The following is a 68,234-nucleotide window of genomic DNA, read 5'->3' as shown; positions in this document are numbered from 1 at the left end:
CCTCATACACCTCTGCACAAGGGCAGCTCCGAAATTGCCCTCCCCAGGCCACACCAAGTTTGAACCTGACTGGAGCCGAGTTCCCTCCTCTGCCATCTTCTCCCCCCACCAGTGAGGTCCCTTGCACACGCGCACACGCGCACGCGCGCACACACACACACACACACACACACACACTCGCACATCTGGGGGGCAGAGCTGGGTCGCAGAGATGATCCTCTCCAATGTGCCCGGCGTAAAGATGGGGAGGCAGAAGCCCCGGGGGAGGGAAGTACCTCACCGTCCCCACACCTTCCACACAGCACCTCGTGGCAAAGCAAGGGACAGAGCAGGGAACTGATTCCCACGCTCTCTCCTCCCACCTCTCGTGGCCTGCCTGAGGGGCTTGATCCCGGTCCTCCCCAAGTCCCCAAAGCAAGCCGCCACTTGACACCCCCAGCTCCCTGTCCCTTCCCTCCTGGACTCCCCCCTCAGCCCTGCCCTGGGACCCAGGCCCTACCTCTGTGAGGGGGACAGGCCAGCCTCCTTGGGGAGCCTCCAGGCAGCAGAGAGCTCAGGCTGCCTATTTATCTGTGCCACAGGGGTGAGGAAAGGAGGAGCAGGAAGAGGAAGTGTCCCCCGAATTCTCAGAACGGGGGACTCCAAGTATCAGGGTTTTTCCTTTTCTTTTTCTTTCTTTTCTTTCTTTTTTTTTATTTTTTTAATTTTAGGTATCAGTGACTTTGCGAATGTTGTCCCTTGCGTGGGGAAGATTTCCACACTGCTCAGTGACTCTGCAAACTCAACATGTGCTTCAGGTCCTGCCTCCAGTGGGGTCTCCTTCCACTTCAGGGGGCTGCAGATGACAGAGCAGGTCAGAGTCCCAGAACCACACAGACCCGGGGTGACCGTCCCCCGGCATTGCTGACAGGGTGGCCCTGTGCAGATCATCTCATTTAATTTCCTCATTATCTTTTATGAAGATATTTATATATTACACAATAAAATATTTTTGAACTAAATAACGATACGGGAGCCTCGTGGAAAGTTTGGGTTCTGTGAGAAGGGTAAGTTTGGTCCCTCATCCCTGGGGTGGCAGGAGGAGCCACACCCCAGAAGAGCTTATTGTCTAGCTGCAGCGGCCTGTCTGGGTTCAGACCTCAGCTCTGCCACCTCCCAGCCGTGTGGCTTTGGGCAAGACGCTCAACCCTCCTGTCCCACCAGCCCATCGGATAGTGTCCCTGATCTGTCTGTGTCAGTAGGACATTGCTCAGATAGAACTCTCTAGAAGGGTCTCTGTCCTTAGGATTAGTGGCTCAGGGAGATACCGCAGCCTTCCTCTGTGACTTGTGACGACCGTGGCAGTCCCTAGCGATCATTTCTAGTGTTTAACTGTTCACCTTTTAGCCCCCAGAGATGTAAAACCATGAGGAATTTCTTTCCTAACACATTCTTCTGTCATTTTGTGGTTTAGATAACGAGCAAAACACGATTATCATTAACGGTGCCTTCCTTCTTCCTCTTCCTCCTCCTGGTGGTTATCTGGTCCCAGAATATTTGGTCCTGGCTCCTCTACTTGATTTCAAACTTTTTTTTCCTCTTGTCAATTTGGATGCCACAAAGTTGAAATCTTATTTCTGACATACTCCTTCCAAGACATGGAGAATTCTCAAATAGAGCTTTTACGTGAAGGATCCACGGCCTAAATGGAATTAAACCACACACACACAAAAAAAAGACAGAGTTCTTAAAAGGATTTTATTTCATTTAAGGGATGCTAGTTTTTCAAGCTTTAAATGATACTTCTCTAAGCAATAAAAGCTCTACAAAGATGAGGCTTGTAATATAATTAAATCTCTATTATGCTGCCTCTTATTGTTATTTAAATTTTACAAGCTCAAACCATCTATGATATTGTTCTGGGAAAATCCAGAGTAAAAGAACAAGCTACCAGAGACACAGGCACTGAGACCCCAGGAGGAGGCGGGCGGAAGGGGAAGCCGAGTGAGATCGACTGGGGACTTACTGGCAGAAGTTGGGTCTAAGGCAGCAGCAAACCTTGTAGATCCCTGTGCCCTGGGTCAGAGGGATGGACGGGACTCCCAGAGTGGACAAAGTTGGCTTTGATCCAGGCTGGAACGTGCTTGGCTTGTACATCAAAGACGCCAGGCCCACGGCCCAGCTGGCAGCCCGAACTGGTGGTCCTGGGGATCTGCACTGGGCTGGACACCGGGCAGGGGAACAGGGCCAGGGACACCTAGGAGCAGCCATGGTGGCCAGGACCCAAGACAGCTGACGTCCAGGCAAACAGGACCCCTATAAACATCTTCCCAGCAAAAACACTCTCTCAACATTTGTATTATGACCAGTGGATTTCCCCACCCAACGATGCAAAGTTCTTAATAATGGTTTGTCTTCATAAAGTTAAAAACAGCTTTCTCCATTGTTGATCAATTCAGCATTTTACTCTTGACATAATGAATGTGTTTACAGACGACTGGTTCCAGTTTAGCACAAAAAGTACATAAGCAAAAAAAAAAAATCAGGCACACAGAGGGGGGGTCCCACAGATTAGACACAGGCACCAGGCTCCAGGGCGAGAGGCCCCTGAGGAAGGAGCACAGGAGCCTGGAGCCCGCGGCTGGGCCTGGGGCCTGGAGGCGAGTCCTGGAGCAGCAGAGGGCTCTGGGAGGCTGGCGAGGGCCTCTGCTCTCCTGGGGGAGCAACTGCGAGGATCTACCTAGAAATGTATCAAGCCAAATAAACCTCGTGTGGTTTGGAGTATTCGTGCTGTATTTAAGAATAAAACAGACTTTTTTTTAAGGATAAAATTTAAAAAAATGACAAAATCCCAATCTGAAAATTTTGAAAAATTAAAACCTGGGACCGAATAGGCAGCGTCAAAACGTCTTCTTCTATGAAGTCCTCCGCTGCCCGCCACCTTCTCCCCTTTCTTTCTTGCCTGGTGTCTCTGAGGGCAGGTGCTCCCGCCTCCTCCGCTCAGGAGATGCAAGAACAGCGCTCAGCTCACCCTCTGTCCAGCCCCTCCCACACTGAGAGCCCCAGACTTCTGCGCTCCCTGCGGAGACTCCCCCACAATGAAGTGAATCTCCTCTTCTGCATCTGTCTCTGTACACGTGGGAGCAGGTGGGCCTCCTCCACCCTCCCTCCTCAAGCCCAGGAACCCCCAGCTCCTCTCCCTCCCACAGAGATCCAGTGAATTCGGTTCCAAACCAACAGCCCTTTCTGCGTCAGCCTGGGCGACATAGTAAGACCCAATGGATAAAATTAAATAAAGTAGAATAAAGTAAGATGCTGGAGTTGAGGCCCAGGGTAGAGGCTTGCCTGGCATGTGTGAGGGGCCCTGGGTTCAAGCTCCATCACAGAAAGAAAGGAAAGAAGAAAGAAAGAAAGAAAGAAGGAAGGAAGGAAGGAAGGAAGGAAGGAAGGAAGGAAGGAAGGAAGGAAGGAAGGAAGGAAGGAAGGGAGGGAGGGAGGGATAGATACAGGGAGGCAGCTCTGGCCCTCGGCCTTCCCAGGCCCAACCTCAAGGAGTCTGTTTCCCAGTCACCGCCTCCTGCCTCCCTGTTGGCATGTCTGCCGCCATCTTCCTTCCCCACCCCCACTTTATGAATAGTCCTTATTCCCAAGAAGTAGAAACCACCCGAGTTAAACCTCCCGGCCTGGAGACGGCCCGTCTCTCCCTGTCCTCTCACTGGGAGGTGGGAGACAACTTACCGGCTCCCAAGATGGGGACGTACGGGTTTCCCTGTTCTCTCCTTGAGAAGATAAGGGACATGTCTGTTTCCTTGTCCCCCCTCTGAGAGACAGAAAACTGCCTGTCTCTGTTCCCAAGAAAACAACTTGCCTTCTTCAAGATCAGGGAATGCTTATTGTGTCAGTCAAGAATAAACCTGTCCCTAAGGAGTGGCCCTGATTCTAGCCTGTATAAGGGGACATTCAAGGGGGGGTGGCTGCTGCTGTCCCTCTCTCTGCTCAGAGCTCCTGACAGTACACCCGCGTCTTATGCCAGGTGTGTGTGTGCTCAGTCCTTTCACACCCTCCTCCAGGGCACCAAAGCTAAGCCGTGCCCACCCTCCCGTAGCCCCCTTTTCTTGTGTCTCATAAATTCCTGGTCTGTTTCTTTGGGTTTTTAAACATGGCCAAGACCCTTTTTCATTTTTGTAAAAAAAGCATATCCCCAACCACAAGCCTTAGCCCAGAGGTGACCAAGAAGGCCAAGGAGACACCAGCAGCTGACACAGGGTCACAAGGAAGGGACACATTTGCTCTGACCAAAGACAGGCCAGAGGCCTCGGGGTGAGCAGGTGAGCACGGAGGGCAGGTGGCGGAGGACTCACGGCCAAGGAGATGAGATCCGCGGCCCGCAGCCAGGCCAGGGGAAATCCTGCTTTGCCACCAAGCTGGGTGGCCCCAAGCAGGTTACCTCAGTGGACTCCTGATTTCCTCATCCGTAAAACGGGGAAAGCCGTGGCTGTCCTTCTACCTTGTCAAGTCACGGCGAGGAGTAAGTGCCATCAAGATGGTCCCCCCAGGAAACTTGGAGGAGACACCAGGGAGCAAGGGGCTCTGTGTCTGGGGACCACTGAGGGTGCCATGGAGCCCATGGGGGGGGGCTCTTCTCAGAGGGGTGCTGTGGAAGGTGCCAGGGTCAGCAGGTGGGAGCAGGGAGACCCTCCCAGCCTTGGGCCAGTGTCCAGGACCTGGGCTGGGCCGCGGAACTCTCCGGAGCCCTCCGAGGACACTGGCCCCTTATCCCTGGGGATGAGCCTGCCTCCCCGCTCTCTCAGGAGAGCAGTCGGCACCCGCTGTGTTCGGAAGCATTTTATGGAGACGACGGAGCCCCACCGTGGGGTCCCAGCCTGCGTGCACATCCTCAGTCCATGGGGCCCGCGGGCTGGGTAGACGCGCACCTGTCACGTCCCTTCATCCCCAACTGGGAGTGGAGAGGAGGAAGTCACATGCCATGAACAAAAGTCAAGAGCATCAGGTTTGCCAGTAAGGCTCTGAGAGCCCTGCGACCTACATTTTCCTGATCACCAAAGTAGACCGTAAAGCCAGCCCCCAAGGCAGGAGGGAATGCCGGGCAGCCACCCATCTGCTTTCCAGAAAGTGGGTGTGACACAGCCCATTTCCTGTCCCCGGCCCGCTGAACACTCATCAGTTCTAACCAAATATTTAAAAAAATAAAAAAGAATTCTTTTTGTGTCTTCAGGAAACTTGCAACACGCACAAGCGGTGACTGGAAGTTTCCAGTGGAAAGTCTCACGTGGCTGCAGGAGTGCCCTCGTGGCGGGGTGCGGGGGTCTGATCTAGGCTGCTTTCCAGCTCTGCAGAGTGACCGTGACTGACAGCAGCCGAGACCTGTCTATGGATGGGCCGATAACTCCTGCCCCCTCCCCCAGCCGCGCACCCCCCACGTCCGCGGCTCCTTTCCATCTTCCCGATCTGAAAGTGGAACTGTGCCTGGTTTGGGGGGCTCTCCTTAAATGGGGTGTGACATCTGCTTGGTTCCCTTGTTAATGACGAATTGCATAAAATCCTTCACACGTGTTCCTTGTATAACTGCATGATTTTATCCCTTTTTATAGATTTATTCTTGACAGCGTTTGGTGGAGACTGGAGGTAAAACCGTGCTGTGCCCACATCACAGGGCTGGGGACAGGGCAGCTGCTGGCCACTGAGGGTCACTCCCACAGCCCTTCCTTCCTGTCCTCCGGCCCTTAAAGCGGCTGGAGGGGGTTGGTCACCAAGGGCTGTCCTGCCAGGTGATGGCGGGGTGATGGCTTTCATCACCTTGATGGTGGTGACACCAGGAACTGACTCTGCTCCCTGCAACTCGTGTCCCCACCTGACCCCAGCCTTATCTCCAGGGCCGGCCTGCCAGGAGCCGCCCCACGTCAGCCACCCCCGTGGCCATCTCTCAGACTCATGCTCACCACTTCCTGGGTCATTCAGAACTACCAATTGCAAAGAATCAAGTTATCCACCGGAGAGCCATGGAAAGTTCCGGACTAACCACAGTCCGTCCAGAGAAGAGCAGGTTCTCAGTCTGCCAGTCCCCGTACCCACCTCCACAAGGTAATTGCACACATTTGCAACTAGGAACACAGGACACATTAGCGGGGCACCCTGCAGGACCTGGCAGGTCCTCGTCAATAGCAGTGACGGAGGCCTTCCCCACCTCTCCTCCAGCTCCCCGCAGCCTCCTCATGAAGCCAGCTCCCTGTGCTGTGCAGCCCCCCAGCCCAGCCTGCCCTCTCTGAGCCCAGCTGCTCCCTGGTGGCGCGGCTTCTCACTGGAGTCTCCCTCCCAGTCTCCGGTTTCCCGGCCACTCTGATCTGCACACGTGTGGGACGTCCCCCCACCTTGAGGACAACTAGACTCTCTACTTCCAAACCTCCACTTGCGCAGTCTCTCCATCAGATTTCTCCTCAATATTGATGGGTGGAATGGGGGAGGGGGCAAGTACCGACTTTGGGGGCTGGGGCTGGGGCTCAGTGGTAGAGCACTTGCCTAGCACGTGCGAGGCCCTGGGTTCGATCCTCAGCACCACATAAAAATAGATAAAATAAGGGTGTTGTGCCCAACTACAACAGAAAAATAAATATTAAAAAGAAGAAAGCACCAACTTTTGTTTTTGAATTAAGAACAGTTGAAAAAGAAACTATCACTTATGTCCACGTCACTTCGCACTTTGAAGGTCTGCTTCTGGTGTTTGTGGAGACAGGCCTCACTGTGTGCCAGGCCAGTCTCCACCTCTGGGGTTCGAGTGGTCCTACTGTGGGTTTCTCACTCCACAAAAGGACAGTGGAAACATCCTCACTCGATCCTGGTCTCACAGGGGCCTCGGGGACCTCACCACAGGGTCCTGCCAGCTGCCCTGGCGGATTTGACCGTGAGACCCAGACGCATGCAGCTGGGGTGCCACAAGAAGGGGTTGGACCGAGAAGTCTCATGGTGGCACTCCTCTGGGTGAGTTCACAGACATGGTCCAGGTCTGCCCCCTCCAAGCCTGACCCCAGGGCCTCAGCGTCACTTCCTGGACCCAGACTGCGTTCTTTTTTATTTTCCTTCAGTTGTAGGTGGACACCATACCTTTATTTTATTTACTTATTTTTACGTGGTGCTGAGACTCGAACCCAGCTTCCTCCCAGGGGCTCGGCGGGCCCCTGAGCCACCCCCAGCCCCGACATGTGTTCCTCTGTCCTAAAAACCCAACAGGAGCTGGGCGGTGTGGAACGGCCAGTGCGGTGACCTGGGCAAGTCTCTCTGGGAAGCCCCTGATGGAAGCCAGGTGTCACCAGCCTCAGGCCCCCATGTGGGGGGCTGGGCAACCAGTGTGGCGGGCACCAGATGCCCACAAGGACAAAGCCCAGGTAGCCTCCGCTGCCCCTGGGGTGCCCAGGGCCAGGTCGGAAGGCCTCCCCTCTCCAGGCAGAGAGCGAGGTGATTCCTCTTGAGCCCCTTGAAAGGGCACTCCTTGTATGACACCAAAAGACTCGTCAAAGAATGTCCCTCTTTATTTCCTATTCATGACATGGCCGGGCACAGGGCGGACATCTGCCTCAATCTCCACTCTGCTTGAAGGTGGCCTTCCTCAACCTCCTGGACCATCCCAGAGCCTGGCGCTGTGCCCACTCTCCTTCAGACGGTGCCCACACCAGCCCATGGCCCCCAGGAGCCCCTGCAGCAGCCAGATGGAGCGGGTGCCAGGGCCCTGTGATGCCCAAACACAGTTTTCGTTTATACATTTGAGACGGTGGCAGAGTGACTCCCCTCTAATACTAAAGGGAATTCTGCTCACCCCCATCCAAACAGCTTTTGGAATCATGAGATCCCAGTTTCGGGGCGCATGAGCGGGAACCAAGACAGGCTGATTTGTTCAACTAACTCCACGGCTCTGCCACCCCTTGGCCTGAGTTCTGCGACCCCCGGTGATTCTGGGTACCCTGCCTCCTTCTCCGAGTTCCGTATGGCTATGATCCCACTATTGCTCTTCCAAATTATCTTTATAATCCACTCAGCAAGTCGTGAAATGTCTTTTTGTGAATGTTGCACTAAATGTAACTCTGACTTTGCAAAAAATCGGACGGTTTGGACCACGTGGTCATACGGGACCTTCTGAGCCAGTGACCACGGGTTCCCGTATACTGAGGGATCTTACTTCAGCAGATTTTTGAAGTTTCTTCCAGGTTCCCCCTGGAATCATTCCCGGGTTCGTGAGATGCTTCAGGGCCGCACCCTCCACCCCTCCCCCTCCCCTTTTTCTCTGTTTTTCTCTTGCTCTTTTATGGCTGATCTCTCCCCAAGCCATTTTATTTCATTTGAGTATCATCAGTCGAAGGCAAAGTGATGGACCTTTGTGCGAGGAGATACCCAGCTCCTTCCTGATTCTTCTTTGATGCATGATTCTTCATTAGAATTCACAGGTGCCCTGGCCGCACAGTGCTGTGACACTCTCTCTCATTGCTAATGCTTCTTTTACTTATGGCTCCTGTCCAGTGGCATTAGCCAGAATGTTCAGAACAGCCCTGACCAGTCTCAGAGTCTCCCCTGAGATTTACAGGGAGAGACCAATGTTTTCCCGCTCTCAAGACTTCCTGTTGACTTCTGAAAACCTTCTGTGTCCCGTGGTTCTACCCAGGACGGCAGGGATCACGCTCCCAATCCACGTCCAGGGAGCTGTCGCTGCCTCCTCCACCCCCACGTGGCCTCGTGAGACAGTGAATAACATGAACCGCCGCAAGGCTCTCGTGGCTGGACCCCGGAGGCCAGTGACGGGCTCTGACCCTGGGCCCCAGTGTTCCCGCAGCCCCACGAAGCTTTAGCGGGCTTCTTGCTCACTCTAAACCCTGACCCGCCTTTTCTTAGAGTATTTTCCTTAGAAAACTTAATATTAAAATTCTTTTTCTGGGGCTGGGGATGTGGCTCAAGCGGTGGCGCGCTCGCCTGGCATGCGTGTGGCCCCGGTTCGATCCTCAGCACCACATACCAACAAAGATGTTGTGTCCGCCGAGAACTAAAATAAATATTAAAATTCTCTCTTTACAAAAAATAAAATAAAATAAAATAAAATTCCTTTTCTGGGCTGGGGATTCAGCTCAGTTGGTAGAGTACTTGTCTCGCAGGCACAAAGCCCTGGGTTCAATCCCCAGCTCCACGAAAGAAAGAAACAAACCGAGGCAGGTGAATCGTTTTTACAGCCTCCTGCCAGTTTTCCGACCTAGCACATTCTCCCCCAAGGACCTGGGCGCCCTCTCTCTGTAGCGTCATCACCAAGGAAGGTGGCGCCTTCTCAATCGATCCCTGTGGGTGGGCGGGGGCCTGACTTCCACTGGGTCCTTCCTTCAGGTTATAAAGCCACATCAAGCCACAAGGGCACAAGAAAGCTTGCTTTTCCTTTGGGTGAGACCAGCTAGCGAGCACACGCGGCCCAGGATCCTCCTCACTCCCAGGTCTGAAAGGCCTCCCACCATCCTCGTCCTGCAGGGTGGAGTCCAGTCTTGGTCCTCGACTCTCTCCTTTACTGCGATGGCGTCAAATAAAGTCTTCCCTGTCTGATAACTTTGACGCAATTTTTGCTTGGACAATGCCCACCTTGGTGACAAGAAACTGGCATGACAGTCCCTGGGATCCCTAAACAAGGGGTCAAGTGCGCCAGGGACTTCTAACGTATAGAAGATTCGTTTACAGGGTCTCTCCTTTAATTCATTGCACCCATTGATTTCCTAACTTGGTATTTATTATTGGAATGAGTTCTACTTGGTCTTAGATTCCTTAAAAAAAAAAAAAAAAAAACTGCTGGATTGGATTTGCTGATATTTCACTGATGATTTTGCGCCTGCATTGATAAGTAAGTGTAGCCAGTAGATCTCTTTTTGTGTTGCCTTGATCAGACTTGGGGAATATGGAAGAAAAAGTTACAAACAAAAATAATAAAGAGCATTGCTTTATCTTTGGACTTTCAAGATTTAACACCATTTGAAAGTTCTGGTAAAGTGCAGCAGGATTTCTCTTTTTGATTTTTAATTGATACATAATAGTTGCACATACTTATAGAGTATGCTGTGATACTTTGATGCATGAATGTGTAGTGCTCACGGTAATTATATATCCATCACCTTGAACATCGATCATTTCTTTGTCAAGAACATTCAAAATTCTTTCTTCTTACTATTTTGACATATACAATAAATTATTGGGAAAGATAGTCAATCTACTGTGCTACAGAAGGGAATTTTTCCCTCTCCCCTTACTGGGTTTTTGACCCCATAACCACCCTCTGTCCCCGCCACCCCACTCCCATATTCTCGGCCTCTCTCTAGTAGGGGGACATTCGAGCGTCTGCTTATATAAGATCAGCTTCCATAGATGAGGGAGCAGGGACAGTTCTGCCTTTCCCTGCCTGGGTACTTCATGTAGCATGATGTCCCCCAGCTACCGTCCACGGAGGTGATCCAGTCTCTGAGGATCATGAGTCTTTAAGAATTTTGCCGAACTTTCAGTTGAGTCATTTATGTAGACCAGCATCATTTTTGGAGCTATCATCAATTTTCATGAACTGTGTCATTTAGCCTGAACGATGTTTCACAAGCACTTGAGACAAGTAAATTATTCAAAGAGTCTTAATATGTGTCACTAAGAATAAATGGTGTGTTTATAGCATCAAGGGATCTCTTCCCCCGACCCCAGGCAGGAGTTTGAGTTCAAGCAAAGCAAAAGTGGGGGGTGGGGGGTGGGGGTGGACTTTGAGCCCCTGCCCCCCCACCAGGTTCCGAGGAGCACCGAGCTGACCTCCAGTGCAGAGAGGACCTTGCCCCCAGGTCCAGATTCTCTTTCTAAAAAGGGGCCTGCGTGCTTTCTCCCCACAATCCCAGGATGGGAAGCTGCACTGAACCAATTGGGAAGATTTCCCCCACCTCAACCTTCCCAGGTTCTAAGAAATCGCACGGGGATTATCTGTTATTTCAAAGTAATTTGCCCCCTAAGAACTCACAATTTTAAATGAGCTTAAAACCTTTAAAGAGCTTGCCCGCTAAGCCTTGGAAGACTGATGTATTTATAAGTGGTTTATTATTAAATAAGCTTTTCTATTTTTTTTTCTATGATTGTGCTGTTTTCCGGTATTTTCCATTTAAAGGAGACTGTGGGTTTCCGGAAACACTCATCAGTGCCAAGGCAAAATATTGTACAGGTTAATTGTACATTTCATTTAGATTTTACAAATATCGGCATCAAACTCCATGTCATGTTTTCTAACACTGTATTAACTTTCTCCCTGTGGCAGTATGTACTTTTTTCATTTGTACATTATATGCTTTTGCTTTCTTTTAAAATTCTGATAAGCTGGGCACCGCGGGCACACCTGTCATCAGAGAGACTAGGGTGGCCGAGGCAGGAGGGTTGGAAGTTCAAGGCCAGCCTGGGCAACCCAGCAAGACTCTGTCTCAAAATAAAAAAGGGCTGAAGATGTATCTCAGCGATAGAGCATCTGCCTCGGGTGTGCAAGGCCCTGGGTTCAATGCCCAGTACCACCAAAAAAAAAAAAAAAAGAAAAATGTAGACAAAGGAAGGATAAAGGCATATAAAATACTTGGAGAGTGCTCGCTTCGGCAGCACATATACTAAAATTGGAACGATACAGAGAAGATTAGCATGGCCCCTGCGCAAGGATGACACGCAAATTCGTGAAGCGTTCCATATTTTTTTGAATGTATACATAAATATGTGGTTTTTGGTTATTGCAAATACAATTTTTGTTATGATTTTATTTTTATTTTTGTTTAATGTTAGTATATAACAATGTCATTTATTTGTTCTTTGTGCAAAACACATAAAGTTCATTATTTTAAAAACAAAAAAATAAATAAATAAATAAAATAAAATACTTGGAGAATAACGTTTTGGATACCTTCCCCGAGTAATGCACACGTGCACTCATTCACTAGGTGTTTTCTAAACCAGGAGCAGAGAGAGACCTGGTTGTGGCCTCCTGGGTATTAACATGCCACCTCACTGGGTCACTATGTCCATCCCCGGGAGCATTCCTCCATGGAACCTGAGAACTCAGGATGGCATGCCCCACGGAGGACCTGGGGGGCGCCTGACTTGCCGGGGTCCAGGTAGAGACTGGGAGGTGGTAGGCTGGTCCTGAGAAGGAGGGGACCGCAGGAGGGTCCACCGTGACTGATCGTAGGTGGCCCAAGGGAAGGGGACGCAGGCTCGGAGCAGAGGCCTCTTCCGCCCACACTTCAGGGATGGAGAAATGGAAGGAAGTAGGAAGTGGGGGTGGGGTGGGGGGGCTCCTTCCTCAGAGATGGAGCTGGCTGTGGGGGGAGGGGAGCTCCCTCGGCCCAGCACTGTGGCAAACGTGTCCCATCAGGGATCACGGTATGACACGGGAGTTCTCTCAGGGAATAATGGCGATGTCACATTGAAAGAAAAAGAAATTGAAAAAAACAGATCAGTAGGTAATTTACAGAAAAACTACAACTCATCAATAAAAATGTCCCAGAACAGGACTTTCCCACTCGCCCTGTTCCCTGGCCACCCCACTCCTGGTCGGGAGAAGCTTGTGGCAATTCAAACACGGTGTTTGGCATAAAAGCAGATCAGAGTTATGCTCTGACCAGTGCTCGGCACCGGCACATTGACCAGGGTTCGTTCAGGAAAGCAAAGCCCTGTACACATGGTGGGTGTGAGGAGTAAATGGGGGGCTGACGATATTGATGGAAGGGGAAAGAAAGCCAAGATGGGGGACGTATGGCAAAGACCTCACCAGGTGGCTGGTTCTGGAGTTTTCATGAAGCTGCGAGCCTCATTCACACAGAGTGGCTGCATCTGCTCCCTGAGAGCCATGGCTCCCCACCGCTCCTGCACTCCCCGCCGGCCTCCTGGGGTGCCTCATCTTCAAACAGTCCACACTGAAAAGGCTTCTGGGAATCGTAGAAAAGACCTCAACTGGGGTGATGCCCGTTGATTCCGACCCATCGACGCTGTCCACCTGGACCCACACGCCCACGCCACCCGTCTCTGATTTCCAAATAGAGGCATATGACGATCCAGCCCTCCTGCGTGAAGCCCAGCTGCGCTCACTCTCGCCCCCAGAAGACTTCTCCAAGGTGTCATTCACCTCCAACTTTTCCTAACTCTGTCACGAAGCCCCCTCAATATCTTAAAAATAAACGTAGAGCCAGGCATGGTGACGCACGCCGGTAATCCAAACAACTCAGGGAGTCTGAGCAGGAGGATTGCAAGTTCAAGGCCAGCCTCGGCAATTTAGGGAGACCCTTTGTCAAAATAAAAAATGAAAAGCGCTGGGGATGTGGCTGAGTGGTAGAACACTGGCCTAGCGCCCAGCAGGTCTTGGGTTGTACTGCAGAGAGAAAAAAAAAAAAAAAATATATATATATATATATATATATATATATATATATATAGAGAGAGAGAGAGAGAGAGAGAGAGAGAGAGAGAGAGACTCAAAGAAGAACAAGGCAAATTTAGGTGACAGTATTTTAACGCTGAGTTTCAAACTGGAGATGTCTCTGGAGATGTCTCTGGAGAATCCCCTGAAAGACCCTCAAACGGTTCAGGTCAGGGTCACAAACAGAACTGACCCGGCTGCTGGGCCAGGCGTCAGGTCCTCCTAGAGTTCTGATCAATAATAAAACAACAACATAGAGGGAGGCTGGCCGGCCCCCCGCCCTCTCCTCTGCACCCAGCCCCGCGGCCTCGCTTGCCAGGACCACTTCTCCCACGCCCGTCCCCTGACCCCCTGCCTGCTGCCAGCACCTGGCCTGGCTCTCCTCCGGGCTCTCCACCTGACAGGGTGACCACACGGTCCTTTATGGTTTTGGGGGGTGGGAGACGGGGTCTTGCTCTGTGGCCTGGGAGACGGGGTCTTGCTCTGTGGCCTGTGTGACGGGGTCTTGAGCTCAGCGGCCCCAGCGACCGTCCCCCTCAGCCTCCTGTGCCCGGGGCCTGCAGGTGCACCCCACCCCGGGCCACCACACGGCTCTCACAGGCGGCTGTATCTGGGTGATTCTCTACTGTTACCACCAAGCGTGGGGACATTACAATACACGTGTGTTGCGATGACCCCTGTTCTGTCCAGGTCGGAGGGGCCCTGGGCAGTGCGGAACGCCCCCGGCCTGCTGGGCTTGTGGCGGGAGCAGCTCCAGGGTCCAGCTGCAGGGCGGCAAGCCGCACGATGGGCCTTGGTCACCTCCTGTCGCAAGCCCCCCTCGATCAGAATCAGGAAGCAAGTGTCCGCTGGCCTGCCAAGGCCAGTCCTGGCCCCAAGTAGGAAGCCAAAACAGTCCTCCCCAAAATAGGACAGACACGGAAACGTGTGGCCGCTCGGCCTCCCTCCCTGGGCCCTGAAGCAGGCCAGAGGGTCACCAGGACCAAAGGTCCTTCTGCCCTTCTCCTTTTTGCTGCCCAAAGTCCAAATGTCGATTATTTTCAGGAAACTCTTGCTTCTCAGCTCAGAAATGGCCAGAGGAATCTGCCAGCAGCTTTCTTCTCATAGATTTACCTTATAGATTTTCCACCTCTGATACCTGGGCCTTGTCATTCCTCTAAAATGTATTGTTCTCTTTTGAAATATGATTTAAGGTGAGACTCCTCCTCCTCTCTCTCTCTCTCTCTCTCTCTCTCTCTCTCTCTCTCTCTCTCTCTCTCTTCAGTGCTGAGGATTGAACCCAGGGTGCTCCACCACTGAGCCACATCCCCAGCCCTTTTTATCTTTAATTTTGAGAAAGGGAGGACCTCACTAAGTTGCCCAGGCTGACCTCAAACTTGCCATCCTCCTGCCTCAGCCTTCTGGCTTGCGAGAATTACCATGTGCGCCACCTCACCTACCATAAAGCAGACCCTGAAGCCCGTCTTGACTTTTCTGCTGGGTGGGGTGCACAGCGCACATTAATAAACGTTCTCATTTTTCTCTTGTTAATGTGTCTTGTGTTGCTGGAAACTGTCTCAGCTCCACAAACTTACAAGGGTAGAAGAAAATCATGTTGTCCCTCCTTCGTGACCCTTGTTCTTGGGCCAATAATCTTCCAAAAGTCTGAGTGGCTCCCTTTATGGATATAGAGACCCTTAGGAGAAGACGAGAAGAAACATTCACCCTCTGAATTCTTGGCAGTGTAGCAGGGTCCCTCCCCTCAGGGGCCTACACTTCCCTTCCCTCCAGGGCTCTGGGTCTGCACGGGGGCTCAGTTCTGGACACGGGGCCCAGCTGTGTCAAGTCCGACCAGTGTTGACTCAAAGTTTCTTCACTTGACAGAACCAAGCTTTGATGGGCTGCCCAACTGCATCGTCCTAAGGACGCCGTGGCTAATCAGGCTCTGCAAAAGGTCTCCCGGGTGGTACTTCATCATCCCTCTTCATTCCACTTCCAGTTATCGTGCCACACCCCCTGACCAGGGCCTCTCCTGCTTCTCTTTCCCTGGGGCCCACGAAGTTCAGGGAGCCCCTTTCAAAGGTGGCATGTCCCTCCGTCACCCCTGGCCTCCAGGGAAGACCACTGCGGGGACTTCCAAGGGCCCCGGTGCTCCTCTCCCTCCAAGAGCAGGGACAAGGGCATCTCGGAGACTTCCACGGCCGGTGGGTTATTCGCTAGAAACGAGGCAAACAGGTTAGAGATAAGAGGACAGCAAATCCCACCTGCCTGTGTGACTGCGGAGATCATGGGGTGGAGAGATCACACTGGAAAGATGCGGCTGGTTTGACAACCGGCGAGTGTTGGCACACGGATCTCGCTGTTAGGAACTTGTTCCCACCGTGACTCGCCGCGCGCTCAGCGGGCTCTCGGAGGCTCCAACACAATATTTTTGTGTTTATGCAGCTGAACATCTGCACATTCGTGCAGCTCCCTGTCCCCAGGTGACTTGTTGGAACCAGGCTTCTCCATCCTCCCTCGGCCTCCCCGTGTCTCATCACACCAAAGTGTTTTTAAAAGCTCTGTGAAGGCACAGCCTCTGGGCCACCCCAGGGGGAGGGGAGCGTGTCCCACATAACACACCTCCCTGGGCCTCCGGGTCCCCACCTCTCCACTTTACCCAGGAGAATCCTGAATTCACCGAATGGGGCCTGGGTCTCCGTGGAGCCCTCTGTGAGAGTCGCCCAGAGCAGTTTAATCCACAGGTCGAACCCACCCTCGGGCTAGAGATCCCGTATGGACGAGTTCAGTCTGACCCGACACTGGGTTCCTCTGCTCCCAGCTAAGACCCTGAAAACTGACCCCATACATGATCCCCGTTTCTGTCCATGTAAATTGTTTCAGAGTCACCCCTAAAGTCACTTCCAAACCAGAACAGCTATTCAACAACCCGAGATGTAAAAGCCGGCAAAGCCCCCAGGGGGTGGGAGAGGTTGCCAGGTGTATCTCGAGGTTCTTCAGAGACACAGAATCCACAGGAGAGCAGAGACGTGTGGGTGTGGGGTGGGGGGTGACTAGGGGATCGACTCACTTGGTCATGGAGGCTAAGAGGTCCCAGGAGAGGCTCTCTGCAAACCGGGACTCTGGGGTGCCAACCGCACAACCAGGCAAGCCAAGGGTGGACCTTAGTCCCAGGTCAAAGCCCTGGGAACCTGGGGGTCCACTGGCCAGTCCTGGTGTTGAAGCCAGACAGTCTGGACTCCTGATGTCTGAGGGCAGGAGGAGGAAAGGACCCCAGCTCTCCTCTTGTTCCGTCTGGGGCCGTGGACAATTGGATGGAGCCTGCCCACATGGAGGGCGCTCTTCCCCAGTCCACCCACGGACTCACTCCCCAGTATCCTCCCACACACCCTCAGGGACACCCCCAGCAGGAATGCTTCAAGCTCCCTGGATAGTCCTCCATCCAACCAAGCTGCTGCCATTAGGCCACCAAAGGGCAAAGATGCTTTCCAAGAGCTCCCAAGGTCAATGCTGGGACTTGGCTTGTGCCACGCACTGGCCACCAGTGCCCTCAGAAGACGGTGGCTGTCCCCTCTCTCCTGCCTTCCTCATCTTACCAAGAGCCTCCCTGGGGAACGGAGCCAGGTCACACAGGAAGGGGTTCTGAGGAATCTCTGAGTCTGGAGGAAGCCTTGGACGGGAGCAGCAGTGGCTCCCAGTGGGCACAGACCATTCCTCCAGCAAGATGGGGTTCGTCTTGCTGCATGGGCTTGTCTGTGAAGACCACCAGGGGCCTGAACCATCCCAGGGCTAAGGGCCATCTTCAGAGTGTTACGTGGAACTTGAGGGACCAGAGGCTGAGACTTGAACCCTGAACTACCCAGATGGCGACAGATGCCAAGCAAGTAATAGCAAGAAGGGTAAAAAGAAGAGCTGGCAGAGGGGCTTTCCAGGCGCCCGTCCCAGCCACACACGTCAGATGCTCGGGGGGTTGCACCCTCGGGGGCTGCCTGCCCAGTGAGCCGGCCACCCAAGCAATGCAAAGGCCGGACCTTGGAGTGTTCTATCCCAAATGGCCGCAAGCTGAACAGGTCCACACCTACCGCGGGGAAAATGTGACCGAGTCAGGAAAAGTGAAGCATGACTCACAGGGCCACCCAGCGTGCCCCTGGGTGAGCCCAAGGAACACACGAAGGTGCTCGACAGACGGGCGGGAGCGCGTGCCGTCTGGGGGAGGGGAGATGCTTCCTTTTACATCCTTCAATAAAAAGAACCAAAATAAGCCATGAATAATTTTTTATTTTTGCGTGTGCTGTTTTCTATAACAAAACATGTTGCCTTAGTAATCGCAAGTTTAAAAAAACAACAACAATAGAGCGATTAAAAAATGAGTTGGCAGAAGAACAGATAATCCCTGGGAGCCCGCTGCTTTGGGAAATCGCTAGGCTTTCTGGAAAAGGGTCCAGGTCACCTGCCAGAGGCCCCTTTCCTTCCCCAGGCCACCCACTTCCTTCCTGGCCCGGCTCAGCCTGCTGCTGCCACCTAGAGGTTGGAGTCAGACATTACCTCAACCCCTCCGCCAGGGCTGTTCCAGTTCTCATTTTAAGCCCTGGGATTTCAGGGTGGAAGATGGAGATTTCCCAGGAACCTGAGAAGAATCCTGTGGGCGCATCTGTGCACAGAGCCCAGTGCAAAATGAGAACGCCGGGCCACCTTGTTAGAAAATTATTGAGAAGTTTAAGAACGTAACAGCAGAGCCAGGCGTGGTGGCGCACACCTGGGATCCAGCGACTCAAGAGGCTGAGGCAGGAGGATCCCAAACTCAAGGCCAGCCTGAGCAACTCAGCAAGACCCTGTCTCAAAATAAGCTAGCGATACTTTGCGCCCAGGTGTGTACATGGGCGTGGATGCACTGTGGGGTGAATCTGTTTGCACAAGCACGTGTGCCTATGTGCATGCAGTTGCTTAGGTGGTGGTGCCTTGTTCGTGCATGGCACACTGTGTGAGTGTGTGCAGGGGGAGACAGCGGATCCACGTGCCGAGACGTGCGGTGGTCAGGACGTGCGGTGGTCAGGTCTCGGCTCTGGAGAGGCTGCAATGGCAGATGAACTGGCTCTCGGCACTTCGGCCTCTGTCCAACCTTGGGTGCTCAGAGAACACCAAACTCTTTCAGGACTTCCAGGCCACGTCCCCAGACGCCCCCACCTCCCTGGGGGAATGCCTGCCTGGAGAAGGCCCAGGGTGCTCCAGCCAGCACCTGGCCACCGGCCCCGGACCTCCCTTTCTGATGGCATTTACCAAAAAGGGCTGACAATGGCAAGTCCTCCCTTGTCCCTCCCACAACTCAGGAGTTTCTTCTCAAGGTCCTGGCAGCCCGTCCTTTGAAACAAAACCATCAGGAAGGACGGGGCCTCTCCGACTCCCCGTCTCTGGGGAGGACAGAGGCCCCACTGTCAGAATGCTCGCTCCCTTGCCCTGTCCTTCTCCCTTTCAAACACCCAGTCACCTCTGTGTCAACCAGAAACAAAGCTTGGTCCTTTCCCTGAGGTCAGTAACGTCAGACAAAAATTGCAAGAAGCCACTGTTTCGGATCCAGCTCCTGCACTGGGCCCCCACAGAACTGGCTAAAAATCAAAATGGAGTCACCCAGGCCAGAGCTGCACACGGCAGAGCTAAAATTAAGCTCTGAACACCCCAGAAATTATATTAGAGAGCTAACAGACAGAATTCCCAAACATGCCAGTTTCAATGGGCGTGAGAAGGAAGTTCCTTGTGCCTTAATCCTGACACCAAAAGTCACCTCCAGTCCCCTGAAGTCAACCAGCTCCTCCTCTGTCCTGCCTTGCAGCGAAGGCAACTTTATTCGTCTCTTATTCAGCCTCCTCCACCGGCTGCTGCAACATTATCTTTTATGGAGTGAAGTCTTGCCTGATTCTAGAATAGAAAATAAAGTTAATTAATGTATCTAAATTGTGCACTATCTCCTCTCACAGTGATCGCCGGATGAAATCTGCTTTTGCCATTTTAACTACCGAGCAGCTGGGTTTCTCTGACACTGAGCCCCTGGACCACTCCAGGTCCTCGCCTGGCCCCCATGAGGACGGAAGTGGAGCTTGCCCAGGTGCCAGCCTCAGGGAGGTGGCAGCCAGGAGCCCTTCACCCCTCGATGGACGAGGTGAGGTGCTTGGGTCCCCCTGGCTCCCCAGAGCTCCTGGCTGAGTGGTCATAGGCTTAATAATGCCCACTGCAATGTCCTCCTCCCTCCTCCACTGGCCCTGCCTCTTCCAGGAGTAGCTCCTCAGCAAACCTTCGCCTGGGAATCCTAGGGATCTCTTCCGGGGAGCCCCAATTCTAGGTCCACCCTCTGAGGTGCATCCCCAGCCCCTGTGACTGTCCCCAGGGGCTTGTTTTACCTCTCGGCACTGGGCCGCTGGGAGGGGCGCGGGCAGCAGGTGCTAGGCGTGGCCCTGCCCACTCCGCCCGGAACCTGACTTCAGCCCCTACGGCTGCCTCCCCCCGTCTTTTCTTTCAGCTCCTCAATGGGCATGAGAATGAAGTTCCTTCTGCCTTAATCCTCACACCAAAAAGTCACCTCCGGGAACCTGAAGTTAGCTTCTCTGGTCTTCTGTTTTTCCTTCGAGGGTCAGTTTCTCTGTCCACGTGGGGAGCCTCAGGGGAACCTCTAAAGACTCCAGCCTCTGCCTTCAGCCTCCTTCTATGGGGGGAGGGCAGCATGGAGGTCCAGTGGCTTGTGGTCCACGGCGCAGGAGGCCCTGTGCAGGCGGCCACTTGCAAGTGCTACTCGGGGTCGTTTTCCTTGTGGGCAGTGCGCAGCTCTTACCGGGTTAACATGCATGAACGGAAGGACCTGGGAATCATGGGTGCTGGTTGCACGGGGGCCAGGTGGGGGCTTGGAGATGGCAGCGGGGGACAGGCTGTGGGAACAGGCTGGCGGGAGGGGAGGCAGCAAAACCCTTCACCTGTGACCTCCAAAAGACCCGGTCACCAGGTCACCAACTCCCTTCTCTCCCCTCCCCAGAGATCTGAAACCATCTACCCTGCACAGGACCCTGTGCTGACGTAGGGCTCCTGCAACCTTGACCTCAGGTGGCCTGTGGCCTGGGCTATGCTTCCAGCTCCCACCCCCCCACACCCCCGGGAGCCTCCAGGCCGTACCCTTCCTCCTGACGCTTTCTTCTTTGCACTGAGCTCATCAATGTCCCCACTGTCACTCAACCCTGTCTCCTCCATGGTGCCACACACTCAGCACATAGTAGGTATCAGTAAATACTGGCTCACCAGAACGACACCTGGACAGGAGAGGCCTGGCCTGCCTCCCTGGACCGTCCCCCAACCCCTCTCGCTCTCAGGAGGCTGGGTGCCCTCACTCAGGTGGAGTGGTGTCGTGCCACCCACAAAAGCCATGTGCCCCCTCGTCCCGAGGTGGGCTCACTCCTTTGTTATCTGTGGGGGACAGGTTCCAGGACCCTTCCCCACTGCACACACCAAAATCCAAGGAAGCTCAAGTCCTTGCACACCCCCATCCCCTGTAGAGGACTCCATGACTAATACACTGTGACAGCCATGGAAACAGGGTCCCTCTGTATTAAAGGAACCAGGATGAGTGTTAAAGGAATTGTTGTATTAAAGGAACCATCTGCGGGTGTGAGTGCATACATGATTCTTTTTCCAAGTGTTTTGATCTGCGCTTGGTTGACTCCGTGGACTCATAACCATGGATACTGAGGGTTGGTTGAATTTCTCTGTCCCCAGGTGGAATGCCCATTGGCCAGAGAGTAATGGCCCTTTGGCAGGCAGCCTTCTCCGTGGGCCCCTATCGCAGGCAGCCTGGTCTACACATCTGTGCGAGTCAGCTCTGCAGTACTGTCATGAAACGCTTGACATCATTAATTTATAAAGAGAAAAGGCTGGGTCTGGGCTCCCAGTGTTGGGAGTTCCAGTTCCCAACCAAGTGGACTCGCTGCGTTGGGCCTCTTGGGGGGATGCTGGACAGTCACAGGGGGAGCATGGAGAGGGAGCTAACTGCTCACCTCGTGGCCAGGAAACAAAAAGAAGAGCCCCAAGTTCCACAATCCCCTTCAAGGGCACAGCCCCAGGGACCCAAGAAGCTCGCACCAAGCCCCACTTCCTAACGGTTCTGCCACCTCCCTAAGGTGCCCCCTTTAATACTGGGACCAAGCCTTTAATCCTGGCCCTTGGGGACATTCCACACCCAAATGACAACAACAGCAGTCCATCTAGCACCCCGAGAAACACCACTACTCTTCCCAGGGGCTTCCTGGGAATTGGGGGCACATTTTCTTAAGAAATCCTTACAATAACCTCCAAGAGGGGCCCAGCTGGACCTCGACACTACGCCTGCAGTGAGGCCCAGCTCTGACCCTCCCACGCCGCCTCTTGACTGAGCACCCGCTCTGCTTGTTCCTGTTTATCGCATGGACAGTGACTCCTGGGGCAACAAAGGAAAAGGGTCCGCCTGCCGGGGGCCGTCACGGAGCTGGAACTTGCAAAGCAGGCAGCGTGGCGTGTTCTCGTGGAGAGTAGTCATATATTTGTTGCGCGGAGCCTCAGTTTCATCATCCGTAAAGTGGAGCTGTGGGTGGCCAGCAGGAGAGCAGGTGGCCATGAGGTAGAAAGAGGTGGCTAAGTGTCTGAAGGACCCCTCCCCCTGGGGGCTGGGTGGCTGTGGGTTCCTAAGCGCGGGGCCTGCGATTGGGAGACACTGCCACCAGGGGGCGAGCTGGCCTCAGATTCTAGCCCTGTGCAGCTCCTCACACCCCTGTGGGGCTGGGGTGCCACCAAGGGAGGTTTGGGGACTGCCCAGGGCAATGGCTGGAGGCAAGCCAGGGCCTCTCCAGGTCCAGGTGCCTTTCAAGTGGCTGGTATTTGCTGACACCTACTATGTGCTGAGTGTTTGGCACCATAGAGGAGACAGGTTGAGTTATCCTTGGGTCACAGGGCTCCCAGAAGAGGAGGTGACAGTGGGGAACATGGACACAGCTGGTCAACTGTGTCCTAGCCCAGAGCATCCTAAGTGGCTTTTTTGGGGTGAATTGGAATATGACACGAATTATGAAGTGGGTTCTGAGTCACTGAGCAAATGAAGCCCTTCCTGGATTGAAGAATTTTTCACAATGTCACTTAATGCTCCCAAGACCTGGTCACACACCTCTGTGAAACTGTGAATTTCACCGTCCAGGGACCTCGAGGCTCATGAGGCCCGGGAATGCTGTTGGGAGGAGCACCAGTGTTGCTTCCAGGTCTCCTTTAAGCTAAAACAAAATTTTTAAATGATGTTTTACTTACTTCACCAGGGTCACAGCCTCAGCGTGATGGAACAGGCTTCCTCAATGTTCTGGAGCCATCTTTAAGGGAGGCAGAGCCGTAAACCATGCCACACTGCTTCCCCCAGGTCCAAATGGGAATTTCTCGCTCAGACCAGCTCTCCAGCCTTGTGTCACTAGGCCACTCTCGGTGGCATCTGAGTTCTCTCATTTGGAGGCGTCCTGGCAGCTCCTGGCTGTTTCCGAAAAGCGCTGAGTGGAACGTGCCGTCAGGCCTCAGTAGCATCTTCAGGCCGATCCCGTCCTCTCCCAGGCCAACCCGGAGCCATAACGGACGGGCACTTCCTACAGCGGCTCCTTCTGTGGACAGTCACTTCCGCCCTTTGTGATGTACAGGGGGACCTCTGAGTGTGTGGCTTGTCCCTCACGATTGTCCTGACTACCCGTTTGTCTGCTCTCCGATTGAAGGACACGCAGGCTCCCTCCCGTTACAGCCCGCCACGGAGCCTCCATGCGTGCAGAGCTCGCCCTGCGCCTGGGGAAGGCCTTCTCCAGGTGCAGAGAGCATTTCCGTTTTGCCGAAGGCTCCCGGGACGTTCTTGGCTCCTAATTCATTGGATGCACGAGAGTCTCCGCTTCCCTCATTTTCGACTACATTTGCATTTAAACATTTGTCAACCTGATGCATTGTTTTAATTTGCATCTGATTTTGTGGAATATTGAGCATATTTTCAACTTCCCCATGCGGCTTCTTCAGTCATTAACCCCTTACATTCACCCAGGCTGCACACTCCTAGGAGGGGGACTGGCTATGAATTCGGGGCCCAGCCCGTTGGGCACCAGCTCTGCCTGCCATTCCCACCTCCCTTGGATCCCTCCTTGGAGCCCGATCTTCCTACAGTCCCACCCAACTCTCCTCCCAGTCCTGGGATCACAGGGACTGTGAGAAGTGGGTGTGTGCAGGGTGGAGGTCCAGGGACACTGTGGGACCCCAGGGCGCCACACAAGGAGCCAGCTCAGATCTGTGCCTTCCTTTATTAGCACCAGCAGGACCCACCCTCCTCTCTAGAACTTCCTGAGCCACCTGTAGCTCCCCAAATGCACTATGCTGGGATATGGTTCACACCGTATCCTCTGCCTGGGAAGGACACTCCTTTCAGTCCTCCTGAAGGTACCTGTCCATGTCCCAAGATTCATCTCAAGAGCTGCCTCCTCTAGGGAGCCTGGTGCATGGCCAGCAGCCCTGTGCAGGTGACACCACATTCTCCTCCTGGCTTTCCTGGCCCTGTGTGAACCTGATGCCTGTGTCACCTCCTGGACACCTAGTTACTGAGGTACCTGAGGGCAGGTGCCTCGTCTTACCACCTTTGCATTCCCAGCTCACTGGGCAGGGCAGGGCCGGGCAGTGCAGGAGGAGGTGCTCTGTCCATGTTGGTCGCATGAGTGGAAGAGCCTCAGAACCAGCTTCTTTTGCATCAGACTGGAAATGTCTGAGGTCCAGGGCTGCACTGCACCCATACGGCCCTCCCCATGGCACCTAACAGGGCTGAGCATTTGTGAGGCTCAGAACACGTCTGGTGACACCAGGGCATGATCAGCTGGTGGAGTAGGAGATGGCTTCATGGGAGGCTGCTGCCTTGACCCAGCTGCCTATGGGGATGACCTTGTGCTGCTTCTCCGGCCTCTCCCAGCCTGTTCTTCGCCTTCAGGAAGGGGTGACAGTGGCTTTGGGGGCTGGTGTCAGGATGAAGCCAGGTTATGTGCATAAGGCACGTGGCGCATGAACAATTTTTTGCACCAGGTTATCAGGAGCCTGTGTACCAGGCACAGTAGCTACTTAATAAGAAGAAGTTCATGCAAGTTTGAGGCCAGCCTGGGCATCTTAGCAAGACCCTGCCTCCCAGTAAGAGCTTTACAAGGGCAAGGATACAGCTCAAGTGAATGCCCCCAGGAGGAGGAGGAGGAGGAAGATCCAGCTTTCCCAGCACCAAGAAAAATCTAGTTACCCAAGAAGGGAGCAGCACGCTTGGGGCCTCATGATAAATCAAGCCAAACCACTTTCCTGTCCTGCACCCTGAACCCACCTCATCTTAGAGTCATTTCCTTTTGGGGGAAAGGGGGTGGTCGGGAGAAGAGTGGGAACATGGCTCCCCTTCTCCTGGCAATGACTGTGCGAGTTTTCCCTCCGCTTTGATTTTTCCACAGCAAGAGGGTCACCCGCTAGACGCTATTCCAGTGGTCTCCAGTGAACCCCGTCCACCCAGAACGACTCCTCCTGGAGCTTCCTTGCAGAGTCGGAGCGTGACCGTGTGTCCCTTGGCCATGCTGACCTGTCAGTTCCACATGCAAGCCTGGATCCGCCCTTGTACTTGGATCTTGTCCTGTTGGGAGACTGCTTAGAACCAGAAGCCCAAGACAGCCTCAGAGAGAGGCCCAGCCAGCCCAGCCTGCCCCAGCTGGGGTCCCCTCCCTAGCCCAGAAGTCACTGCAGCTGACGCACCAGGCCACCTTCACGACAGATGCCACCAGGAGCAGAAAGGAGGCGGGCTGCGGAGCCTGCCCTGCTGCACAGCAAACCAGGCCCCGGGACGGGAGCACGTGCCCAGTGCCCACCAGGACCTGGGTGGGCGAGCAGCGGGCACACTGGGCTTCAGACAGTCCCACCCAACTCTCCTCCCAGTCCTGGGATCACAGGGACTGTGAGCGGTGGGCGTGTGCAGGGTGGAGGTCCAGGGACGCTGTGGGACCCCAGGGCGCCTCGCCAGGAGCCGGCTCAGATCGGTGCCTTCCTTTATTAGCGCCAGCAGGACCCGCCCTCCTGCCTCTCTAGAACTTCAAGTTCTTGGCTTTGCTCTTTTCTCCATATTTCTCTTCCAGCGCTTTCTGCAAGTTCATGTTCATAGCATTTTTCTGGTGCCACCGTCCTACAGAGAGGAGAGAGAAGCAGGCACAGGTCACCAGCAGCCTCCGGAGGGCCCAGGCCCCAGGGGTGACCCCTGGCCCCTCCAGGTCCACCCAGGGCTCTTGTTCCTGTCTGGGTTCTCTCCAGACCTCAGGCCCAGGCTCCCCGCCTACCCAGGTCGTCCGTCCTCCTGCCGTGCCAGTGGCCCACGTCTCGCACCGATTTCTCAATCACCTCCGGCGTGTAGGAGGCCTTCATGAGACTCTTGGTCTCCTGGGGGGGCCCTGTGGGAGACGGCGAAGAACACCTCAGCGTCCACAGCCGGGGAGGCTGGGCCTCGGTTTCCACTGCTGAGCTGGGCTGTGGCCGTCAAGGGGTGCAGGGAGGGGCTCAGCGCAGAGCAGGTCGGGGTGCAAACCCCAGCTCTACTGTCTGTGGACAAGTGTGGCGCCTCTCAGCGCCTCCGCGTCTTCATCGACACCAGGGAGTAAAATTCTCTGGCAAAGTTGGAAAGGTGAAATGATTGGACATTCAGCGGAGCGTCCGACACGTGCTGTCTAATACCTGTATTTCAGAAAACTCATCTCAAGACATAAAATTAAAGCCCAAGGAGGTAGGTACCATGGTCTCAAGTTGGCAGAAACATCTATCAGAGGACCAAATCCCCAAAGATAGCAAGGACTTAAGTGACCAGACACAGAGGGTGGAGGGACAGCTCAGTGGCAGAATGTCAGCCCCAAAATACCCCATTCTCTACCCTTTTTTCCCCCCAGTACTGGGGCGGGAACCAGGGCCTCGTGCGTACAGGGCAAGTGTTCTATGGCTCCACCACTGAGCCAGGCCGCCGGGCCACTAGACATTATTGGAAATTTACCAAGTGCTAAGAAGAGTTCTAGGGGCTTCGTATGAACTTGCTTATTGAATCCTCTCACCCACCTAAGAAGGAATTATGACACTGTCCTCATTCTACTGCTGAGGTCACTGAAGCACAGGATGGTTAAGTAACTCGTCTCAAGCCACACAATTGGTATGTGAAAGGTCTAGGATCTCAACCCAGACCCTGTGCTTCAGCCCCACAGCTTAAGCTATGCTGCTCAGGTGGAAAATTCTGGAACATACCAACCTCCAGACTGAGGAAGGAGTGGGAGGGTAAAGCTGAAGCCTTCGATGGTCCTTGTCGTGTTCATGAAAACCTAAATACCTTGATTAACTTTAGAAGTTGCTAGCCATTGCCCACAAAAAACCTCAAAGGTAACCACCACAGGAACAGAAGAGCAGCAAAGGACACAAAGTGACCGAGAGAGCTCGGGGGTCAAGCAGATGTTGAGCATGCGCGAGGCCCTAGGGTGGAGGCCCTAGGGTGAAGGCCCAGCCCTAAGTACATACGTGCAGGATTGAGAGGAAAAGAAAATTCAAGGAAATCCAAAAAATCAAAAGAAAACACAAAATAAGGTCATGGAAATAGATCCAAGTCTATCAGCAAGTAGAATAAATATAAATGGGTGGTAGGCCCATTGGTCAAACAACAGTTCATCGGACTAGAGGAGAAAACGTCTTCCAGCTACATGCTACTTAAGGAGCACTTTTTTTTAAAGCACCCAATGAGAAGATGAACCGAGGGATGGAAAGAGATCCAGCAACCAAATACTAAGCAAAACTAATCTGGTCCAGCTCTATTTGTAGCAGACAAAATAGACCATCAGGCAACAGCCTGTGAGATATTAAAAAAAAAAAAAAGGTTGCAATTCAATAAAGTGACTCGATAATTCTAAACTTGCTGCACTGAAATAACCTCCAAATAGAGCAAAACCAACAGAGCTACCAGGAGAACAGGCAGATGTGCCATGGCAGAGGGAGAGTGCAAGGAGCTCTCTCAGTAATCAATACATCAAGCACAGAGTACTTAGAAGGCGTGACAAAATCAGGGCAGAGTGAGTGACAAGCCTGCTCTATTCTAGCAGATGAACGCAGAACCCTGGACTCAGGAGGTCATTTCAGGCACACGCAGGTCATTACAAAGGTGACCGCCAGTCGGCCTATAAGCACCCCTCCACCATTTCAAAGGACGGGACCCGACCGGGGCTGTGTCCTCCTGCAGGTGTCCTGTGGAGCCGGAGCCGTGTTTAAAGCCATCTTTAGAGTCTGGTGTCTCTGGCTGGACGTGCTTATGTAACAGAGTGCTAAATTTGGGCTGAAGCCTTCCTTCAGTCCTGTCCCCGGTCACAGATCAAAGCCACCCAGAAACCCACTCCTCGGGTGGGACTTGACAGCAGGTGTCACAGGTGCTGTCCGATGGCCGGATACCGGGAAACCATCCGGCCAGGATAACCGGAGAGGGTTCCGCGGTCTCCAAGGCTCTGAGTTGCCCCTGCCCAGGTGGAGCTGGTGACCACCTCCTCCTCTCACCTCAAGTCTGATTAGTGGGGCCTTGTGAGGCCAATTCAGGAGGCTGTCTGAAGACAAGGGCTCGGGGGCCACCAAGGCCTTGACCAGCCATGGCCAGCCATGCCCCACACTGCAGGGTGCACGGATGTTTCTGGAGACCAGGTCAGGCAGTGGAGAGAGGACCATCCCAGAGCCCCGACCCCAGGCCTTCCGAGGGCTGAGGGGTATGAAGAGGAGACGTGCTGCAGAGGACACCCCCAAACCTGAATCATCAGGAAGCCAGGGGGGTGCTGGCAGGATGGTGGATCCCTGGCCCTCAGCATGCACAGCATGGTCTCAGTGGGGGCTCTGTGGACCCCACAAAAACACCCAGGGGAGGAACGCTGGGCTCCAGCCCCTGACATCAGACAAGATGGCAGGAACAGAAACACACCAGGCCACCTGAGGGCCCCCTCCCCTGTGTCCTGGGGGCTCAAACTGCAGCCGGGAAAAGGTCAGCCCCAGCCAGCCCGGCACCAGGGTGGCCATCCACCTTCTCAGTCCTTCTTCTGACTGTGGTTCCTGAGATCTAAGCATGATACGATTATTGAAATTTTATCTTAAAAACTCTACGGGCAGCTGCTGCTGCTGCAGTCATCCTTTAGAAAGGCGGAAACAGGTAGAAAGGGAGAGAGAACTCGGCTCTGGGCACAGCCTGGGCTCTCCAACACCAGTTTCCTGATCTTAAGCAAGTTTTTAAATTGTTCCATGCCTCTAATTTTCTTTTTTCCTATCTGAAAAAAAAAAAAAAAGGAATTGCAGCATTTACACCCAGGATCTTGTAAAAATGAAACTTCGAGTACTGAGAGCGAGGCCCGGCAGACACTGCATGTGGCCCCTAAAGGTAGCCGATCTCACTACCCCAAAGAAGCCCCAGAGAATTACAGACGGTTACTGGAACCAACAGGTGAGCTGAGCATGCTTCTGGATAGAAGATTAATATACAAAAATAAAAACCGCAAAGTGAGAAAACGTGACTATTTCTTTTTGATGCTGGGGATGGAACCCAGGGCCTCAGACATGCTGAGCATGCACTCCACCACTGAGCTCTATCCCCAGCCCCAGAACATGCAGTTTTTAAAAAGACCCCATTTCTAGTGAATGGAAAACAATTTTAATAAAAATAAGAGAGATTTTCCTAAAGAAATCTAATTTAAAAAAACTGCACAATCTTTATAGAAAAAAAATTACCAGGGGGCTGGGGATGTAGCTCAGTTGGTAGAGTGTTTGCCCCAGCTCCACCACCAAAATTTTAAAAAAAGAAAAAAAATTACAAAATGGTATTGATATTGAGAATTTTAAATTAGTGGAGTTGTATACCAACCACATTTATAAATTGGAAATTTTATTATCCTAAAGCTGACACCCACCCCCTAAATTGAACTGGAGATTCAAATATACTTCCAATCAAAATCCCAGCCAGGGGCTGGGGATGGGGCTCAGTGCAAAAGTGCTTGCCTGGCATGTGTGAGGCCCTGGGTTCAAATCCCCCAGCACCAAAAAAAAAAAAAAAAAAAAAAAAAAAAACCAAGCTGATTCTGAAATGTGTGCGCAAGAGGCACGCGGGCCACGGCCGCTGGTGGCAGTGGGGGGTGCAGGAGGTAACAGGTGAGCAGATGTGGGACTCCACCCACCACCTGGGAATCGAGAGTGTGATATCAGACCCCTGGACAGAGAGACAGAGGGCTGGACACCCACCCACACTCGTGTGGAGACTTGACAGATGACGAAAGCCCCTCTGCAGGTCCAGGGGCGAGGCAGAACTCTTCAGAGTAAGAGGAGCCGAGAAGATGCCTCATCCGCAGAAAGAAGGGATTAAAAATGAATCCCCACTTCACACCAAGGCAGAAGTCAACTCCAGGCGGATTAAGGACTTAGATGAGAAAAGCAAACTGAGAAGCGGCTTAGAAGAGTCTAGGAGGGAAGATCTCCGTGACTCAGCACGGGACGGGACTTCTCCCACTGGCTCCTCCTGCGCTGTCCCTGTGTCTCTGTGTGCCCCGGGGCAGCCGTTCAAGACCAACAGCTGGAGATGGACCTCGATCCCTCCCTCACGCCCCACACCCACTCTTAGCACATTCACCCCGGTCCTCCTCCACCTCCACGGGATGCCTCCCCACACCTTCCCGAGCACAGGGCGCCCTCCAGATTTGTGCAGTGCCTGAGCCTGGCTTCCAGAGGAGGGCTGTAGTTTGGATCTGTGACCCGCTCCAGGGGCCCTGTGTAGGAGCTTAGTACCCAGCCCGGGGGTTTGGGCAGGTGGTGGAAATGCCAAGCGGTGGGGCCTGTGGGAGGTCTTAGATTGGAGGGTGTGGGACCCTGGCTTCCCTCTTCCTCTTTTGACGCTCCCTGCTGCGAGCTGAGCAGCTTCCCCCACGGCTCCTGCCTTCAGAGCTGCCTCTCCACAGGCCCAAAGCAACCAGAAACCAGAAACACCAAAACTCTGAGCCAAAATAAACCACTTCTCTTTATAAGTGGATTTTTTTCAGGTATGTGTTACGGTAACGGGAAGCTGCCTGACACACCAAGCCACGGTCCCCTGTCCCATCTGGGACCTAGCAATCCCCTCTCCTCCTCCCTGTTTCTGCCCTACCTCTCCCTGATGTCTATTCACAGCCCAGCAACAGGAGTGATCCTCTCACTGCGTCACACTAGCCCATCATCCTGTTAAAACCTGCGTGGCTTCTGTGGTAGTCAGCTTTCCGTCACTGTGACAAAGTACTCAAGGAAAACAACTTTAAAGGAGGAAGATATTTACTTTGGCTCATGGCTTCAGTCTGTAGACAGCCATCTCTGTGGCTGTGGACACAGGAGGGAGAGAACTTAATGGCAGAAAGGAGGCATGAAGGAGCAGCTCATGACAGCCAGGAAGCAGGGAGAGAGAGGAGAGGCCAGGGACAGGATACTGTCCCCAGAGACACACACTCGCTTCAACTAGGTTCCACTTCCTACAATTTCCACCACTCTCTCAGAGTCCATTCAAACTACGAATCCATCACTGAATCAGTGTGCAGATGAGGTCACAGTCCTCGTGACCCCAGCACTTCCCTGTCACCGTAGCTGCTCTGGGGACCAACCTTCAGCATGTCTTTGGGGAACATTCCAGATCCAAACCATCACAGTGTCCTATCTTCCAGGGCCTTCGTGATCTACCCTGCTGCCTCTCCGACCTCTCCCTCTGCCTCCTGACAGCCCGGAGCCTCACCCACCTTGGGCAGCAAGGGCCAGGACCAGCCCTGGGGCCGGCCAAGAGGCCGTGCAGACGGGGCACAGACACAACACGCCGCAGGGCAAAGCCCGGGCACAGCATCTGCTGATTTCCGGGGTGTAAACGGGGCTCCTGGGCCAACTTCAGGCAGCGTTTCTGTGCCAATCAGTTCAGGGAAGTGGCACAATCAGCCCTTGTGAGCTGGTGCGAGCTGTTCCGAGCGGCTTCCAGCGCACCCTTGGCTCAGTGCCCACTGCCCGGCTGGGTGAGGGGGACACAGGTGTTTTCAAAGCTGGTTCTTTTACACATAAACAGTATAAGTTTACAACTGGCCAAGAGAGAGGGGAGGGCAGGACCCCGGGGGCAGAGGGAGGCCAATCTGCGCCGTGTCCCTGCTCCCCACTCCCAGCACCGCCCCTTCTCCAAGCTCAAAGAAAATCCCAGAAAGGCTTCCCATGGGTGTCTGGTTCCTCCGGTGACGGGGACCGCACCAGGGAGGGGAGGCCTGCCAGGTCCCGGGCGCCCTGGCGGCTGGAGGAAGGGGAGGGCCGAGGGCCAGAAAGAGCAGAGCTTCTGCCAAGACACTGGGCTGCAGAGTGGGGACCCAGAGGAGCCCCTGCCCGCTGGCCACGGACGCCTTCTGCCCACCCAGGGAACCCTCGGGAATGGCCAGGGAGGTGACTGGCCCGGGGGGATCTCTGGAGGCCGAAGAACACCCTGGACGTGAGCTCCCTTCAGACCACCCAGCGGGGGACACAAGGGGTCTCCATCCTTCCTGTGAATGGAGCTGCTGGGTCCCCGCTTGGCCACACAGGACGCCATGGCTCCACGAGAGCCCTTTGTAAATGGCCCGGCCTCCCGGGCACCCTTCTGTCCCCCCCAGGTGGGGCCACCCCAGGCTCTAGCTGAGAGAGCAATGGCCGGGCAGCCACCGGGCGCTCTCCACACGCCACAGGCCACGCGCCTTCGCGTCTTCCTGCAGTCCTGCCCACCCCGCTGAGGGCCACACTGCCCTTGCAGCTCACGGCACTGAGGAGGCCGCTGAGGCCCAGAGAGGGCGAGGATCCTGCCTGGGGCCACGGCCCACTAGTGGGTGGCAGAGCTGAGCTTTGAACCCAAAACCTCATGTTGTCACTGTCACCAAAGGTGCCCGGGCCAGGGATGCCCGGGCTTCCGACTGGCAGATTAAGAAATCAGGGGTGTCTGGAGGTTCGGGGAGGGGTGTCTGGCAACGGGGCAGCTGCATGGGCACCGGCTGGCCAGGGGACAGGATGCTCCCGGCGCCCCAGGCCTGGCATGGAGGAAGCCCCCTCGGGGTCTGGAGTGGGCGCCGTGGGGTGCACCTTGGGCTCTTTGGCCCCACGGGGGGTGGAAGCCCCCGAGCCTCCCCTGCCCCACCCCCGGGGACCACAAGCCCTGCCCATGCCCTTTGGCCTGACCTTGAAATAAGTTTGAGCGCATGTTGTAGCCCAGGTCATAGTAGTCTGAAAAGATGGAGGAGATTTCCGAAGAGCTCTTGGTCCTGCTGGGCCACGAGCTTGCCCTCCGCTGGCCCTCCAAGACTTCACCGATGACCCCTTGAGCCTGATGGGGAGCGGAGACCAGCGATGGCAACGACCCCCAGCTCCCTCCTAACTCCTCCTCCCTCTGACCCCCCTCGACCTGCAGCCCCCCACCAGCCCCCAGGGCTGGGAGCCAAAGAGACCAGGGAGGGGGCATCAGGAATGGCAGGACCCCGACTCCCCGCATTGAGCACCTACTGTGTGCAGCCTCAGGAAGCGTCTTCATGGGGTGACACTACTTTTGCCCTCTTATAAATGGGGAAACTGACCCTAGGAGGCCAGACCTGCCCAGCGCACACAGCGAGGGAGCCCCAGAGACCCAGCTTGCCACTGCGATTGAGTGTCACAGGTCAAAGTCCTCCGCGTCCACCCAGCCCACTCCTCCCTGGTGCCAGGGGTAAACCGAGGCCCAGGAGTTGAGCTCAGGCCTAGGAGGCAGGGAGGCCAGGTCTGCCTGGGGCAGCCACTGACTCTGGCCGGTCCTGCTCCTCTAGGGGCCTCCGTGTCTCTACTTGCAAATTATGGGGAGGGGTCTTGGGAGCAGCTCTCTGCTCTGACACTTGCTGGCTCAAGGACACTTACAGCTGGGCAGGGACACCAGATGCCCTGATTCAAAGCCAGGGCCACGGAGGCTAGAGAGAGAAGTGACGCCTTGCCCAGGCTGAGAGGGGCAGTGTGACGCAGTGACAGTCAGCTCCAACAGCAACACGCCCCTCCAAGTGGCACAGAGGGTGGGAGATGGCAAACTCCCAGATTGTCTGATGGGCCGAGTTGCTGGCCTCCAGGTGACAAATGGGCGGGGCCAGTGTTTGTGAGCACAGTGGGACCCCCAAGCAGATCCTCACCCCCTGAGCCCTGGCTCTACCCTCCATTAAAAGAGGAAGCGGTGACCCCCGCCCGGCCTGGAGGTGCGATGAGGGTCAAATGGCTTCGAAAATAGGCCTCAAAGCCAGCACAGGAGGGACGTAGCCCCTGACTGTCCACTTCCAGCAGCGGAAGGCAGAAGTCATCTCAAGCTTCAGTAGTGGCTGCCTACAGGGTACTCGGCGGCAAGAGTGCCGGCAGCCACTGGTCATGTCTGCCATGAAGGCAGGCTGGGAGCGAGGGGCATGCGGGCCGTGAGTTTGTCACCCTGACCTAGTCTGACGGCTTCACTGTACCAAAGTTGAGACTGAAGCCCAGAGAGGCAAAGTAAGTTACCCAAAGTCACTCAGTATTCATGGGCAGAAGCTGGATTCAAACCTAGGTCTTTCCACCCCCAGTAAGTGCCTGTCCACTGGATGCTCCATCTCTAGGAGACTCGTTCAGGTGGAAAACATCCAGTTTCAAACAAAAGGCTCGTCATTGCCATGTCATCCAGAGCCAGGGCTCCAGAACCTGCCATCACAGACTGAGTCCCTGTTCCACACAACCGGGAAGGGGTAATAAGAGCACCTCCCCCAGGGTCATTGGAAGGATGAAATGAGTTGTCACTGTGAGGAGTTTGAACCGAGCCCAGCACCTGGCACGTAGCAGGTGCTCACTAAACACTGCCTTCTAATCTGCTGCCCCGGGGACTGCCCTCAGAAGCAGGTTCCTCTGTACCCTCACTGTGAGTCCCCACAAGTAGCCCTCCCCCACCTCCTCCTCCTGTCCCCTGCTTGGACACCTGCTCCTCAGAAACCAGCTGGTCCACCACTTTGCTCCCGAAATTGTGGCGGATGTTCTCAGGAATGGCGCTGCTCTTCCGGCTCGCGGGCGCCCCCCGGTGCTCCTGGGTCCTGGATTTGGGGCCTTCGTTCGGCTGAGCCCCCTCTGTGCCCCCTCTCAGGGCCCTTGGCGGTGGGTCCATCCACAGAGGTTCCCTGCTGGCAGCGCTCGGAGGCGGAGGCGGGATCTCCGGGTGGCCGCACTCCAGGGAGCTGCCTTGGGTGCTCATCGGGGAGAGGGGGACCTGGTACTTGAACTTGGAGGGGTCCAGGGAGTTGCAGGCAGCGCCCCAGGGGACTGCGTCCTTCTGGGCCTCCTGGTTGTTCAGGTGGGCCAAAGTGGTTGCTCCTGAAGGGGGGAGAGACAGAGGGACAGGAGGGAACAGAGGGACAGAGCAGGAAGAGGGGCAGAGGCAGGGAGAGGGAGGGGGAGGAAGGAGAGGGGCGGGAGAAGCCAGTTGGCAGCCAGGCCCAGCACGGGGTCCCCAAGCTGCTATGGCCACCCGCTGGCCAGCCCTGAGGCCCAGCCTGTGACCTTGAGGAGGACTGGCCTCCCTGGGCTCTTGCCTCCGCCGCATCCTCAGTTCCCTTCCTCATGGTGAACCTGCAGCCACCCACCCAGGGCCTCGGCAGCCCTGGGACTGGCAGAAATCTCGGCTTAGTCAAGTCACGCCAAGAAGGAGCCAGAGCTAAGGCCTCAGCTCGCCAGCGCCCACCCCGTCCTCCATCCAGCTGCTCACACATCCCCACCTGGTCCCCACCATCCTGCCCCTGACCCCAGGGCCAGCAGCTCCCTGCCCTGGCCCTGGCTCCAGACCAGCCAGGAGCGGCTCCCCTACCATCCCCAGAAGCCCTGTAACGTCCCACCTCCCGGCCTCGGTGCAGGCTGCCCACTCCCTGGAAGGACAGTCCCTGCTTTACTAAGTCAAAATCCCATCTTTCCTCCAAATGCAGCCAAGTCCCCCGACACCCACTGAGCAGCAGGCCAGCTGCACCCCAGCTCCCAGCTCCCAGCACACAGGGTGCGTCTCTCAGGAGGCTGCGCTTCCGCCTGCAGGGGGCAGACGGCTGTCCCCTGCTAGAGAAGGGGAGGGTCACGGAGACCCCCGGGGGGGAGTGCCCTGGCCACCCCAGCAGGCACAGGGTGATCAGGGGACAGTGGGCGCGCCGACGCTAAGGGGCTCGAGGGGCGCCCCCCCCGTCCAGGCCGAGACGCCCATGTGCTCATCTGGACACTGAGCTCCCCCGGCCAACCCGGGGCCGGCTGGCGGTCTGACCACCACTGCTCTCCCTGAGTGACGGGCAGTACGGGGCCCCTGGGAACCAGCTGGACCGCAACTCTGAGTCCAAGCCCCAAGGATGGTCCCTCTTTCCTTCCCACTCCACAAACCGGAGGCCAGGCCCCCACAGCCACCCCATCCTCAGCCCACGCTTGGGGACGTCCCTCCAAACGTTCTAGAAGGGTCCTGCAGGCCTCTTGAAAGAGGCTGGTTCTGCTTCCTTTTGTTATAGACGAGATTGGGTTCTGTGCCGGGCTTTGTAACTCGCTGTTAAGGAAACAGCCTAGAGCCGGGCCCCCTGCCGACGGTGGCCACCCAGCTGCCTGGCACAGGGCCACCCTGGGGCCTGGACGCCGCCCACTGCTGGGTGAACTTTCTGTAAAGCTGCTCCAGGTCAGCTTTACAGAAAAGGCTGCCGAAGCTTCCCTGGGGCTCCGTGTCCCTCTCAGGGACTCTGTCTGCTGTGCTACCCCCCGTGCTACCCAAGCCTGGGGCCTGGCTCCCTCGGGCCCTGCCCCGTCCCCCACCCAGGGCAGCCAGGTCCCTCCCTGCGTTCTCCCTGCAGAGTGCCTGAGACGAGGGACCTGAAGTGAAGTGGGGGTGATTCCCGGCCACCCCCAGGGAGCCCCTCGAAGCCCTGGACGCACCCTCGAGTGTCCCTGCACCCGTCTTACCTGTTCGGGGGCCTAGCTCCATGGACTCTTGCTGTGGGACAGGTGATCCCAGGTCAGTCCTGTAGACAAAGCAGACGTCCAGCGTCTCAGGTGACAGTGTCCGTCAACAGGGTCATAGCAGAGCCCGGCCACACGGCTGCAGAGCCCCGGCGGCTCCTCCCCGCTCACGGAGCTGCTGCTGGTGCCCCTTGGCACACCCAGTCCCCAGGGTCCCCGGAGCCACCCATTTGCCTGGCACAGGGCCACCTCCTGGGCCCCTGCAGGCTCTGCCCTCTGTAGAAAGCCCTGGACACAGAAGCACCAGGGCCTCAGGGCCTTTGTCACCGAGCCTGGGGACCCCGGCTCCTCACTCCCTGCACCACTATCCCCCCCGGAGCCCGAGCAGGCCCCTGGCTGTGGCGCACATCACCCAGTCGCCACCCAGAAGGACGTCCCCTGCAGACAGGATTTGACCCCTTTTACCAGGGAGCCTTCAGGGGGAGGGAAGGGAAGCGCCCAGCCAGGCTGGAAGGGCAGAGAGGGAACCGCCTGGACTCCTCCCTGAGGGCGGCTTCCATCTTGTCTCCATTTCCTTATCTACATCCTCTTATCACTCGTGGGCTTTGCCACAGTGTGAATGGACCCACAGCTGGCGCTGCCCGGCATCTTGGAGGAGTAAGACCCAGAGAGGCAGAGCGACCTGTGTGAGTCACCCAGCACACTGGTTTGCTGGTAAGCTCCAAGCAGGTAGAAACCAGTTCCATTTTATTCCCTGGAAAAACTGCCGAGCGAAACACCCTATTAATTCTAAATTTTCCTAATTATGAGGAGGGGCTGCGGCTCAGCGGCAGGGGGCTTGCCCAGCCTGCCTGGGGCCCTGGGCTCCACGTGCCGCACCACGGAGCATCCTGATTCTTATGTGATGATGGCGCAGCTTCCGTACGACTCCCAGGGGTTCCTACCTGGTGTTCTCACACGGTGTCGTCCCTCCCCTTGGGTGTGGGTCGGACCTGGTCACTTGCTCTGATCAAAAGGACATGACAGAAGCATTGGGATGTCACCTCCAGGTTAGGTGGGTGGCATCTCTCTTGGTTCCATGGCTCTGCGGGCGGCAGCTGCCACGTGGAGGGGCCCGCGTGGCAAGGGCTGAGGGTGGCCTCTGACCAACCCTCATGAGGAACACAGGCCCTTCGCCACAGTCCCCGAGAGGGGAGCAGGGCCACCCCCTGAGTGCCCTGGGAGGGGGTCCCTGGATGAGAACACAGCCCCTGGCAGACCCTGAGCCAGGGGACCCCTCGGGCGGGTCCCACCAGGGTCCCGACCACAGAACCCGTGAGTCCCCGACTGGTGCTCTCCGGGCACATGGGTCAAGCTGCCAAGCTGCGGCCATTGGTTCCCTGCAGGAGACGGCAGATACGCGGCTGGTACCAGGAGCTGGGTGTTGTGCCACAGACGCCTGAAATGTGGGGGGGCTGGGGACCGAGCGCAGGCAGAGCCTTGTAGGGTACGGAGAGGTGAGGGCAGAGGCCCCTCTCCTTCGTCCTCAACGGGCAGAAGTCTGGCCAGGGAGGGCGCAGAGGGGAACGAGGACATGCTACTGGAGCTCAGAGGAAGACGAGCCCTTCCAAGTGGCAGAAGCTTAGCTTCGTGGAGAGCGGAGCATGGTCAACGGGCTGCGGGGTTCAGTGTTGCCGGAGCCCCGGGTCCCCTCCCGCTGTGGTGACATGTGAGGGAAGAGCTGTCAAGCACAGGCTCCAGAGCATCAAGTGCTGAAGATCTCATCCTCCCCAGATGCCAAAAGACGTAAAGTTAAGGAATGGCTTCAGGAGCCCGAGCCCGGTGGCTCAGGCCCGTCATCCCAGCAACTCGGGAGGCTGAGGCAGGAGGATCTCGAGTTCAAGGCCAACCTCAGCAAGACGCTGTCTCAAAATAGAAAACTAAAAAGGGCTGGAGATGTGGTCAAGAGCCCTGTGCTCCATCTCCAGTCCTGAAAGAAAAAAAAAAACTCTATTCAAAGAAATAAAGAAGGAAATAACTTCAGAGCCACGTGAGGAAAAGTGAGGCCCAGGGTGCGACCGACGGCCTGTGGATCCTGGAGGGATCCTAAGTCACACAGGGGTTCAGGGAGGAGACCAAGGGGAGGAACCTCCCAGCCCCCAGGAAGCCAAGGGTCAGCAGGAGCCCAGGAGGAGAAGGTGGCCTCAGCCCGGTGCGCTCCTGGGAGTTTCACAGCTTTTGAGAAAACTGTGAAAATCACCACCAGCTTAGGGAGGGGCGGAGGCAGAGAGGAACGAAAAGGAGCCAAACCAAAGAGTTAAAATAAACCCAGAAAAGATGCCCAGCCTGGGAGTGAGTGGACAGGGCAGAGCTGAGCACCACGAGGTTCCAGCCCAGACGGACGTGGAGCCGGGGACTGTCCAAGGTCCCAGTTACATCCAGAGTGGCTGGGGACCCTTGCTGCTCCAGCCCCCCCCCCCCCCCGCCGCAATCGGATGGGAACAGCTGCCTGGCGCCCGTGCTGTACCCGCTGCCCGACGGCTCGGGCTTCAGGCAGATCTGCCGAGTGAGGGGAGCAGGTCCCCCAGGAGCCTGGGCGGCATCTGCACCAGATTCTCCGGGGTCAGCTGAGGCTGTGGGCAGGTGGGACCTGGAGGTCCTGAGCGCGGGAGGGTGGGCTGCAGGTGGAAGACACCTATGTCGTTGGGGACCAGAGAGTCAGCAGTGGAAGGCAGCCGAATGCCCCCAGAGGTCCCTGTGTCTTGGTGCAGATATCTCCCCTCTGGGGGGCTGACCTGGCAACTGCTCTAGCCAATAGGACAAGCCAACGAGAGCAGTGCCCCCTCCTGGGTCCTGTTCCCATGCCACCCACTCGGGCTCTTCCCAGTCACATGCTCTGATGAAGTCCTTGTCCCCGTTGAGAGCTGCCCTGGGAGAGGCCCATGCAGCAAGGAACAGAGCCGAGCGGGCCTCTGGCAGACAGCTCACGAGGAGCCGAGTCCTGCCACCAGGGTGGCCTTGGGGAAGGGTCCTTCTCTGGTTGATCCTCGAGCCGGAAGCCCACAGCACCTGACTGCAGCCATGACCCACCGCGACCCACAGGACTGTGAGGTCATCGACGCTGTCATCGGAAGCCGCCATGTGTGGGGGGTGACTTGTTATGCAGTAAAGGATACTGATACAACTCAAATGTCCAGCACCCCACACCCGGGAGATGGTGTCTTCTCGGGGACTCACCGAGGTGCGCACAGGAAACGTGAACTTACCTGCCCAGGCTCAGAGAGAGATGGGGAAGGGGCTGTAGCTCCACAGGAGAAATGTGTGCCTAGCTCTGTGTTCCGTCCCCAGCACGGGAGAAAGAAATGGGGGGGAGAAAGAAAGGGGGGGGAGAGAGGAAGGAAGGGAGGGGGAGGGAAGGAGGGGGAAGGCGGGGAAGCCAGGGACAAGAGAGAGAGAGAGAAGCCAAACCACAGGACTTCACCCAGATGGTGCAGAGACTGAGCCATTCACAGAGCTCCAAGTCAGTCAGCTAGTTCACGTTCAAGTTGGTTCCTTTAGGTCAGATCTCCACTTCTGTGACCCCCTCCCCACCCCCGCTCCCTGCCTGGTACTGGACCAGCTGACGCAGAAGGGCGGGCCCACTGCCACTTTCTGACCTGGAGTGAATGTCCCAAGAGATCTTGGTCAAGGAGGAGGGAGGGTAGGTCTGGCTGCAGCTGGGCACTTGTCACTCACAAGCAGTTCTGAGTGGGGAGGAGACAGGTGACGTCCCAGCCCCGGGGAGCCCGGCCCCCTCACGGCCCCGCCTTACCTCTCCAGTGTCTCTCATAAGGTCCTCGGAAAGCACGAAACTGCTCCAGGCCACCGAAGCCTGAGAGGGCTGACCCAAACTGCAGGCTCGGGGGGCAGACCAAGGGTGGATGCTGAAGGGGGCCCTCCCAGTGATTCACTGGAGTCGCCAGGGCAACCCCGCGGGGCTCTGTGACCTCAGAGCACCGGCCGGCCCGCCCTAGGGATGAGGGGCCAGGCCTGAGGGGACAGGAGGGGTCTCTGTGTGCCATCCACTCGAGCATCCAAGTGCCAGGCGGGGTGTAGACAGGGGCCACCAGGGCAGAGGACCTTCCTGGGGGCACAAAGCCATCAGTAGGGCGCGTGACTCACCTGCCAAGGGAACGGGCTCAGGGCTCGCAGGGGGCCCTTAGGGCTGGACCTTGAAAGGCCTAGAAGCTCAGCAGAGGGACGAGGGTTTCCTCCCAGCAGGGGCTGGAGCCGGGCTGTGCCCGCTGAGCATGGCTCACCAGGAGCTGCCCGAGCCCTTTGCTGTGGGTTTTGAGACAGAGTCTTGCTGAGCTGCCCGGTGGGCCTCAGACCCGCCATCCTCCTGCCTGGGCCTTGCGGGTAGCGGGGTAGAGAGATGGAAGGCCCCGATGTGCTGAGGAGCCTAGATGCAGGTCGGAGGAGTGGGGAGCAGGCTCAGATACCACTGCGGCCCTGTTTTCAGGCCGACACACACGGTTCCTGGTGGCCTTTGGATTGAAGGCCTAAGTGTCCTGCTGGTCACCCAGAGGCCGACCTCAGTTCCTAGCTATGTGGCCCCACAGGTCCCTTCCTTCGTCAAACCCGCAAGGAAAAGAGAGTCCCCACAGGACACGACAGTCGTGTGTGCCACATGCGCCAATGTGCCACCTGCCTCCTTGCCACATTCTGATGCTGCCAGCAGTGGCCACCCCCACTCCGAGGGAGAAGGTCACACTGGACAGGACAGTCCACCAGGACCATGCTGGACTCCTCCACCACTGTCCTTTGATCTTCTCTCACCTCGGCAGGCAGTGATCCTGGTAAAACCAAGGTTGAACCTTGTCCCTGCTCTAACCCAAACCTTCCGGTAATTTCCCATCTCAACTGGATTAAAAGCTGAACTCCCCTTTTACCGCCAAGGCCCTACCTCCCAATGGCCCTTATGGCCCCCGCAGACCTTGGCCCGTCCTCCTTGGCCAATGCTGCCTTGGCCCGTGGTGAACACACCAAGCACTGCATCCTCAGGGCCTTTGCACTGGCTGTTCCCCCCACTGCAACTTCCTGTCCCTGGACATCTGCTGGACTAGCCTCTTCACCTCCTCCAGGGCTCTGCTCCCTGCAGAGACTCTGAACAGCAACCCCAAATAAACCCTCAAGCTTCACTTGCTCTTAGTTGACTTACTGATCACGCCGCTGGGCAGTATATCATTAATTTCCCGGCAGCTTTACTGTGTAGCATATGGTGTGTGGGAGGGGGGTAGGATGATAATGGTGGCCTCAGTTATCCTTGGGGACCTGAAGAGGACCTGTCACTTGTGCTAAAAACACTGACTCTTCAACTGGGGCCTACGGACAGCCAGTGGGCGCCGGTCTCTGTCCTCTGTCTCTGGTGCTGCCTTGGGGGCTGGGCCAGTGTGCTCAGCTCTGCATGTTGACCTGGGGACCTCTGGAGGCCCACACGACAGGGTTGGCTTGCTGAGCTGGACCTGCCCCGCCTGACCCTCCTGCTCAGGCTGAAGATGCCCGGGGGGCCTCACGGCCGACCGTGAAGGGACTTGGCCTTGTGACAATCCTGTCCACCGCTAAAGACCCCCAGCTCCTGGCAAGGCCAAGACAGGAGCCGGGGAAGACCGTGAGGGTGGGAGGGGTGGGAGGGGCCCCGGGTCCGTGAACCTCCTCCTGCTTCAACCCGACGTGGCCACTGTCCCTCTCCTCGTTATTCTGAGCCTCCACCTGTGGCCGCGGGGCTGAGAAGGTGGCCACAAGCCCAGTCCCACTTCCCCCCTTCTCCCCTGCGCTGGCCCCTCAGATGCTGGTTTTCCTACAGGATGAGCTTCCGGACCTGGGCTTGGGGACAGGGCCCCACGTTGAGAAGCACCTGGCCTTCCACGCCGTCCCCAGCACCATCCACCCGGACACACAGTGTCCTGTGGTAAGCCTGTGGGAGGTGGCAGGAGGACTGCTGTGTCCCCTGCCCAGCCCTGGCACCTGGCTGTCCCTGACCCACAGCAGGTGCCCATAACTGTGCTGATGGAGCGGCTGTGACAGGAGGAGCAGATGGCGCAGAGCCATCATCACTCCTGAGGCTGTCCCCGAAGTAGCCGAGGAGGGCCCCTGAGGCGAGGCCTCTGCAGAGCCTGAGGGCCTGGGCGCCCAGCCAGTCTCCACCAGCGCCCTGCCCTCGAGGACTCTGTCTAACCCAGGGAAGCAGGAGACGGACCAGAGGACACCCTGTAGGGGCTGGAATCCGCCCTGCAGCCCCCCAGGGTTTCAGGACTCTCTGGGAAACTCGGGATCCAGCCCTGTGGCAGCTGGCCTGGCAGCTTCCCCTCCGGGGGCCTCCCTGGACGCCAGGTCCAGCGGCCTCCCAGCTCCTCCCCCATGGCGCCCCAGAAGGTCTGACTGAGCCAGGATGGAGGCCCACGGTGGAGGCTGCTTGCCTCTTGCTTCTGAGAGGCCCTGGGCTCTGAGCCACCTTGGGACACTCACTTGGAAGGCTGGCTGTCCCCTTCCCCTCCACACAAGGGGCTGGGCCCATGGCAGGAGCAGGGGATGCCAGGCTGGCTCAGGGCTCACCTCTCTGGCCCGTAGGTCCCCCATGCTCCAGGGCAAAGTCCCCTGACCTGGGGTGCTGGCGGCTGAAGAAGGAAGTGGCCCTTGAGAGGCTCCCGCAGCTGGGGGGGGGGGGGGGCTCGGGCGGCTTCTTGCCGGGTGGAGGCCAAGGAGTCTGGGCGTGAAGCGGGGACAGGGACAGGGTGGAGGGAGACCGCAGACGGGCTCTGGAAAAGGCGCTTTATTCCAGTGTGGGGGGAGGGCAATTCTAAAAACCGCGTCCACCTGCCTGGCTCCGGAGGCAGGGTCCAGCCGAGGGTCACGCGGGACCCCTGACCTGGCCGGAGCCGGTGCCCCAGGAGAGGCCGGGCTCAGGCCTTGCCGCCCTTCCCCTGGGACACGCGGGTCTCAGGGGGCGCCCGGCGGAACCACTCGGACCAGGAGCCGTCGTAGACGGCCACGTCGGGCTTGCCGCAGAGGTAGGCGGCCAGGGCAATGTGGCAGGCGGTGACTCCCTTGCGGCAGGTGGCGATGAGGGGCTTGGACAGGTCCACCTTCTTGCCCTGGAACATGGCGCGCAGCTCCTCGGGGCTCTTCTCAAAGCCGTCCTCCGTCAGGAAGTCCATGAAGGGCATGTTGACCGAGCCGCGGATGTGGCCGGAGCCCAGCCCTGGGGGCAGAGGACAGGGTCAGGGAGGCTGGGGTGGAGGGGGCCACAGGCTTTGCACATAAAAGTGACATCTTCTTGGCGCCTTGTGGAGCTAAACTTGTTGCCAGCCCTAACTACGACACCGTGGCCAAGACCCCCGCAGCCTCCTTGAAGCAGGGGGTCCAGAGTGACTCCTGCTTGGGAGGACAGGGATGAGCCTCGGCGGTCCGTCTCCACCAGCCTCCACCAGCCTCCGCCGTGGCAGAGCAGCTTCCCTTCTCTGCACCTCGGCTGCCTCATCTGTAAAATGGGCTCAGTGGCATCGACCTACGTCACTGCACTGTCCAGAGGGACACATGGGACCCGTGACTGCCAATGCCACGTGCTTTGTTGACTAAAGAGCCACCGCCGAGGCCCCCCCTGGAGCTGCCAGCCCAGCAAGGAAGACTGACGTCAGGAAATGTCACAAGCCACTAAGTTCAATGTCACTCCAGATTACAGATGAACATACCGAGGCCTGGTGAAACCAAGGGTCCCACCTCAGGCCACATGGACAGGTAAGACAGGCCTGGGGTCACCACGAGCCCCCTGGGTTTCCTTCTGGGCACACAGCTGTGAAAAGAGCAGGTGACCTGGTACCAGGCCTAAGCGGAAGCCCAGCTCTGCCACTTACCAGCTGGGCAACCTTGAACAAGTCCTGCCCCCTCTCTGGGCCTCAGTTTCCCCAGGGGTAAAAGAGGAGTGAGACTGCCCCTCCCCTCCCGTGAGGAGTAAAGGCCACAGGGACAGCACTGACCACTGGGGCTGCCCCCACCCCTGCCCTCGATGCTGTGGCTTCCTGCCACTTTGCCACCTACGAAGACGGGGTCACTGTGGGCCCTTCAGGCCTGTGCAAGGTGTGGAGAGAAGCAAATGTGTAGCTAGGCTGGCCCGGGGTCCCTTCCACCAGCAGGGCCCCTCTGCCCAAACTGCCTCTGGACCAGCCTCAGCAACTCAGCGAGACCCCGACTCAAAATAAAATCTAGAAAGGGCCGGAGACATGGCTCAGTGGTAGGCACCCCTGGGTTCCATCCCTGGCACCAAAAAACCAAAAGAACAAACTGGCTTTGAAATAGCAAGAGGGGCCCAGGGTTTGGACGTGGACAGAGCCGGCCCCCGCAAGGCCTTGGCCCAGTCCCTGGGCTGCCAGGGACCCTCCTCCCTTCTCACACACCCTGCGCCCTCCAGACGCAGAACGGGACTGGGGCTCCACACAGGTTTGCCTCCACCTCTTGGGGCTCCTCCCCAAGTCCCCACGGCCCCAGTAAACCTGGACCATGGGAGGTGGGGCCAGGGTGGCAAGAGGGGGCAGGGCAGGACCTGACTAGTGGGACCAGGCCACATCCTGGTACTCTGCACAGGCCCTGCCCTGCCAGGTCTCAGTCCCCTGCCTGTGGCACAGCCTGGGGGGAGTTTACCTATGACAGGTAAAAGCCCTGGGGGCCCTGGCACTCATCAGGCACCAGTGGGGTTCTGGGCCCCCATCCCAAGCCCCAAAGGATTGTGAAACTCATTAGCATAAAGGTCCCTGCATGACAGACATCTGGTCCCTCTTCCTTGGCAATTTCATCTTGCTTTGCCCCAGACCTGTGCCTGAAGCCAGCTGTGCACTAGCCCGGTGGCTCGGGGGTGACCTTCCTCCAGGAACCCACTGCGGGCACTTTCCGGGGCGGCTGGGGCGGGGTCAGCGGACAGCACACACTGGGGCCCTCCTCTCCCCACCGCCAACGAGGACGCGTCATTGCTTATTTTCTGATTCCTTAAAGGACCCCTCTTCTGAGAAAAGGTACAGTTGTGGGCTTCTGTGGAGCAGGGCTGCAGCCGGGGAGGGCCCTCCTGCTTGTGCCCACGGCTCAGGGGCTGCCTGGGGAATCCCAACGAGGAGCCAGCAGCCTGTGGCGCCAAGATGTGCCCCTCCCGCAGAGAAGCTGGAGAGCGGCCGAGCGGAGGAAAGGCTCCTGTGCCCCAGGCGGAGTCTCCTGCTGCTCTCCGCCCACGTCCACTGAATCTGCATCTGCAGGCCCAGGGCCTTCCCGTCCCCACAAAAAATGGGCACAACATCACCCCTGGCACCTGGCACCGGGGTCCCCAAAAATGTGTTGGGGAGAGATTAATCGACCTTAAAGCCTGTGTTCTTTGACTACCCTGAGCCTCCCTAGAAAAGGAGGCTGAGGCAGGGGAGTGGACGAGCTGACGTCCCAGGCTCAACTGCTCGGAGGTCTAGGAATTTATGTTCCGGTTCTGGCCAAGGTGTGAGTCAAGCTGGCACTCTTACATCTTTGGGATGCCAACAGGTGTGAACATTCAAGGCCAGGGAAACCTGTTTGGCCCTTCCTGCCTTCCTTAAGGACAGCCCTGGCCCTGGAGGGGAGGGACACAGGCAGAGGAGCTCCCCAGCCGTGGAGCACCTTTCCCCCAGCCTCGTGTTTGCTCTCCCCACCCACAGGGGTGGCCTTCAGAAACAGCCCTGCTTTGATGCTGCCGACCAGGTCCAAGTCTTGGCCGCTCTGCCTCCTTAGAGAAGTCTCTTCTCCCACGGCCGAGCAGGATCAAGTCCACTGGCTTCTGCCCTGCCTCCTCCCCACCCAGGGGGAGGTCAGGAGAGCAAGGCAGACTGACGTGCCAGGGCCACCCCTAGGTGCCACACCCAGATGTAAACTGAATCTGAACAAGTCCTACCCTCTCCACGACCAAAGGACTAAGGCACACACTTAGGCCAAGGGCCTCCTCCAGCCAGGAAGTAGCCTTCTGGTCCTCTTGGGGTCACTCCTCCAGGGACACTGTGGGCAAAGCCTGTCCCTGACCTCCCATCTGGACGGCTGAGCCCGAGGTGTCTCCCTTATTCCACCCCAGGTGGGGACTGTGAACCTGACAGAGCCTCATGTGACTTTGTGTCCCCAAACATTTTGCATGGAGGTCAGCAGATCCTCTTAGAGAATGAGGGAGGGAGCCCTCGATGCCTCTGGGTGGCCCTGACCTGTCCTTTCCTTGCCCTCAATCCCTTTACAACCACCGTTGCATTGAAATCAGCACCTCCACACCCGTGGGTAGGGCTGACCCTATTTTGATGGTTTTATAAAGGGGACTCAGAGGTCAAGCAATTAGATTGAGGTCACAATGCAAAGGAGTTGCAGTGCTGAAAGGATTCATGTTCCCTGGCACGCCCCGTTGGGCACCAGAGGTGGGAGCAGGGTCACAGAGGAGGGAGCATTCAGGGCTCTCTGGAGGCATCACAGGAGCATGCCATTTCCCTTTTCTAGGCCTCGTTTTCCCCTCTGTAAAATGGGAATGGCAAGGAGTGCGCCTGAACCCCATTTCTCCATTTCCCTGGGAGCAGGCTGGGAAACACCAGAGAACCAGCTCCTTCTCTCCTCCCTCCAGGGCAGCCTGAGTCCCCAGAAGAAAAGGCATCTTGAGCCAAGGGCAGTGGGCGGCAAGCACAGGTGCCAGGAATCTCTGGAAGGTGACCAACGATCCAGAACCTCCTCCAGACCTCCAGAGAGCAGGGGCCTGGGAGAGCGGGGCTGAGTGAGGCAGAGACCTCCTCGGCTGGCCCTGCCCCTGCCTCTGTGAGCCTCTGATGAGGTGACCTCTCAGTCCCTCCAGCTCTGTGACTGGACAGTTTTCCCACATTCTTTCCCTGGGGCACACAAAGGAAGCAACACTGTTTCACAAGGTAGGCAAAATGTTGCACCAGAGGTAGATCCTGGGGAGTGGGGGGAGGGGAGAGCCACCAGGAGGCACAGGCTGGCAAGTTGCACCTGGGAAAGGCAAGACCCAAGTTCCCTCTAGTCAGGAGCTTCTAGACCTCAGTGGTTCCTGTGCACGGTGGTTCCTGCCCCGAGCAATGCAGACTTCTTCTGGCCTCCCTTCCACAGGAGGGGACTGAAGGGCCATCTCTGGGAATATCTAGCAGAGGGGATTTCTCTCTAGCCCTGGGGGGGGGGGGGGGGGGGACAGATGGATCGTATCCAGGTTTAGAGTTCTGGCTTAAAACAAGGCAGCTCTGGGCTCAACCCTGGCTCAGCCACTTGAATGACGCACATCACTGAACGTTCTGACATACACACACACACACACACACACACCCTTTAAAATGGGGCATTACAACTTGTTGGATGGGACGGGACAGTGACAGGTGTCTAGCATGGCAGCTCTACCTCAGGCCCAGCTGCTAGGAAAGGTTATCAACTGAGCAGTCCTGCAAACCTCAGCCGAGGGACCAGGGAAGCTGAGGGGAGGGAGGGGTCAGGAAAGGGTGTTGCAGATGGCTGGAGAAGCTTCTGGGGACTGCGTAGTAAGCCCAGGGTGTCCTTAGGAAGCTCCCATATAAATGCTGGCTCATGGGCATCATGCCCTTTGGTACAACCTAGTGCATGTGGGGGTGCCTGGAAGTGGACATGGGCAGACATCACCAGTCACCTCTGGCGATGCCGCGTCACTTGTCATCACGTGACTATCAAGACACATACATAGGTCGTCACGCATCTGAGCTGAAAAAGTGGTCAGGGTTAGGTGTGTCCTACAGATAGAAAGACTGAGGCCTGCGTGGGAGGCCTGAGGGCAAAACCTGGAGAGGGTCCCAGTCACCCTAACTCCATATCTTCCTATGAGGCATAACTCCCCGGGGACCACTGGGACACTCACCTACTGCATCTGGCTCTGGCTCAGTGCCAGAGTACCGCCCTTGGGATCGTGAATCCACCAGCTGGAACCTTCTAGATTCCAGGTTCTCCAGGACCTGCTCATAGGTCTTGAGCAGGGAGCGGTCCAGAGTGGCTTTGAATATGGCTGGCTCTGGGTGTGAGGGCTCAGATGTCACGGGGTGGCCCTCCTTCAGCCAGTTCCGGAAGCCACCATTGAGCACTGACACAGTGCGGTGGCCAAACACTCGGAACATCCACCAGACTCTGGGAGCATAAAAGCTGCCCAGGTTGTCACCATCATATACCACTACATGCGTGTCGTTGCTGATGCCCAGGCGGCCCACGTAGTCTCCGAAGTGCTCCTCACTGGGCAGCATCATCTCGTAGGGCGAAGCCGTGTCCCGACACTCCTCTATATCAAAGAAGGAGGCACCCGGCACATGGCGCTCTCGGTACTCCTTGCGGGCCTCACGAGTGCCCGGTGAGTACCAGGACGCGTCCAGCACCCTCAGGCTGGGGCCCAGCTTGCCTGACCGGAGGGACTCTGCCAGCCACTTGGTGGAGACCAGGGCCCGGTAGAGCACCTGTTGAACCATGGTGTCTGCTCTGCGTTGTCACCTGGCGCAGATGGGAATCGGGAAAGAGACAAGCCTGAGCGCACTGGGGGCAGTGGGTGGGGCCTGGGAGGAGCAGCTGCTTCTCCCCGGCACCCCAGGATGCAGTGTGACCTCCCGGGGTGCAGCGGCGGTCTGCGGATTCCCAAGGACGCGCCCCAGCCCTCCCCCGCTCCCTGCCGGGGCGGAAGGGGGTGGGGCAAGGGTTTCTGGGCGCCGCCGTCGCTGGACGGGCGTCTGCCAGGGCAAACTCCATACTCGCCCTCGGGATCCTGCCAGGAAGGAGCTGTGCTAACCGCCCGAGATGCGGGGCACCGGTCCTTGGGCTTGGACTCCTCTCTCCCCGGAGGGCAGGGGCGGGTGCACTGGGAGAAGCTGCCCTGGAGTCCCCAGGCGCGCGGGACAGGGCCCTGGCCAGCCCTCCCGCACCCGCTCAGCAGCCCGCCTCCAGGGTGCCCACTGTCCTCGTCGGGTCAGGGAGTCCCGGGCACCACCGCCCCGCTCTCGCCACCAGGACCCTCCCCTGGGCTGCAGGTGGCCGGACCCACTCACTCGCCCTGGCCGCCTCGCTGGCGCTCGCCCCAGCCGCTGGCGAAGCTGGCGCGTTCAAACCCTGAGCCGCTAGCTCCCGGGCGGCCCGCACCATCGTGCCACTGCGAGAGGGGGGACCAGCGCCGCCCACCGCCGCCCCGCGCCGCCCCCACTCCGGCAAGAAGGCCCCGGACGAGCCTGGGCTCCGGGTGCCTCTGAGACCCCAGGGGGCTGCCCGGGGCGCCGGGCGGCCAGCGGGAGGCGAGCTATCCGGCCTCGCGGCGCCGGCGTCTCCCCCCGCGGGCCCGGCCGGTGGAAGGCGCCGGCAGCGGCGGCTCCGAGTGGCCAGGGCGGTGGGCTGTGTCCGAGTCTCCTCCCTTGGGCCCATCGCAGGTTGGTGGCGGAAGGAGGGGACCAAGGCGGGTGCGGGGAGGGGGCGCCATGGCAGAGGCAGGGAGCCGGGAGCCCGAGACCCGGGTAACTGCTGCCCGCCGCGTCGCGACGGCCGGTCGGTAGCGGGAGGGCTCTCCTTGGGGTGCGCGGCGCGGGACTTCCCGCGCGGCCCTAGCGGAGGAGGGGGCGCCGTCTGGGAGCGAAGGGTGGCCAGGGCGCACTTAATTCGCCCTAAGGGGCTCTGTCCAGGGCTGCTTGGGGTCGCCTGCAGGGTGGGGTGGGGGCGAGTGGTGGGAGGAAGGTCGCCCCTAGGTTGGTGTGACCTGGTGCCACTTGGGGAAGGAGGGCCGAGGAGGACCCTTAAAGCCATTCAGAGAGGCCCCCAGGAGAACTGGCAGAGGACTTGCCAGAGTGAAATGAAAGTAAACGGTCGGGGCCTGCGGCCTGCCCGGGTGGCCTCACTGCCTGCTCCTAGGGTGTCACTCAGTTCCTCCAACAGTCCTGCCTAGCAGGACAGGGACTTCTTCACAAGGGAGGCCGAGGAGTTGAGAGGGACCTAGTCCCAGCTCTAAGCCCACCCTGGGGAGCTGTCTTTCCCCACCCGGCTCACTGCTGAAGTCACCGCTTTTTAAAATATTGCATTTGTTTTTAATCGAACCTAGTTAATTCTAAATTTATAAAAGTTGAATTTTAACAGTGGTTGTTTAATAACCAGTTGGCAAAAATCCCTGAAATTTAGCCTTGGCTCTGTCTGGCAAACTGGGAGGAGGCCCATGCTATAGGCTGTTCCCAGTCCTGGAGTGTTATCCGCAGGACCCCCTCCCCGCTTTTTAAAAATTGTCCTGACCTAATTTCTCACAGCTTCTTGCAAAAATTCAAATTTTGATAAGCATTTAACCAGGGAATCCTCTCTGCCTTGGGCTTAATGGTGGTGAGGGAGGTACCAGGGGTGGTCAGGGGACCCCTGAGTGCCCACCTCGATGGGATTGGCAGAGCCCACACTTGACTTAGTGCAGTTATGTGCACCCCTGAGATGGGCCTGGGGCTACCCTGTACATCCTGGGGTTCTTCATCCCCCAGGTCCCCTTACAATGATCTTGGCCCACTGTGCACACAGGGACCTCATCCCTTCTCCTGGTCCCTGCCCTGCAGGAACACCCACAGCCTGCCCTTTCAGACCCTCCCCCATAGCCCACCATCCTTTGTGAGAACTGCCTGTCAATCAAGCAGGGGGTGCAGGACAGGATGACAGACCTCTGAAGTCCCACCCAATCCTAAAATTCTTGTGTGGGGGGGAGGGGGTATTTATTTATTTATTTTTGGTACTAAGTATTAAACCCAGGGGCACTTAACCTTTTAGCTATATCCTGAGTCCTTTTTATTTTTTATTTTGACACAGTGTCTCCCTAAGTTTCTGAGGGACTCACAAGTTGCTGAGGCTGGCCTCCTTCCTCAGCCTCCTGAGTGGCTGGGATTACAGGCATGCACCACTGCCCCAGGTCAAGTTCTAAAATTCTAAGATTCTCAATTTGCTGCCATGGGTTCAGGTTCAAGGCCACCTGAGAGAAAACTGAAAGAAATAATGAGATTTCATTAGGCCATTTTTAATGATTATTAAGACCCCATGGGTAGTGCATGACGGTGGCCCTTTTCCGTTTATTATTTAATCTTCTCTGTAAGAGTGAAGGTTGGCTGCCCCCTTGCGAGGCCCAGATGTGCCCACCATCACACAAGCAGTTAGGCAGTCGTGTGGTCTTTGCACTGACTCTGGGGTGGGGCTCTCTGACTCCCAAACCATGGTGCTTTTCACTCTGATTGAATCTTTGGGGAGAGAAAAGCAAGGGTCCCCAAGAATGATGGGGCTCCAGGAGCTTGTATGGTTCGCAAGTGAGACCAGCAGCACCCCAGTATTATGTAACTGTGGCACACCCTGTGGGTACTCGGATCACCCTTTAGCCAAAGCCCCTGGCACCCTCCTTATCCCCAAAGTCAAGTGGAAGGTCCCATTTTGGACGGCCACCTCCTCCAGGAAGCCTCCAGCCCCCCGACCGAGGTAGCCGTCCTCCTGTCCGCATTGAGCTCCAGGCTTTCCTCAGTTGCTAGAGAAGGCTGCAGCCTGTCTCCCCCTGGGCCTGGCCAAGTCAGGAGTTGCTCGGAATCCAGCACAGGGCCTGACGCTGTGGGTGAAGTCGGTTCCTGACAGCCCGCTTTGAGGAGACTGGGGTGGGGGCACCGAGTGCTCAACAGGCTCTGCCCCGGGTCAGCTCTGTGACCAAGGGTGGTGCACTTAATCCTCAGCTGCAGGTTGGCCCACTCAGAAGACAGGCCTTCTGCCACCACTGAGGCTGTGGCCCTAGCATGTGGTCTAGCCTCCAGGGACATTCCACGAGCCCTGCTCTCTACCTGCTTCGTGTCACTGATAGGACTACCTTGTGTGGATGTAAGGTCTGGGCCCTACCTAGGGTCCACCTGAGAGGGCCACATGCCCAGCCACCTCCCTGGTAGGGCCCTGCCTCTGCCTGGCAGGAGGGGTCCTTTTCTGTAACCTGCACGGAGGCCCCCTATGGAGCAGGGCACCAGCCGTCATAAGTGGACTTGAAGTATTTGGGGAGCCTGCCCTGGAATGTGGGGACTGCCACTTCCTGGGCTGGTGAGCTGATTCCCTGACAGCCCTGTCCTGCAAAGGGGCTGTCACTGTGGTGCTGCTAAAGACAGGCCAGAGAGAAAACAGGCTGGGCACAAACTGGCCTTCCTGGACTCCCGGAGCCAGCCCCAGGCTGGGCAGTCGGTCTGGGCAGTGGGTCTGGACCAGGCTGCCTAAGGTGGAGCCTGTTGCCACAGGACACTTTAGTGCCCTTCTGTGAACCTCCATCTCCCCTTCTGTGAAATGGTGACAATATCAAACCTCTAAGGTCCCTCGATGGACAAGTAATTGACAGTCTGCTGTGTCTGGGGCTTTTCCGGGGTATTGTGAGCAGTAAGTGATACCGGGGGACAGTGACCCCCGCTCCCCATTCCTCTTGGGCATCTTACTGAAATGCCTGGTGACCCAGTGAGGCGTTGCAGCAGGGCTTGCCGGGTGGGAAAGGAGGCAGAGGTGACTCTAAGGGAGGGGCTGAGACTTTGGCCTTGATTGCTTTAAAGTGTCAGTGAGCCTTCCCGCCCCTGCTCCCACCCCACTAAGGGCCTGCCCAGCGAGCTGCACGCAGGGGTCTGCCTGACCCTCTCCTGGGGTTCCTGGTCATTCGGTCACTTGGAGCTGTGTACACATCCCAGGCCGCGCAGAGGGAGGCCCAGGGTGACCCGTCTGCTTGGGCTCCCCCCAGTGCCGTCTGCATTCCTGGACTCTGCCCGGAGCGGGCTCCACGCCCCCACCCACCAGGCCCCAGCCCCTGCTCCAGCCCAGCGGTGCAATCATTCCGCGCCCTGGGGCCCGCCTCTGCCTCCCTTCCCTCCTGACATCTTCCCTGTCGCGCAGACCTGCAGCCCCAGTGTCGCCGCCGCCATGGCCGGTCCGCAGCTCTTCCGCGCGCTGGTGTCCGCGCAGTGGGTGGCCGAGGCGCTGAGGGCCCCGCGGGCCGGGCAGCCCTTGCAGCTGCTGGATGCCTCCTGGTACCTGCCCAAACTGGGCCGTGACGCGCGCCGCGAGTTCGAGGAGCGCCACATCCCAGGCGCAGCCTTCTTTGACCTCGACCAGTGCAGCGACCGCACATCGCCCTACGACCACATGCTGCCCAGCGCCGCGCAGTTCGCCGAGTACGCGGGCAGCCTGGGCGTGGGCGCCGCCACCCACGTCGTGGTCTACGACTCCAGCGACCAGGGCCTTTACGCGGCGCCGCGCGTCTGGTGGATGTTCCGCGCCTTTGGCCACCGCACCGTGTCGTTGCTCGACGGCGGCCTCCGAAACTGGCTGCGCCAGAGCCTCCCACTCAGCTCAGGCAAGAGCCGCCCGGCGCCCGCAGAGTTCCATGCCCAGCTCGACCCCGCCTTCGTCAAGACCTACGAGGACATCAAGGACAACCTGGAGTCCCGGCACTTCCAGGTGGTGGACGCCCGTGCCGCTGGCCGCTTCCGTGGAACCGAGCCTGAGCCCAGAGACGGTAACTTAAAGGGGCCGGGAGGTGGCCTGGGGCTGGGGCAGGGCTGGCCTGCGCCCTGGCGCTTCCTGGCCCTGCCCTCCCTTTCGGGCCCAGGGCACCTTCCTCTCTAAGCCTCACTGTCCCCTCCTGGGCCTCGGGCAGTGGCCACTCCGAGCAGGTGGGGAACCCAGAGTGAGAACCCCAGCGCTCCCACCCCAGTGCTGTGCGTGGCTTCAGTGGGGGAAGTGGGGGACAGTCCCCAGTTTGGAAACCAAGGGATGAGTCCCGTCAGGTCGGGCCAGAGCAGGAAGGGCTTCTCCCAGAGGGATGATGCTTGCAGAAGGGCCATGGAGAGGACACCAACCGGGTGTCGGCTACATTTCCCAGGGCACCATTTTTGACCCTATGGTTCACCTGAGAAGGGCACCACCTGGGTCCTGCTGCGTCCCCAGCCCACCTGGATTCAGAGCCCACCTCAGATTGCCCTGGCTGTGTGACATCCAGCAGGTCACCCAATCTCTCTGAACCTCAGCCCCTGCTGGTGTGCACTGTGAGCACTGGGGACATAAAGAGTGCAGTGAGAGTCTAAAGAGAGCAAGTGTGTAAAGCACTCTGCTCTGATTTGCACACCCAGATAAGCTGCAGGGGACGGGAAGTGATGTGATTAACGTATACTTATCTGGCCATTTTTTTTTTTTTAGAGAGAGAATTTTTAAATATTTTTTATTTTTCGGTGGACACAACATCTTTTTATTTTATTTATTTTTTATGTGGTGCTGAGGATCGAACCCAGCACCCTGCACATGCCAGGCGAGCGCGCTACCACTTGAGCCACATCCCCAGCCCCACCATGGTGGCTTTCAGAGGTGGTTAGCATGTCCCCCATCCATCCGCCCATCCATGGGTGACAGCTAACGGTACACACTTGGTGGGCTTGTTGACGGCTGAGTCAAGCTAACAGGTGTGAAGCCGGCTCCTGCCCAAATCAGCGGGGACTGTCCCTGCCATGCCATCCCTGCTGAAGGGTCCCGGTCGGGCCAAGTGCACCTGTAGTCTCCACCTCAGTCCAGCAGGGCGGGTGCTCTTTGCTTGGTGGCCTCTGGGTGTGGGAAGCCCTGACTGTAGGTGGCACCCTGGCTTGACAGCCTGCTCTTCGCCCCTCTGGGCTGGCTGGGTGATGCCCCTGACTGAGCCCCGCGTCTGCATCTGTTCACTCGGGATGCATGGTCCCTTCCAGGGATCGGGACAGGGGTAGGTCAGCAGCTCCCCCTAGGTTGTCACCCCTGCGTGACACAGAAGCTGCCCTAGAGCTTTGCCCTGGAGTCTGAACCGCCCAGATTGGAGTCACTGGCTGTGCGGGTCCCTTTTGTTGTGAGCCCCACCACCCAGCCCCTATTCCTGGCTGAGCCCTGCTCCCTTTGCGAGCTCCCAGCCTCCCTCTGGGCAGCGTGGCTGCTGCTCAGTAGCCCCAGCTCTGGATGGCACCGGCTTACGCCTTCTCTGCCCGTGACAGTGACGAGCCAGGGCAGGCGAGACTTTGTGCCTTATTCTCCTCCTTTACAAAAGGGGAGGTGACGGTTGGTTTCCATGGAGGATTAAGGGAATAATGCTGCGAGGGGCTCCCGAGACAGCGTTCAGCAATGTCCACTCTGGCGCCCCCTGCGGCACTGTAGGACTTGTCATGATGCCCAGCTGCCCAGCTCTTGCCTGTCTGTCCTGCCAGATCCAGACCCCTCGCCTGCAAGTGCTACAGGTTCTGGCTGGACAGAGGTCACACTGAGGGCTCTGGGGCTCCCAGGTGCACATCAGGAAGCCTGGGGCCCGCTGTGGCCCTGGGGGGAGCCCATTTTAAGGGTCAAACTCCAGACAGCAGTTTGCTAGATGCACTGATCCCCAGCGTCGCTGTCTGCACAACGGGGCAAACTCTTATGTGCTGAGCTTCGTGTTGTGAGGACCCCGTGAGATGGTGCAGGACAGGGCTTGGCACCCGCCTGCCTGGGAGCCCCGACGTGCAGCCTCACACACGGGGTGCCCCTCACACCACCTTCCATCTCTCCTCTCCTCCCCGCTCTCCTCCACAGGCATCGAGCCCGGCCACATCCCCGGCACGGTGAATATCCCCTTCACGGAATTCCTGACTCAGGAGGGCCTGGAGAAGAGCCCCGAGGAGATCAGCCGTCTGTTCCAGGAGAAAAAGGTGGACCTTTCCAAACCACTGGTGGCCACCTGTGGCTCTGGCGTCACGGCCTGCCATGTGGCACTGGGGGCCTACCTCTGTGGCAAGGCCGATGTGCCCATCTACGATGGCTCCTGGGTGGAGTGGTACATGCGTGCCCAGCCAGAAGAGATCATCTCCGAGGGCCAGGGGAAGACCCACTGAGGCTGGGCAGGATGGACACCGGCCAGCTCAGGGACGCCTGACCACCAGCAGTGCCCAGCCTGGTGGCTCTGACTCTATTTTGCCTGAAACAGTGTTTCCTCATCCAGCTCAGGTGGCATTCAGGGTGCCATCGGAGACCAGGAATTCCATTGACTCAAGGGCTCCCAATGGAGGTGGGGGTGCTGGCAGAGGCACTGGGGAGGGGGCCAGAACCCCGAACCGCCCCACCCCGCCTGGTGCTGAGCTGGGGCCCCGCCTCCCTTCTGTTTTACTATTGAGGAAATAAAACAGTCAAGCACTGTCGCTGTGGGGCTGCCTGGGTGCCCTGTCCCGCAGGCTCAGCAAAGGTGGCTCCACAGGGCCCCAGGGTCTCCGTGTGACCAGAATGCCCCCTGGCAAACACTCCTCCAGCCCCATGGTCCTGGGGTCTCTCTCTGACTTTTGGACTGTTTCAGGTGAATTTCATTGTGACATGTTGGGGTCCCACCCAAGCCCCCGGTATACAGCGCATCTGACTCAATAGAGAGAGGTGTCCACAGCTCAGCAGGAGGCTGTCCCAGCCCAGCCGGAGTGTTCTGGGGAAAGGCTGAGTTTGGCCAGTGGGGAACCTGGTACAAACTCTGGGAAGTGGCTCTTGCAGGCTGGTCCCTGGGTGGGGACTAGCTGGGTGGGGCAGCCAGAGGAGAGGGCGTCCTTTTTGCTCTGGTTCCCGCTGCTCCAGGCTCTGCCCTCCGTGTTTAATCTCTGTGTAGAGCAGGGTGCAGGCATCTGAGAAGACCCCGTCCCCCTGCCAGGACCTGGGCCACCTCTCCCCATCATCCCAGGCCCCAGATGGCATCTCAGTAGCAAAACGCAGGCCATGTCAGTCATTCCTAGGGAAACCTTGGAAGTGACCTTGTCTGTTTCTTTCTCCGGAAACAAAACCAGAGAGAGGCACTGCCTTCCCAAGATGCATTTACAAGAGAGCCTGGGCCAGGTTCGGGGCTCCTGGCTCTGAATGCATTCACCCTCCCTTCAACTTCCCTCTGGTGCTGAATCAGTTCCCAAGTTCACAAGGACAGAGAGGCGCTGAGCCAACAGCACAGAAGCTTGGTTCTATGACTGAGACATTCAAAGGAGGTCCTGCCTCTCTGAACCTCAGTCTCTTCATCTGTAAATGGGGAAAATGATCCACACCTGTAAAACCAGCAACTTGGGAGGATGAGGCAGGAGGATCACAAGGTCAAGGTTGGCCTTGACAACTTAGTGAGACCCTGTCTCAAAAACTAAAAGAGCTGGTGTTGTAGTTCAGTGATGCCGAACCACCAAATTCAATCCCTAGGACTGAAAAATAAAAATAAAAAGGTGGGGAGGGTCATGGAATAATGTCCACCTCACAAGAAGGGAATCCGGACAAGAACTGGCGCTGGGGGGAGAGACCAGTGAGTGCTGGAACTGATTTCCCCGCCTTCACAAAGGTTCCAAACCCACTGTGCAATGTTTCATTGACAACAGGCTAATTTTACAGGAGAGAAAACCAGCTCGAAGAGGTTGGGTGATGTGCCCAGGAACACACGTTCAAAGCAGCCGAGGAGAGCTGCAATTCTGGTGGCTTTCCACGTTGGGGGATCTAGAAGAAGTGGGTGCTCCCCCAGCTCCAGGGGGGGGGGAGCCTTGAACAGTGGTGTGAAAGCAAGTGTGTGGGTTAGGATGCTTCCTCTCACCGGGCCCAGCCTCCCCCAAGGAAGCCAGAGCTGGTCCCACCAGGGGCTCCTCTCTCCTGAGAAGGTCCCGGATGGGTCTGAACAGCTCAGGGGGACCTGCTCAGAGGCTGGCTAAGGCAGCTGGCCACGCTGCTCTGGGGTGCACAGAGCTGCAGTCTAACTGGCAGTTTTCTGGCTGGCAGTGCCCCAGGGCCCCAAGCAGTCCTGCCCCCTGTGCCCTGAACTCCTGGAATAATGAACCCCCCCAGCCCCACCCCCAGTGTTGTCTAGGCAGAAACTTGCAAAGGGGCAAAGGGGATGAGGACATTTGGGTCCAGTCGGCAAATATTTGCTGAGCTCCCGTCTGCATCAGGGACGCCTGGAAGTGCGTTTTCCGACCTTATCTCCCCAGCTGCGCTGGACGCTGCCCTCCCTGGATCTGCGCCTCCAGGAGGGGATCGGGGTCCAAAGCCCTGAGCACACAGCAGGTGGAGCAGCCGGTGGACCAGGAGAGTGGGTCCCGCAGCTGTGGAATCAGCTTCGCAGGTGACTCCAGAGGCTGGGGGTGTGACGGTGAAGCCCTAGACATGTGTCCCCTGCAGGAAGGACCCCAGCTAGAGCAGCACCAGGAAGCTCCGTCATCTGGAGCTCCTGGGGAATGAGTCATTCTGGGAGGACAGAAGTTTCGGGTCAAGGGAAAGCTTTATGATTCTAAGCACCAAAATGGAACCTATCACCCCCCAGGGGTGGGCTCCCCTGAACCCCGTGGCTTCCTTTCAGGACTTTATTATTGCACGGGGCTGCTCTGTCCTGAACCCAGGGGCCCCCAGGGAGGTGGGGGTGCCGGCAGAGGCACTGGGGTCCTCAGTGCCCTGAGCCTGCTCGCTGCTTGCCCTTCCCACTTCTGGTCTGTGCTCTTGCCTGGCCATCCCCCTGCTGCTCTGCGGCCAGCACTCCCTGGTGAGCCAGCCAGTGACTGGCCTGGGCTGGCAGCCACGCACTGCCTCCTGAACCCAGAGCCCTGCACCCAGGCCTCTGACCCTGCTCTTCCCTCTGCCTGTCCTCTCCATCTCCGTGTGCACAACTGCCACCAACAAGTCCCCATGCCCAGACCTGGCAGTGGATCTGCCCTCCTCCCCCACGGCCCATCAACACGGGGCCCGTCGATTCCCACCTCCACCTTGGCCCAGGTCCCCCCAACACACACTCCAGACACTTGAAACACGTCCAGCTTCACCCCCACCTCCAGGATCTGGGGGGGCACTGAGGAGGAGGAGGACAGCCCCCCAGAGGTGGCATCAAACAGACCCTGGTGACCATGTGCTGGACGGTATGTGAGAGAGGGACACTGAGCAGGGGGGGAGGTGCTTCAGGGTCTGAGGCACCTCCGAATGGGGCAGTTATCCCTTGTGTGAATTCCCTGGGCTGTGTCCCCTACTCCAGGAGGAGAGGTGGCAGGGGACAGCCTCATCTCCCTGGCTGTGGGTGGGGGCAGGTGCCTCGATTTCCTGTCTGTGCAGGAGGGCCATCTGTGGGGTGGCCAGGAAGACGGCTGCTCTGCTACAGGCAGACGGCTGGGGCAGCTAAATCAGAGTCTGTGTTATCCTGTCGCCTACCAACACAGGCACACGCGGGACACCTTCCTCACGGGTGAGGAGTGAGGCTCCCAGGGCCGATGCCCTCGCCTGGCCAGGTGTGCACTCCTGGGGACGGTTCCCGGGACTCTGTGTGAAAGAGCTGCAGTCCTTCTCTTCAAAGAATGCGGCAGCACCTGGCAGAGAAGAAGGCCAGGGGGGAGGCAGCCCCGCCAGGCTCCATAATCAGCCGAGCATGCCACAGACTGCAGAATCCCCAGCCCAGAATGAGGTGGGCGGGCCTCTGGGAGGCCCCAGGGGAGCTGGCACCAGGCCTCCTGGGGGGCCTCCTGGAGTCCTCTTCTCAGCCTTCCTCCCCCACCAGCCTCCACTCCCAGCCTTTCCCTGTCTCTGAACCCTGAACGGCTGGAAATCCACCACAAGCCATTGGAAAAGCAAGTCAGGTTGTGTGGCGGGCTCAGGGAACCTGGGGCTGTTTCCGGAGCGTGTGCAAGGGAGGGACTTTAGTGCTCGTGTAACCCAAGGCAAGCTGTGGACAGGTGGAGCTGTACTCCAGGACAGGATCATTTATTTATTTATTTATCTATTTATTTATTTATTTGGTCCTGGGGATTGAACTCGGGCACTCGACCACTGAGCCACATGCCCAGCCCTATCTTGCATTTTATTTAGAGACAGGGTCTCACTGAGTTGCTTAGCATCTCACAGTTGCTGAGGCTGGCTTTGAACCCACGATCCTCCTGCCTCAGCCTCCTGAGCTGCTGGGATTACAGGCGTGCCCAGCCTTAAGAAGTATTTACTAAAGATCCTAAAGTAAAATAGTAACAGAGACAACTAGAGGAAGTTGTAGACCCAATATTTTTAAAATAACAGCATTTATTTATCTATTTACTTATTTTATTTATTTATGATGAGGGTTGAACCCAGGACCTTGTGTACACTCAGCTTGCATTTTACTGCTGAGTTACAACTCCAGTTCCTCAAAATACTGTTTGTTTATTTTTAATGAATCGTGGTGGAGGAGACAACTTGTGAACTCTGAATAAGTTTCAAAGCTCCCTGAGGATTCCTGGGCATTTCCCTCTCGGGCCAGTCCTCTTCTCCCAGCAGCCGCTGCTACAGCTTCTGTGTGTCATCCAGAGAAGATGTGTGCCTACACCATAGATCACATATGTGTGTATATGTTGACTCTTTTTTTTTGTTGTTGTTGTTAATCAACAGCATTTTTTCCTAATAGGGAAGCTCTAGAGACATCTCTACTAAAATCAGGAACAAGACAAGGCAAGGGTGACGGCTGTCCCCACTCCTGTTTCCTAGTGCACTGGAGGTGTCAGCCAATGCAATCAGACAAGAGAAATCATTAAAGACATAAGAATAGAAAAGACAGAGGGGAGACTCTCTCTGTTTTCAGGCAATACGATAGTGCACCTGAAATGCCCTAGACAGTGAATAATCGAAATTACTCAAACAATAAAAGAAACCAGAGAGGTGTAAAATTCAATAGTTTCATATACTCAAACAATAGTTAGAGAAAAGAGTGGTAGAGAAAATCTCATAGCAACAACAACAACAAATGGATTTAAAAATACAAAAATGATTGTAAGAAATGTGTAAAAACTATTGAGGAAGACTTTACAGTAATCTCCTAAAAGACCTCAAAATAGATTTGAACTAATGCAAAGACATCACGTGTCATCATTGCATAGGACAACTCAGCATCACAAAAATGTCAGTTGTTCCCAAGTCCACTGACAATTTGACACAGCTTCACTAAAACCCCAGTGAGCTGCCTGAGGGAGCAAGGGGAGCTGGCAGATGGGTCCCCTGGGGAGTGGATGCAAGTGTCGCAGGAGAACACTGAGGGGGGCCAGCAAAGGACAGACCCTCGAAACTCCTTCTGTAAAACAGCTGTGGGCAGGGTGCAGAGGTGCACACCTGTAATCCCAGTGGCCCAGGAGGCTGGAGCAGGGAGATAGAAAGTTCAAAGCCAGCCTCAGCAACTTAGCAAAACCCTGTCTCTCAATAAAATATTTTTTAAAGGGGCTGGGATGTGGCTCAGTGGTTAAGCACGCCTGGGTTCAATCCTAGGTACAAAAAAAAAAAAATAGTGACTTGTGCATAAATAGAGCAATGGAACAGAACAGAGTCCAGAGACGGGCCCAGGTATGCACAGTGGAGCAGCATCGGAGACAGGTGCCTACCCAAGCCTTGGGACCAAGGAACTTGTTACTAAAGGTGCTGGGATAACTGACTGGCATCCAGAAAGAGGTTTGAATCCATGTGTCACACTTTGTGGGACAGAATCCAAATAGATCAGGAATCTAAATGTAAAAAAATGAACCCAACCAAGTACCGAAAGGAAACACGGGCGAGCCTCTCTGTGGGTGGAAGGCTTTATAACTGACTCCAAACCCAAATACAACAAAATAACTATGCACCAACTGACACAACTACAACACAAACAGTAAACAAAAACCCCGTTATCCAAAGGAAAAAAAAAAGAACTAATGATATGGGAGAAAATATTTGCACCTGTATCACAAAGAAATAATGTCCCGACTAATCAAACACTCAAGAACTGAGGCAGTAGGGCTGCAGTTGGGGCTCAGTGGTGGAGCGCTCGCCTAGCACGTGTGAGGCACTGGAGCTGATCTTCAGCACCACGTAAAAGTAAATAAAAAGCAAAGGTATGTGTCCACCTACAACTAAAATGTCTTAAAAACTGAGATAACAAAAAATCTTATTGGATAATGGCTTCATTACCTGTGAACACACACACACACACACACACACACACACACAGATTCTTAAAGCAGCCAGCCCTTACACAAACAAGAGGCTCTTCAGCAGCAGAGAAAAGCATATTTAAATAGCATTCCTCACCCATCAGGATGGCGGAAGTGAACACCTGGAAACACGCTCCGCGTGGCTGAGGTTTGGGGACACAGGCCTGCTCCTATTTGCCGGTGAGAACACAGGTGGGTTCCATCTTTTGGAGGGAAATTTGGCCAGAATGGTGAAACCACGCATGTGCTCACCTTTTGAACCAGCATCGCCCTCTCCTAAGACTTTGCCTCCGTCAGTATGAGAATACTCATGCTTACTTGAGGTACTTGATCTGGTATTATTTGTGCATGTGAAATATTGGAAGCAGCCTAAATGTCCACGTCTATGCAGAAGTCATATGAATTGCTGGAAAACCAGCAGGACATTCACACAGGGAACACCGGCCTGTGGCATGATGTGAAGTGGTTTCTAGGACAGAAGTAACTGAAAACCAGGAAAGCCCGAGAGAACCCATACTGTTCTGTGTATCCTTTTGTGTAACAAAGGGAAAGATGAAAAGGTACTTGTATCTATTCATTCCTGCCAAAGGACACACTGAAGAATAAACCTGCCAGTCCAGGTGGTGCTCACCTGTCATCCCAGCAGCTTGGGAGGCTGAGGCAGGAGGATCGTGAGTTCAAAGCCAGCCTCAGCAAGTTAGCAAGGCCTAAGCAACTCAGTGAGACCCCGACTCTAAACAAAATAGAAAAAAAAAAGGGCGTGGCTGTGGCTCAGTGGTTAAGCACTCCTGGGTTAAGTGCTCTCAGAACAACAACCATAAAGAGCCTGAGGCCGGAGGCAGGGGAAACAGGTGGTGGATGGAAGCCAAGGGAGCGGCCCTTTCTTTGTGCAGTTTTGAAAAACTAAAAAAATCCATCAACAAAATGTTGGCAAGGATGTGGGGAAAAGGTCCACTTGCACACTGCTGGTGGGACTGCAAATTGGTGCAAACACTCTGGCAAGCAGCCTGAGATTCCTCAGAAAACTTGGGATGGATCCACCCTTTGACCCAGCTATCTCACCCCTCAGTTTATACCCAAAGGACTTAAAACCAGCATATGACAGTGACGCAGCCACATCAATGTTCACAGCAGCTCAATTCCCAATAGACTATTGGAACCAACGTAAGTGCCCTTCAACAGGTGAATGGATAAAGAAAATGGGGTATATATGCACAATGGAATAGCACTCAGCCATAAAGAAGAATGAAATTATGGCATTTGCCAGTAAATGGATGGAACTGGAGACTATTGTGCTAAGTGAAATAAGCCAGGCCCCCCAAAACCAAAGACTGAATGTTCTCTCTGGTGTGTGGATGCTGACCCACAACAGCGGGGGCTGGTGGGGGGAGAAAGCATAGAAGTTCATTGGATTAGACACAGGGGAAGGAAGGGGGGAGGGGAACAGGAAAGACAGTGGAATGAATCGACGTCACTTTCCTGCGTTCATATGTGAATGCACGACCAGCGTGGCTCCATATCTACTGTCATGTGATCTGAAAGTTAAAAAAACTTAAAAAGAATCCATCAGCACTGATGAAAGGGATGCAATCGAGTATAGTACAAACAGAACCAAGGGAACTGACTCTCCTGGGGTTGGATGGCAAACTCCCCTGAATAGTGGAGACGAATTCACCCTTAACCCCACCCCCACCGTCTCCCCAACCAAGTCGGTCTTGAACGTGGAATTCTGGGTTGGTATCTTCAGGCCAAAGACAAAACAAACAAACAAACAAACCTCGGAAAATAAGTCTGGAGCTCTGTGGAGAAGGTTTGCTGCAGCGATAGGGTCCCCAGTATATCAAGGCCACTGGGCCCAGCGCTCCCTGGTGGAGACCACGCCTGCGAGGACTCGGTGCTGGGTGGGGGTCAGAGGGGTCAGGGAGCTCGGGATCTCTGGGGTAGATGGAGAAACGTGTGTGTGTCTCTGTGTGTGTCTGTGTGTGTGTGTGTCTGTGTGTCTGTGTGTGTGTGTGTCTGTGTGTGTGTGTGTCTGTGTGTGTGGTCTGTGTGTGTGTGTCTGTGTGTGTGTCTGTGTGTGTGTCTGTGTGTGTGTGTCTGTGTGTGTGTCTGTGTGTGTGTCTGTGTGTGTGTGTCTGTGTGTGTGTGTCTCTGTGTGTGTGTCTGTGTGTGTGTGTCTGTGTGTGTGTCTGTGTGTGTGTGTCTGTGTGTGTGTGTGTCTGTGTGTGTGTGTCTGTGTGTGTGTGTGTGTGTGTGTGTCTGTGTGTGTGTGTCTGTGTGTGTCTGTGTGTGTCTGTGTGTGTGTGTCTGTGTGTGTGTGTCTGTGTGTGTGTGTCTGTGTGTGTGTGTCTGTGTGTGTGTCTGTGTGTGTGTCTGTGTGTGTGTGTCTGTGTGTGTGTGTGTCTGTGTGTGTGTATGTGTGTGTGTGTGTGTGTGTGTGTGTGTGTGGTGCCAGGGATGGAACCCAGGGCCCTGCTGGGCCAGAACGTGAGGAAGTGCCCGGGTGGGACGGGCCACCCGGGGTTTCAGTCTGGGAGAGGACGTGGGTGTCGCAGGTGACACTACTGAAACATTGGGATGAACTTCAGGCTGCTGAAAAGGACTGGGGTGGCAGTGCCATGTGGTGTGTATGTTACCGCCATTTTTAAAAAATATCAAGTGTTTTATTCAATAATTTATTTTTAAAAAGGGATCAGGGCTGGGGACACGTCTCGGTGGTGGAGCCCTGGCCCAGCAGGCACAGCCCTGGGTTGGATTCCCCAGCAGGGCCGTCAATCAACGGAAGCCACCTCGGAGCCTTCCTTCCACAGCCCCCACCCGATGGGTGCAGAAGGAATGGTGGAGACAGGAAACCACAGTTGGGCGCTCCGCAGAGTCATGATCGCCTCAGGCCTGAATAGTCAGCGACTACTGAGATTCCCGAGGAGATGAGTTAGTTTGATGAGAAACAGAACATTGACATAGTCTCACTGCCCCTTTTCATAGGATACTGATTAATTCAAAGGGGAGACGAATCCTCGTACAGCTCAGAAGCCTGACAGACAGCACCTCACCTGGGCAATCGGCCTGCACCCCACAAATAATGGGACCAGCCGACCTCAGGTTCCTCCCAGCATGGCGCACTGAGGACTCGGCACCACTCCTGCCGCATGTCAGGAATCTAGTTCTGAGGACATATCAGGCAATCCCATGTTGAGGGCATTGTCTACCAAACGAATCACGTGTACTCTTGATGAAAGAGAAAGAAAGAAAGAGAAAGAAAGAGAAAGAAAGAGAAAGTGTTCCAGATGAGGGACCCGACAGCTGAGTGCTTGGGTCCTGGTTGGATCCTCGCTGCTTCTCGTCTTTTCTTCTCTCGCTGCAAAGGACTGTAGCCAGACCAAGGCGGATCTGAAGAAATCTATAGATGAGCTAAAGGAACTGTATTGACATTAATTTCCTGGCCTTTATCAATGCACGACAGAGTTATGGAAGAGAGTCCTTGTTTTTCAGAAACCAGGCTGAAGGGTTTGGGGAACAAAAGGTCATTAATTCTGTAGTTTTACTAAAAACCAGTTCAGAAAAAAACAGGAAAGTTTCAGGGAGAGAGAATGAAAAAATAACATTTGGGGAATTTTGGGGATCATTTTTGCAACTTTTCTCTAAGCCTAAAATTATTTTCAGAATTTAAAAAAAGATTCCGTCATTGTTTGGAGGCAGATTTTTCTGGTTTCATTTCAGCCAGAAATGAAAGTGCTGGCTGTGTCCACGTTCTAAAATAAGGTGCTAGACCATCTAGAACAGCTCCCACAAATGAGGTGGTTAAGGACGCCTCTCGGAACACTGAGGAAGCTTGTGCCTCTGCTCTCGGCAGACACAGGAGAGGTGTCCCCAGAAGCGGCTGGGGGCAGAGGGCTTTCCACCGAGGCAGTTGTTGGAGGCTGCCCCCGGGGGGAGACATGGCTGGAGGGCCTCCTCAACCCACAGGATGATGACAGGGGCTTCAAGGAGCCATCTGCAGACAGGGACATGTGAGTCCTGGACTCTGGGGACTCCGAGGCTGGATGGGCCCCAGGCCTGTAGGCCAGCTGAGTGTGGTGGCACACACCAGTAATCCCAGAAGTTGGGGAGGCTGAGTCGGGAGGACCACAAGTTTAAGGCCAGCCTCAGCAATTTGGCAAGGCCCTAAGCAACTTAGCCAGACCCTATTTCAGAGTAGAAAATAAAAAGGGCTGGGGATGTGGTTCAGTGGTTAAGCACTCCTGGGTTCCATCCCTGGTACAAAAAATTAAAAAGAGCCATCCTAAATCATCGGCAAAGTCACTCCGGAGAACCAAGGAGGCCGGGCAAGGAAAAATTTTCCGGCCCTTCCCTTTTCTCCTACCCTCATCCCAAATCCTGCGAGGGGGGAGTTGAGGCTGTGGAAGGTGGAAGGGGAGAGCTAGGGCACCCTGGGGAGTTAGGATTAAAGAAATCACCCTGGGAACTGCTTGGTGCAGCTCCGCTGGATGCAGAGCTCCTGAATGTCTGGCAGCAGGAGCTGGAATCCAGCTGGACAGACCTTAGATTCTGGGTGTGGTGTGATCAAGCTGTGGAATGGCGTTCACTGGAGCCAGAGAGACAGTGGGTGTCGGGAGAGGTTGATAAGAGGCCAGTTGTCACTGCCCCAGTCCTGAAAAGGGAATCAACAGGCGCAAGTAAGACCCTCTGGGCTGGCGCATAGGCGGCTGCTGCCCCTCCAGCGGCTCCACTAGGCGCGGGACAGGCCGGTGCGCCCCCTGCTGGCCAAGCTCTGTGGCTCCCACACTCGTGGCCGGGTGGAGACCCATGGGGAGCCCATGGAGCGCCCTCTGCTGGTTGACGCGAGCAGCACCCGGGCCCCGGTGGTCCAGCCCGGCCCAGCAGACCCAGCCTCACTGCCGCCAGGGCTGCTGTAGCTTTACGCAGATGGGAAAAGGCACCATGTGGTGATGTGAACGCCACATCAATGGAGTGTGCAGACGCTGTGGATCCTCTTTAAAAGAGCTCAAGGGGGCTTGGGTCTCATTCATATCCGAAACTCTAAAGGCCTGTACTCGAGGCAGGCTTGGGAACGTCCCTTAACTCTTGGAGGAAGTTCTAGGTAAAAGCATCGGAAGATCTTGTTACAAACACTCAAGTGAATAAACCAGAGTTTGTCCTCACTGCCAATGATGCTTCTAAGTCCAGAACCTGCACACAGTAGATGCACAGTCCTAAGAGGTTGCACTGACTACATGTAATAGCTCTGAGTATTGATGATCTAAGTACTGCAGATGCCGTACAGTGAGGTTCGACCAAGTTGAGTCCAAACTAACCCGGTGTTGCAGGAAGTTATGGAGCAGAGATTCAAACCCCAGCCCACGGAGTTCTGAAAGCTGCTGTTAGGCAGCAATGTCTGAGGCAGGTCAAAACGCATGCTTCTTTGGATACACCGCTCTCCCCTCAGGTGACCCAAAGAGGTGCCTGTTCAAAACCAGCAACACCCACACCAGCCCCCAGGCAGGGACTTGAGGAGCAAAACAAGAAGTGGAGGGGAACCTGAATGTTCTGACATCCTGAACCTGGGCCAGAGAGCTGAGAGCAAAGCCAGCAGGGATGAGTGACATCTCAGCCAGGGAACTGCCAGCAGGTGTGACGCCAGCCACTTAGATGTGGAGATGCAGCCGAGAGGATCGGGAGGTTCAAACCAGGACGAGCAGCCGTGCGCTCGGGTGGCGTTCCTGATGCGCTGGATACATTCTGTGTTCTTTCGGCTCTATTTGGAAGCAGAGTGACTTGCAGGTCATTTTAGGTCACGGGGGCTTAGCGTGAGGAAGTGGCAGTCATCCACCTTGGAGCCTGGGTCATTTGAGGGGACCTTTCTCCCT

At 56.3% G+C, this 68,234-nt stretch overlaps 3 protein-coding genes and 1 non-coding gene across 7 annotated transcripts; 2 read left to right on the top strand and 2 right to left on the bottom strand.

The window, feature by feature from the left end:
* The first annotated feature begins 11,603 nt into the window (after nucleotides 1–11,603).
* Nucleotides 11,604–11,710, top strand: LOC144255197 (U6 spliceosomal RNA). Its single transcript, XR_013343684.1, has one exon. It is a non-coding gene; the product is annotated as a U6 spliceosomal RNA (small nuclear RNA).
* A 13,771-nt stretch (nucleotides 11,711–25,481) lies between these two features.
* Nucleotides 25,482–40,095, bottom strand: Cimip4 (ciliary microtubule inner protein 4). Of its 3 annotated transcripts, none has more exons than XM_026410213.2 (6): nucleotides 40,060–40,095; nucleotides 36,428–36,486; nucleotides 34,434–34,822; nucleotides 32,663–32,807; nucleotides 25,765–25,875; nucleotides 25,482–25,613 (listed from the first exon to the last, which is right to left on the bottom strand). In XM_026410213.2, the coding sequence occupies exons 2-6, from the start codon at nucleotides 36,447–36,449 to the stop codon at nucleotides 25,516–25,518; spliced, it is 765 nt and encodes a 254-aa protein (XP_026265998.2). In that variant the 5' UTR covers nucleotides 36,450–36,486; nucleotides 40,060–40,095; the 3' UTR covers nucleotides 25,482–25,515. The 3 variants fall into 3 exon arrangements, with proteins under 3 accessions (XP_026265998.2, XP_026265997.2, XP_026265999.2); XM_026410212.2 differs by lacking the exon at nucleotides 40,060–40,095 and adding an exon at nucleotides 39,670–39,955; XM_026410214.2 differs by lacking the exon at nucleotides 40,060–40,095 and adding an exon at nucleotides 37,369–37,421.
* A 3,104-nt stretch (nucleotides 40,096–43,199) lies between these two features.
* Nucleotides 43,200–49,571, bottom strand: Tst (thiosulfate sulfurtransferase). Its single transcript, XM_026410158.2, has 3 exons — nucleotides 49,474–49,571; nucleotides 48,309–48,925; nucleotides 43,200–43,643 (listed from the first exon to the last, which is right to left on the bottom strand). The coding sequence occupies exons 2-3, from the start codon at nucleotides 48,901–48,903 to the stop codon at nucleotides 43,345–43,347; spliced, it is 894 nt and encodes a 297-aa protein (XP_026265943.2). The 5' UTR covers nucleotides 48,904–48,925; nucleotides 49,474–49,571; the 3' UTR covers nucleotides 43,200–43,344.
* Nucleotides 49,572–49,770: 199 nt separating this feature from the next.
* Nucleotides 49,771–56,607, top strand: Mpst (mercaptopyruvate sulfurtransferase). Of its 2 annotated transcripts, none has more exons than XM_026410210.2 (3): nucleotides 49,771–49,845; nucleotides 53,324–53,945; nucleotides 56,006–56,607. In XM_026410210.2, the coding sequence occupies exons 2-3, from the start codon at nucleotides 53,351–53,353 to the stop codon at nucleotides 56,302–56,304; spliced, it is 894 nt and encodes a 297-aa protein (XP_026265995.2). In that variant the 5' UTR covers nucleotides 49,771–49,845; nucleotides 53,324–53,350; the 3' UTR covers nucleotides 56,305–56,607. The 2 variants fall into 2 exon arrangements, with proteins under 2 accessions (XP_026265995.2, XP_026265994.2); XM_026410209.2 differs by lacking the exon at nucleotides 49,771–49,845 and adding an exon at nucleotides 49,860–49,929.
* The last annotated feature ends 11,627 nt before the right edge of the window (nucleotides 56,608–68,234 follow it).

This window comes from Urocitellus parryii, chromosome 5 (genome assembly GCF_045843805.1).
Source record: "Urocitellus parryii isolate mUroPar1 chromosome 5, mUroPar1.hap1, whole genome shotgun sequence".
NCBI classification, from domain to species: domain Eukaryota; kingdom Metazoa; phylum Chordata; class Mammalia; order Rodentia; family Sciuridae; genus Urocitellus; species Urocitellus parryii.
This window is presented reverse-complemented; position numbering and strand designations above follow the sequence as displayed.

What these genes read in the sequence shown, in the direction of transcription:
- Cimip4 (XM_026410213.2), bottom strand. Translation starts at nt 36,449, where the DNA reads ATGGAGCTAGGCCCCCGAACAG. An exon ending in GGAGCTAGGCCCCCGAACAG is followed by an intron (nt 34,823 to 36,427) that starts GTAAGACGGGTG and finishes TCCCCCCTTCAG; the next exon opens with GAGCAACCACTTTGGCCCAC. An exon ending in AGCTGGTTTCTGAGGAGCAG is followed by an intron (nt 32,808 to 34,433) that starts GTGTCCAAGCAG and finishes GCTCCCCATCAG; the next exon opens with GCTCAAGGGGTCATCGGTGA.
- Tst (XM_026410158.2), bottom strand. Translation starts at nt 48,903, where the DNA reads ATGGTTCAACAGGTGCTCTACCGGGCCCTGGTCTCCACCAAGTGGCTG. An exon ending in GCCAGAGCCAGATGCAGTAG is followed by an intron (nt 43,644 to 48,308) that starts GTGAGTGTCCCA and finishes CTCTGCCCCCAG; the next exon opens with GGCTGGGCTCCGGCCACATC.
- Mpst (XM_026410209.2), top strand. Translation starts at nt 49,894, where the DNA reads ATGGCAGAGGCAGGGAGCCGGGAGCCCGAGACCCGG. An exon ending in GCCGGGAGCCCGAGACCCGG is followed by an intron (nt 49,930 to 53,323) that starts GTAACTGCTGCC and finishes CCTGTCGCGCAG; the next exon opens with ACCTGCAGCCCCAGTGTCGC. An exon ending in CGAGCCTGAGCCCAGAGACG is followed by an intron (nt 53,946 to 56,005) that starts GTAACTTAAAGG and finishes TCTCCTCCACAG; the next exon opens with GCATCGAGCCCGGCCACATC.